The sequence below is a fragment of the Arachis hypogaea genome, chromosome 15, assembly GCF_003086295.3.
Source record: "Arachis hypogaea cultivar Tifrunner chromosome 15, arahy.Tifrunner.gnm2.J5K5, whole genome shotgun sequence".
Taxonomy (NCBI): Eukaryota; Viridiplantae; Streptophyta; class Magnoliopsida; order Fabales; family Fabaceae; genus Arachis; species Arachis hypogaea.
In genome coordinates this window covers 17,476,445-17,547,890 of record NC_092050.1, presented here as the reverse complement: position 1 = coordinate 17,547,890, position 71,446 = coordinate 17,476,445, and the positions used below count along the sequence as shown (strand labels likewise).

The following is a 71,446-nucleotide window of genomic DNA, read 5'->3' as shown; positions in this document are numbered from 1 at the left end:
TTGTGTTTAAATATCACTCTAAAAAAATATTATTTATCTTGTCATATTGCTAGTAAACTTTAAGATTTACAATTAACATTATCCGTTACTATTTATACTGAAATAAACAAGATAAATATATTCTTAACAAATAAATTTTTGACTAATTTAATGTCAAAATAACGTTATTTTGTGTGAATAAATAAGAACAAATAGGTTTCTGATTAATTCCTCAGTGATAATATGACACTTACCAATTAATTTAATAGCCTAATGTGTCGGTTAAATAATTTATGTTATAAGTTAACAAAGATAACAGATAAATTGTATTGTCTCACAAAGATTATAGTCGGAGTTAAAGTAGATCTTTCTTAATAAGAGGCAGTGTTATAAAAAGATTATCTTATTAAATTTATATAAGAGAATATAATTATGTTATGTGTACATAAAAATTTAATTATTAAATTAATTATTTATATAAAATATATATTAAAATATAAAATTTATATAAAAATATATAAAATAACATATTTATTTATAACTAAATACATATATTATAAATAAATATATGATAATTAATTTTTAATATACATGTACTATTTTTAAAAATAAAATGTAAGAGAAAAATAAAAAAATTAAAAAATAAAATAAAATTGATTTTTTACTAATGTATTCTCTTTTTTAAAATTTATTATCAAAATATCATTTTTTAAAATTAATTATTTAAATATTTTTTTGTTAAAGTGAATTAATTTATTATTTTTTAATTATAATTAATTATTGTAATATAAAAAAATAATATTAAATATTTAATTTGAAAAAATGACATTTTAATTTTTAAGTTTTCGAAAATGTGGCAAACCCATAAAATTACTTCAATTATATAGATTTTGATTAAATAAAAAAGGGTTATGCTAGATGTACACTAAAATTAATCACTAAAATTAATTATTAGTATAAAATACATGCTAAAATATAAATATATATTAAAAATAAATTAAACTAAAGATGTATTTATATACAAATATATTAATGGCTGATTTTAGTGCCTGATTTTAGTGTACGAATACTCGAATAGCATTTCCTAATAAAAAATAGGGAAAATTGTAAATACGGAATAGGGTGGCCCCGCCCCAGCCCTAGATAAACCCCGATGGATACAAATAACATACAACGCATGAATCTTAATAACACCGGTCTCGCTCACTTCGCCACCGACCTCACCTCAGCCAAACTCACTTGAACCGAACCACCACGATGCAGGGTAACGGTGCCGATGGAGAAGCCTTGGATTTCGAGCCTGAGGACGACGACCTCATGGACGAGGACGCCGCCGCCGATGCTGACGCTGACCCCCGCGCTCCTCCTCCTAAGCTCAAGTCCGCCATCACCGCCGGCGCCTCTTCCTCCCTCTCCACCCCTAAGAAGACCAAGGGCCGCGGCTTCCGTCAGGACTCCGATCCCAACCGCAATACCCGCCTCCAGGGCTCCGATTTCGACTCCCTTGCCACCGAGGGCGGTCCTGGCCCTCAAAGATGTTAGTCCCTATTCTCTCTCACTCTCCCCTAGGGTTAGGGTTTCGCTTTCCTATTTCCTTCCTTATATTAATCTGTTGTTGTTTCGTTCTCACATTTCTGTTGTATGTTTTAATTGAATGCTTTTTTTTTGTGCGCTTCGATTTGTTTTTGGAACGTTGTGTTTGGTTCAGCCATTGAAGGATGGATTATTCTGGTGACGGGCGTGCACGAGGAAGCGCAGGAGGATGATTTGCAAAACGCTTTTGGAGAATACGGAGAGATTAAGAACTTGCATTTGAATCTCGACCGTCGCACTGGTTTTGTCAAAGTAAGTGATAGTGCCTCTTCTCAACGCAGTCCATAGCAATATTATCGCCAATATTTTGTCAATGTGCTCCTAGTTTTGAAGTGATATTTTAACAATCCAATTTGGTTTGCTGATTCAAATATTTGGTATTCTGATTTACCTTTGGCCTTTTATTTTTCATGTCACGACTCATTGCATGTATTTTGTTTTGCTGCATGGTCAATTATTGCCCCCAAACATGTACTTGGGGCAGCCAATGACTGTTAATCTGTCTCTTATAGTTGCATATGTGATTTGGCTGCATTCTATCACAAAATTTCCTCAAATTGATGGTTGCGAAGGGAGAAAGATAGGACCATTCCTAACGAAGTATGAGTTGATGCTGCTATTGTTTTTGTTTATTGGGAAGAGGAGGATATGTAACACTGTTTGTCCCTATCTTTTCTTTCATCTCATCTTATTAACTAGGAGGACATCTGACACTCTTGTTTCACCTTTTGATTTAATACTGACTGATTTTGGTAATAGCAAATTTTCTCTTCCACGTGCACTGTTTCTTAGTGCTGATGTTTATTTTGATTTTAGGGTTATGCCCTGATTGAATATGAGCGTGCTGAGGAAGCTCGTAATGCCATAGAGAATTTGAATGGATCCGAGCTTCTCACACAAACCATTTACGTAGACTGGGCATTCAGCAGTGGACCTATTAACGAATCAGCGAGAAGAAAGAATGCTAGGTATGTTTCTAAATGTTTGATCTGGTCTGCGTATTACTTTCTGTTTGGTATTTTCCATAATAGTCCTGTGTAAAGGATATCTTACACTTTTGTAGGTTGGGGTTAATAGAAGTTGAAATGCATATGTATATATAACTTTCTCCTTGGTAAAGGGATTGAAAAACGAAAATATGTTGTATTTCCTGTACTGTGCACTATTTAAGTTAAGAAGGTTTGAATTTCAGTTTTCCAGAATTTGTTTATCGGGAGGTTCCCCTGCTGTAAATTTATTTATTTCTGAACCTACTGGTGTTAACTTTGACTGGCTGTTTTATTTCTCCCAAGTGATTCAATATTTGGCACTTTGACATTTTGCAGACCAACTCGTGAGCGACGCTCAAGGAGCCCTCGCAGGAGATATTGACATGGTGTGTATTGATTACATGATTGTGTTTTGTGTGTGGATCCTTAAATTAGCGGCTTTATTCGAATTGTGGAAGATTTTTCCAATGTTTGTGAGGCAAAAAATTACATATTTGTTGTTGGGAGGATTCTTACTAATACATCCCTTGTTGAATGATATTAATTTTTAGCTTAGTTTATCTTTGCGTATGGAGTTTAATATACTGCATTGTAGTAATGTATCCTGTTTTTGCTTTTGGTACATGTAATGGCATTATGTTGAGGAATGTATGATTGCCTTTGGATTGCAACAATGTTTGTTACATGGGTGATGTGCAGATGAATGTTTCGATGCATGCATTTCCTTTTCCCATATACTAGGTCCAATGTGTAACGCCAGGCTATTAGTTTGGTGGCACTGGAGAATTTCTTCTCATGATTGAGAAACTTAGGTAATGCCTACTAATTAAACTAAATATTTTCAACTGTTGAAAGGTTGGTAACTTTCAATTGAATAAGAAAAAATTGCTTCAAAGCACCAAATTTTTTGTGGGCGGGTTCTCTTCCATAGATTGAGATTTAGTTCACAGGAGGGCCCTGACCCGATGGAAAGTAATTTTGTTTTTAAAGGTTCTTTGATTTTGGAACTACAAAGAATTTGATATCGAATGCTTTTGTCTAGCCGTTTGTCCTGGATTTTCAATGAGAATTACGAGCCCGTTTGGGAGGGGTTGGTTATTTTTCAACTAGTTGGTTTTAAGTTGGTTATATCCTAGTTAGTTCTCTAGCAGGATTGATTTCTCTAGTATATAGAGTGAATACCCCACCCGGCTCCTAATAATTACTTCGAAAAGACGAGGCCCTCAAGAAAAAAAATACCCAATTTGGTCCCTGATATTTTTTTTTGGGATTGATTAGCTTCTGTGCCAAAAAAAATATTGACTTTTTTTTGGCACAGGGGTCTCGTTGTCTTTTCAAGGTAATTGTCAGGGGCCGGGTTGGATTTTTTTTTTGTTAAGGGGTTCTTTGTCTTTCGAGGTAATTGTCAGAGACTATTTTAGGTTTTTCTCTTATATATATTATAAACAGAACACAATAGTTGAATGATTCACATTTTTTTGAATAAAAAATAAATATAGAAAACATGACAGCAAGCGATAAATAAAGACAGAAGCATGTAATTTCTTTATTTCTTTAATAATCACTTTGGCTTTGGGTTCTAATTTGTACTTTTCACTTATAAGTATTTTATTTTTTAATAATAAATAAAAGAAGGGATTTTAGGACGGGGGATTTTCATTAGGTCCCTTTTCATTACATACAAAAGGACTTGTTTATTGTTTATTAATTGCTTTGATTTGATGTAATTTGAATTTTATTGAGATGAAATTTAAATTTATGCTATTTTACATCAAATATTATTTACATTCTTTTTTTTTTTAAACGGGAATATTATCTACATTTCTATAATCTCTACAAGAGTGTTGGATCTTAGCAGTAATTTTTTGTTGGGTCAGATATATTAGCAGCCCTTCTAATATTCATAAGCAAAAGGCTACACTTTGGGCTAATGAAGTTATCTGGGAAGAAAAATATTATTTTAGCAATAAAAGATAATCACCTAAAAAAATAAAACATAATCTTGACAACTAATAATGGAAGGATAAATTATTTAAATTGTTCTTAGTTAAAAAAGATAATGTAAATAATTTTTTTAATGGTTAAGCGTCAAATTTAAAAAAACATTTTTCTTATTCTAAAATCCAAAGAATAGCATATTAAAAAAAGGTGATTATAATTCTTAAAAAAAAAAAAGCTGGAGCTACTAATCTAGGAGAGGACTTGAAAAAGAGTTAGTGGAGGCTCTTACCAAGGGGAGAAGGTGAAGGAAAAAAAAAAAAAGTTGAAGAGTACATCAAATTTAAATGGGTGTTAACCCTTAGAAGGATGTTGTGATTTTTAAATATGGTCAAAAGAACCAATTTATAGCAAATAAATGTTGATATAAATATAATTTTATAGTATTAATTTTAATTTAAATTGGATTGATGTTAATGTAATTTGGGTTTAAATATTTTTTATCAAAAATTATTTTGGAAAAATAGATATTGTTTGAACAATGTTAACTAAAATCATGTTAGAAAATAAAATTATCAAAAGAACATAATTTATGTTATTATTTATATTTTTTATAATTTACTTTTTATAATAAAATAAAATATATTTTAAAAATATAAATATTATTTTATAATTTAAAAAATAAAATAATTTATATGTATGCAATCTTCAAAAAATATGAAATTAATATTAAAATTTATTTCAAAAAATTGTATTATATTATCAATTTATTTAAAATACTATTAATATTATTTTAAAAATATAAATTTATGCATACAAAGTACTCAATTTTACCATACTTTTAGTTTCAAATTAACAATTTAAAAGTCATTGTTATACTATTAAGAAGTATTTTGATAAATAAAAAGGGTTAAAATAAAAGGCAAGTGTAATATCTAATTTTATTTAGGTTTAATTACTTTGCTAATCCTTATAGTTTTGTAAAATTTTCAATTAGGTCCTTATACTTTTTTTTCTTTTAATTGAGTCATTGCACCAAAATTTATTTTTTAATTGAGTCTCTACACTTTTTTTTTATTTAGGTCTCTGTACCAATTCTTTTTTTTTTTTAGTTGGGTCCCTATAAAATTAAGTCAATTACTACTAAGAGGGACTTAATTGGAAAAAAAAATTTGGTGCAGGGACCCAATTAAAAAGAAAAAAAGTATAGGGGCCTAATTAAAAATTTCACGAAACTATAGAGACCAACAGAGTAATTAAATCTTTTATTTATTGTGAACCGTAATTGATTAATGTTAAAAGAATAAAAATTTACTTTAGCCTAATGTGGATTAGGATAAAAATTTCAGAAAAAAAAATTAAGGAAAAAAAAATCAAACACCAATCTTACGGTTTTTTTTTTCAAAGTCAGATAATTTCATGAAAGGAACATATAGGTGTCTATATATGGGACAAATAAAAGAAATGGAAGACTCCCAACGCTCTATTATAGAAGTAATATCATATAATAATCTAATAAGAGAAATAAAAAAGTAAAGTGCTCATCACTTAAGAAGTGAAAATTTGTTGAAACTCTTTCTGCAGTTTCAAAGCCGACACCATTATCTCTTCTACACTAGTTAATACATTATCAAAGATGAACATGTTCCTAACCTTCCATAAGGACCAGCTTAAAATCACCATCATTATTCTCTGAGAGGAGCCATTGGATTGGGTATGCAAGACTCCCATTCTCAAGTTCCACTCAATATAGAAATCAGAGTCTTCGGTGCTCCTTCTAGTAGCTAGTAAGCCCATTTTTGACTAAATTTCCTTTAATTTTACACAATGGAAGATGCAATGATTGATTGTTTCTGGAAATTGTAGGCATCTTCGACAGATAGGTTGAATCGATGGGATGCGATGATGAAGCTTTTGCAGCACTGGAAGCTTTTCATGGAAGCTCCTTCAGAGAAAAATCTTAATTTTTCCTGAGATTTTCAGCTTCCACAGTCTGATTACTAGCTTTCTTTAGTTAGCTTATAGCTCTTATGCCTTGGCTACCATATCGGACAAAGAAGAGGATTCTACGCAACAATAGAAAACACCAAGGCTTCGGTCGCCCCGGCTCCCCTGTCATCAGGTCACCAACTTCCTTGACCTTCCGGTACTGGGCAGGCGTCAGCCCCCATACATAGTCTTACAACTTTGCGGAGACCTGTGTTTTTGGTAAACAGTCGCCCGGGTCTGGTCACTACGACCCCCTTTGTGAGGGGGCACCCCTTCTCCCGAAGTTACGGGGCTATTTTGCCGAGTTCCTTAAGCTGCCTGCTCGAATCAACATCCCTCTACGAGTTTCCTCATTCCTGTGGTTGTTCTCTTTCCTCTAGGCTAGAGAATATCTTCTTTCTATATGTATTTATTATTGCCCCCCGTAGGAGTCCGGGCCGTGTCTCAGTCCCAGTGTGGCTGATCATCCGAAAAGTTCGTTAGGGCTCGGTGAGAATCTTACCTACCTTCCTTTTCCCCTGTTGTCTTGTCTAGCTTTAAAATAGAACTTCTCTAGCGCCTCAAAGAAAAAGGGCTCCGTAACTCCTTTCACACTAAGCTAATTCAAGTGCACTAAGCAAAATGAACCCTAAAGTTTCAGCTGCTATCCATGACAAGGTGGTATCAGAGCCTTGCTTCGAGGAAGCCTGGTTCGAGCTTGGTTCGTGGGAGCGAGACTACTTGTGGGCAAGCATGTCTGGCATGACTGAGGAAGTTGCTATCAACATGTATGGAAGGGGAATCCCAACCTCCTCAGCAGGGAAGCAAGAAGGGACGAGGTCATAGTAAGTGCTGAGGACCTTGCTTGCTAGTCTATCTGTGAAAGTTTCTGCATTGGAGGCTGAACATCTACGAGCCAGCCGTCTTCAAGACATTACGTGAGAAGGAGAAATGCTGGTAGTACCTCTTCACAAGAGGATCAGACCAGATCCAAAATAGCGTATGAAATGATTATGGTCTATCTAGTACCAATGACTTCGCGATGATTACATCCCAGCAAATGGAGGAGCAAGTTATGGAACAAGCAACAGCTTTCGCGCGAAAAAGTTTTCTTGCTGGGTCTCGCCTGCACATTTTTGGGTTTGACCTTTCGTCCCTTAGTCTCACTATGTTCAACTAAGCTACTTTGTCCCTAGAACCAACTCTTATTGTGTATGAGATCGCCTGGCTATTTGTGTATGATTGAATCTTGTCCCGAGGGTAAAAAAAATTTCTTATATTAAAAAAATTAGGCTCGAGATAAGAAGTTGAAATTCAAAGAAAGTCAAATGGCAGAACAAGGGGATGTACTTGTATTTCTCTATTTTTCATCGAGATTGGCTTGGTCTTCAGTTAATGTTAATAAAGGACTCAAAAATAAGTCCCTAACCATTATTGTACCGGTAAAGTGACGTCGTAGCAATCCTTAAAACTAAGCAGTGATCCATAAACCCTTTGTAGGATGACTCTAATGGGCTTTCATCTTACTTTTTTCTACTGGATCGACGGACGCGGAAAACTCTCTTCGTCTCCCTTAGTGCTGTGCTGGTCGTGCAAGTTACTTGTTGCTAAGGTCGACAATCGGGATTGATGCAAGTTTTTTTGCCTAAGCTCACTTTGTCTTAGTTGGTAAATCATACTTTTGAAGAATATAAAGAGGGAGCTTGCAACTGCTTTCTATTAAATGGAATGAATAACACTACTCAATCTAGTCTTTATTTCTATGTCACTAAGAAGAGGTAAGGGTGTCATTGACACCTTAGTCTAAATGAAAGTAGATAAGGACAAAAGCTTGAATAGCTCTTCATTCCTTGAGCTTGACTTGGTCGCTTTGCTGTTCTTGACAGTCGCTACGTTCCTCGAAGGGAGACCACTTTGCTTAGGACTTTTGATAGGCACCTGGGGACAAGCCTTTATCTAAAGAATTCGTTTTTCCCCTGACTAAGCATCAAAGCGCCCTACCGAACGGTTTGTCTCTCAGCCTATTCGAGCGGTCTACTTACCCGATGTAAGAGCTTCTTCTTTCGTCCTGTAGTCTTCTTTTAAAAGAAGGAATGTCCCAACCACGATTAAGCACTACGAAATCCGCCCTCCATTCTCTCAAGTACCTCTCCGCTTCCTCTGCTTGCTTTCATGTAGTTTATTCCGGCTAGACTTTCTTCTTGTCTTGACTTTATTTCAACTGAAAGTCAGATGCCATCGGTCTCTATTTATTGTATCTTGAGAGCTTTATAGGCCTTCCCTAGAACTTACCATAAGATTCAGCCTGGAATGACTAGCGAACTCGATAATAGTCAGCCTGGCCGGCCTATCGAAAAAAAGTGCTTAGATGGCTTGAATTCCCCTGTTCTAGCTCTAGAAGAGTAAGCTAAGAGTCTTATTTATATTATATAAGAGCCAGCCTATCCTAGTTTTTCCTGTAAGTTTTGGTACTAGGAAAGAATCCTAACTCCTATAAGAATCAGAGGCGGCGGAGATAGACACTTTGGATTCGGCAAGCTACTCCGCTTTCTAATTAAGATTAAAAAAAGAGGGTTACTACATTGATAGAGGCATAAAAGTATTCAGTTATCCCAATACTTCTCGTCTTTCTAGCTGCTATCTTCCTAAACTGTAGGAGGAAGGGGAAGGGCTTTATGAACGTTACAGAATGAATGGTCAATGATAAATCACCTTGCCCTCCCTTTAGAGGAGTAAAAAAGGTAAAGCTCCGTACTAAAATATTCTTTCGCTACCAAAGCTTCGGAGTTCTATTCCTTCTTGCGTCCAATCTCAAGGATAAATTCAACCTAACTCGCACTGCATGAAAGGACATAACCTAGTAATAGGTCAATCAGTTCTTCCTTTGATACTTATGCCATTAGATTAGAAAGAGTAAATTGTCCATCATCTTCAAAGGCCTAAATCCCCTGGGAGGAAATCGTATTCATGATATCATGATGCTACCTCTCCTTCATGTGCAGCCTCTTCTCAAGCAGCAGATTGCCTGAAGACAGACGCCCTGTTTCAGCTGAGAGTATTGATTCCCCTGGTACCTCTCTTTTCTATCACAGCATTAGAGGAGTGAGACTCGCCACAAATTTCGTTGTCTCATAATCTTTGGGTAAAATTCAATGGGAGGATGCGAGAACCCATAAGTCACATAGTACCCAATACTCACTTCATACAAACCACTTTTATTAAGAGCCTAATAAATTTTATCTTCTCCACCCCCAATTATTGTTGCTAGAACATGCTGACTAGTGTCCTCAGAAAAAATACTTCTAATTAGAGTTTGATTCCACTGACCATTAGAAAGTATTAAGTCTTGACCATCAATAGTGGTTGATTTTGTAGATTGGAAGTTTCAGATGAAAAAACAACACAAGGATGTGGAGGAGCAAGCGAAGGATCACTGAAGATTCGGATATTGGATCCATCACCAACTCATCAAACCAGCCCCATTTCAACAACCTTACACCCTTCCAATATGCTATGCCACCCCCACGAAGGTACGATTCCGATCTCTGCATTCGTTATAGAACTGTATCGAAAATATTTACCTTTGAGGAGTCTGGATAGGAGTGATTGTGGCTGAGAGATAACTTTCCAACATTATTTTGCTAATAGCATTAAATTCTGAGCCCCTAGGTCCTTAAAACCTAGTCCACCTTCCAATTTCGGTCTTGTCATAGTATTCCAACTAACCCATGCCATTTTTCGCTCTGTACCTTTTTTATCCCACCAAAATTGGGAGAGTATGTTGTGAATCCCCTTTATTAAAGTATCAGGAAGACGGAAACATGATAATGAATAAATTGGGATAGCCTCCCCAATAGCTTTGATTAGAACATGCCTGCCTGCAGAGGAGAGAAGTTTTCTTTTCCACCCTTGAACTCGCTTCCTCACCTTGTCCTTGATTTCTCCGGAGGTGGCCTTTTTTTTATTTTTGAACTGTAGATGGAAGACCCAAATATTTATCTTATGCACCAATATGATCAATTTTCAATTTCCGAGCCAATAGTAATCGAGCAGTCGGAGGAGTATTATTACTAAAGAATAGAGCTAATTTATGCAAATTAACTTTTTGGCCACTGAACCCCTCGTATGACTGGAGAAGATTGAGAATATTTTCACAACTGGTTTCTGACGCTTTGCAAAAAATGATTGCATCATCCGCAAACAATAAATGATTAACAATAGGACATCTTCGATTGATTTGAATACGTTTAATGAAACCGTTTTGCTCTGCCTTGTTTAGCAAAAAGGATAATCCTTCTGTACAGAAAAGAAAAAAGGTATGGAGATAGAGGGTCTCCTTGACGGATAACTCTATTTGGTTCAAAAAAACCAAAAGGTTGACCTTCAACAATGACAGAGTAAGAAATTGTAGTCACTACCTATTGTATCCAACCAATCCACCTAGATTTAAATCCCAGCTTCTCCAAAATAAACCAAAGAAAATGCCATTCAACACGATCATAGGTTTTGCTCATATCCAATTTAACAGCAATTTCACTCGATAGGCCCCTCTTCTTTGTCTTTAGATAGTGCATACATTCATGAGCGACTAGGACATTGTCTGAAATCAATCTACCTTTAATGAAGACACTTTGATTAGGGTTGATCAGTGAAGTCATAAATTTTTGTAGCCGATGGACTAGTACTTTAGAAATAATCTTATAGACAACTGAGGAAAGGCTGATGGGTCTAACCTGTGTCATATCCTTTGCATCATAAATCTTAGGAATGAGATAGATTTGTGTATGGTTGAAACTCTTTAGTAATCTACCACTGACAAAGAAACTGTGGACAGCCTTAAAAATATCCTCCCCTACCAAACTCCAGTAGAATTGAAAGAATTTAGCCGTAAATCCATCATCACCAGGGATGCTATGAGGGTGAACACTAAAGACTGCACGTTTTACCTAATCAAAACTGACCGGTCTAATTAATTTTCTGTTCATAGTTACTGAAACTTTGGTTTCAAAATCTTCGAATGAATGTGCCAGATTAGCTTGGTTAATCGATGTGAAGATATCCTTGAAGTATGTTTCAGCTACTTGTGCAATTTTCTCATGAGTGGTAGCATACGTACCATCATTGTAAGGTCCCACATCGGTTGGGGAGGGAAACGAAGCATGCCTTATAAGGGTGTAGATATCTCTCCCTAATATGTGTGTGGTTTGGATTGGATTGGATTGATTATGAAAAGTAGATCCGACATCCGATTTAGCGGTTTGCAAAAAATAAAATCTAAATTGATGCGGTTTTAATCGATTTTTGGTTTGGATGAACGGTTTAATTTAGATCGATTTAAATTTGAACACCCCTAGAAGTCATACCCTTATTCTTTTGATCATTTGATGATTATTCTTACTTAAAATTAATTTTTTAATCTAACCTTGCAACACAATTATTCTTAATAATTTTCAATCTTTTATTAATGCATCACGTCCGTTAAAACAATTTTAAATTATATCCACTGATATGGATTCTAATTATATAAATGTAAGAGTTTAATGAAGAGATAATGAACTCTATTTTATTTATTTTATTGAACAATACTTATATATTATGACCAACCTAATAAGATGTAGGTAAAATTAGTTTTTTAAGAAAAAATTCGGATTTTAATTGAACAATTACTTCCAAAGAATTATACAAGTCAAATTTCATCCCCTCCATAATTTTTATATCTGTTAGAAAATCTTCGAAGTAGAGTATATAATGAGATTGAATTTCCTCGTTTTAGGTTCAGTTTCGAAGAACTATGTCAGACTTAGGACGCAATTTGAAAAATTGACATCGTGTTTAAAATTTTTTTTTTTATATTTTCAATAATACACAATATTTTTCTAACATACTGTGATTTTGTTTTCAGAAACTATCACTCAACCGTTTGTCAATGCAATGTCATTGAGAGAAATAAAAGTCAATTTAATTTTTCGGTATGGGTATTCTATATTATTCTGTCGCATTATATCGATAGCGGATGATGTTTACTTAATAAGAGAATTGTTTAAATTTTGAAAGGATTCTAAATGTTCAAACTAATAACATTATTTCATTTAATTGTCTTTACGAAAATTATTTTAATATATATTTATCCAAAGTCCAAATTTAAATAGTTTAGATATTATTTAAATAATTTGGTAATAAAAAATTAGGATTTAATTAGATTAGTTTTAGAAAAATTTAAAATGTGATCTAAATTTATTTATTACTTTTATTTAATTTGAATACATTATTTTTAATTTCTTTAATATGTTTTTTTTAGTTTATAAGTTTATTTATATTAAATTTTAGTATAACTAAAAAATAAAAATTCCAATCATTAAGTTAAAAAATGCCGCTTATAATAAATAGTGAGTTAGTTTTCATATACTTGTATATTATTAATAACAAAAATTAATTATCCGTACAAATATTATTAGTTGTACTAAATTTTTTTATTAACGGTATAATAAAATATCAATATAGAAAGAAAAAAATGTATTATTGTTGCACTAAAGATTTGTATTAACGTTTTTTTAACTAATAATACATAATTATAATTATTTGTTTTTAAAATAGCTAATCAAATTAATTTAGCATTAACTAAATTTTTTTCTATTATAGTGTTTATCAATCCTACTATATTATTATTGTATGAATACATAATTATTTTAATTAATTATGTAATTTAATATTAAAATATTAATATAAAAGAAAACTAGGTTTAAAAATAAGTTATCAAAAATTTTATAATTTATTATACATTAATCATGCATAATTATAATTAATTATTCTTAAGATAGATTATCAAATTAATTTATTATTAATAAAAACTTTATTTTTCTATTTTAAAATATATCAATTCTCTTGTAAAATTATTGTATGGATCTATAATTATTATAATCAATTACATAAAATTAATGTTAAGACATTAATATGAAATGAAACCATCATTAAAAAAAAATATTGTATATTATTAATATTATATAAACCACTCGTGCGTAAGTATAATTATTTATTCTTAAAATAGATAATCAAATATATTTAGCATTAATTAAAATTTTATTTTCCTATTTAAAACTAAACTATCATGTATTATTTTTTATTATACACCAATTATACATCATTATAATTATTTATTCTTAAGGTAGATCTTCAAATTAATTTAGTACTAATAAACAAAATTTCTTATTTTAAAGTATTTTAATTTTGTTATTTTTTTTTGTTTTATACGATATTCTCTAATCAAACAGGATAATGGATTGTTATATAAATAAGGTTGAATTCAAATTTTCTATACTTATTTAAATGAATAAATAAGCTGACTACTCAACTAATACAAATTAATTATCTTCTTATGTTAGTATTGTATGATGCACAATTATTTTAAGCAACTAAGTAAAAATAATGTTAAAAAAATAAACAAATTTATAAATCCACCTATAAATAAATAAAATAGAGAGTACAATATTCTTTTATTCTATACAATAATAAGAGTACAATATTCAAAAAGAATATTAATACTGTACTTTCTATTTTTTTTATTTAGGTGATTGTTATTGATCTATTGTGTTTAAAAATTAATGTCTAATTTGTTAAACAAAATTATAAATTAATATTTAATTTAAAAATATAAAAATAAATAAATCTTTAAAATTTAAAATATGTTCTAAAAATTAAGCTAAACACAAAATTAGACACAATTCTTAAGTATCATGTAATTAGTTCGTAAATAAAAAATCAAAGAAGATAAAATAATGCACCAATACCTAACGCCTCCTTCGATTTTTAGTATAATATTTTTTTTGTTATTTGATAAATAATCGTATTATTATTTTAACTGTCAAATGTTAATTATATTATAACTATCTTTAATGTTGTCAAAAAAATATTAATACATGTTTAATTATTAAATTTCACATTTTTTAGAATTTTTTAAATAACAGATAAATTTAAAACCCTTCTGGCCACTCTACTTTTACTTATCTGTAAAATTTTCACTCTACTTTAACCTATCCGTGAGATTTAGATAACAATAATATACAAATAATGTATCCATTATTTTCTCATAGACAGTTATATCCTGCAGCAGTTCAATTTGAAAACCGTTATATACCATAACGATTTATCTAAATATAAAAAAATTACAAACACGTCTATTGTTTAAAAAAGTTAAAATCTATTAAATTTGGCGTCCAATCAATTTATTTAAATAATCTGGCCTTGTTTTCAATTTCGGTCTCATCTCGCGGGTGTCCTACTTGATGTGGCCATTTCGCAAGAGGAAGGAGCGACATAATTGCAGACTTATGGTATATCCATTTGGCGCAACCGAGATGGTCCTGACACATTGGTCTCCATTTCGCGGGTGTGTGGACTAAGTTGATGATTAACTCCATCTCGCGGACCAGTATCAGTTGATGGCTAATTTTGTTTCGGCGGTACTAACGAGTTGGCCATGCGTATTTTTATTAAGCTTTATATACATGCGTATTCTAGTAAATAATCATTTTAAAATATTTATTTAAATAAAAAATCTATAATAAAATATTTATATAGAAAGAGAAAAATATATTATTGTGCACTAAAAATTTGTATTAGCGCTTTTTTCTAACTAATAATGCATAATTATAATTATTTGTTTTTAAAATAGCTAATCATATTAATTTAGCAATAATTGAATTTTTCCCTATTATAATGTTTATCAATCCTACTATATTATTATTGTATGAATACATAACTATTTTAATTAATTATGTAACTTAATGTTAACAATATTAATATGAAAGAAAATTATCATTTAAAAATAAGCTCTCGAATATTTTATAATTTATTATATACCAATCATACATAGTTATAATTCATTGTTCTTAAGATAGATCATCAAATTAATTTATTATTAATAAAAAATTTATTTTTCTATTTTAAAATATATCAATTTTCTTATAATATTATTGTATGGATATATAATTATTATAATCAATTACATAAAATTAATGTTAAGACATTAATATGAAATAAAAATATCATTAAAAAAAATTGTTGTATATTATTAATATTATAAGCCAATGATGTGTAAGTATAATTATTTGTTTTTAAAATAGAAAATCAAATATATTTAGCATTAATTAAAATTTTATTTTCCTATTTAAAAATAAACTATCATATATTATTATTTATTATACACCAATCGTACATAATTATAATTATTTATTCTTAAGGTAGATCTTCAAATTAATTTAGTACTAATAAAAATTTTATTTTCTTATTTTAAAGTATTTCAATTTTGTTATAATATTTTTTTTTTATTTTTTATGATATCTTCTAATCTAACAGGATAATAAATTGTTATATAAATAAAATTGAATTTAAATTTTTGATATTTGTTTAAACGGATAAATAAACTGACTATTTATCCAATACAAATTGATTATCAATCTTTTTATGCTAGTATTGTATGGTGCATAATTATTTTAAGCATTTAAGTAAAAATAATATTAAAAAATTAATATAAAAAAATATCCTTCATAAAAAAAAGTGTTGTATATTATTAATATTATAAATCAACCATACATAATTATAATTATTTGTTAAAGTTAAATATATCGATGAACTTTGTTTTCATTAACATAAATCGAAAAAAATTCCGTTTTTCCCTCAACAAATTTATCAATCGACTTATAAATAAATAAATAATTGTTTTTTGAAAATATCACCATTTTGAAAGAGGAGACTACATAATTCATGTGTGATTTATGTTATTGACCCGAACCCCTCCCGAAAATAAAAACACTTATGTTGTTGACGATTATCCATGATTGTATTGTAGTGGATCTCGGAAATCCACCGCTCTCAAGTCTCACCCTCGAAAGATAGGAGAGAGAGATTACACAGAGAGAGAGAAAAAAAAAAACAAAAACAAAACAGAGAGAGAGAGAGAGAGTAAGTGAGTGAGTGAGTGAGTGGGAGTGTGTGTGTGTGTTTCTGTCTTGTTCCGCAGCTTATTCACATCACAGCTAAACCTACTGCAGGTAAGGAGTCACCAGATAACTCTCCACCGCCGCAGCCGCCGCCGCTGCCGCGTCCATTATTATTATCGTTAGTTCTTTCAAGCAACTCCTCCAAGATTTTATTTTTAATGGCTTCGTCTTCCTATGAAGCCACGAATGTGGTTCTCTCGAAAATAAAAAGCATTGAGCCTGAAAATGCCTCCAAAATCATGGGCTATCTTCTGATGAACTTGGAAGACTCTGAATTAGTTCGATTGGCTTGTAGCCCTGACCCTGTTCTTCACAACATAGTTATAAGGGTGAAGACCCATTTGGGTTTGACACTCTCTTCACCTTCTTCTTCGCCTTCTCCTCTTAACCCCATAACAAGACCTTCCACCAACCCCTTTTCCAAGTCCTCTCCCAGATTAGTAGCTTCTAATGGCTTTGACTTTGCGAGGAACCCATCTTCACCCTCTTCTTCTGCTTGGCCACTTTCTGGGATCCCAAATAACCCCATTAGTCCAAAGTCGAGTCCTTTACTATCTTATGAGAATATTAGAAGTGTTGCTGTTCAGTCTCCTTCGTTTTCGCCTCGTGTTAACGGTGATTGCAACCCTGTTGGTGGTGATTTTGTTGATGAGCAGCAGGTAGATGAGTATTTCCCGTTCCTTGGAAATGAGGAAGTGTTGGATCTTGGTGGTCAGAATTTGCAATCACTCAACAACGGGGATGCTCCTTTTCACAGGAGGAGCTACTCTGCTAGTGATGCTTGTTTCGGGTTGGAGGAAGGTGGCCCTGGAATTGGATATAAGCCATGCCTTTACTTTGCAAGGGGTTTCTGCAAAAATGGGAGTAATTGTAAGTTTGTGCATGGTGCTTTGAATGATTCATTTGGTGCCATTGTTGGTTCTCCTAGTAGGTTTGAGGGGTTAGAACAGCACGAGGAGTTCCTGAGGTTGAAGACTGAACATCATCGGAGATTAATGGCTTCACAGCTTGTAGCTGGAACTTCACCATCCTCATATGACAAGTACATTGATTTTCTGATTATGCAGCAAAATGATCCACAGAGGTTTGTTAATTGTTTAAGATGAGATCCCTTCAGTTCTGTTTGCTGTCTTTTGTTCTTATTTGTGAATTATTATATATTGTTGCCTTTTCAGAGCAGCTGCCACCACAGCATATATGATGGGTGAAGAATTTCACAACTTTGGCCGAGGCAGGCCAGAAAGGAATGAGTTTCTAGCCATGATTTCAGCCGAAAAACCTAACTCAGCTTCGCGACAGATTTATTTGACATTTCCAGCTGAAAGCTCATTTAAGGATGAAGATGTTTCAGAGTATTTCAGGTAAAACATACCATAGACTCTCCACTATTAGAAGGCCCCAGTTTTGTTGCCTCTAATAACAAGAGAGTTACTTGTTACTTTTGTCACCCTTGATGGATTTGAGTTTGCATCTGGGGTATTGCAATAGCCCTTCAACAATCATTAGTTGTTGTATTATCGAATTAAGAATCAGTTTAGAACTGTTTTCAGCTTTCCAATGACTATTGTTTATCAGAGGAAAAGTCTACAACAGACAAACAAAGGAAATTTGAGCAGGCTACTTATTAAGTTCTTGGGATAATAGACAGGTTCAATTGGTTTAATCGGTGTTTTATTAAATAGCTATTTGTGTTCTTCTGAAGCAAATTTGGACCTGTGCAAGACGTGAGGATTCCCTACCAGCAGAAGCGAATGTTTGGGTTTGTTACCTTTGTCTATCCAGAGACAGTGAGGCTCATATTATCCAAGGGGAACCCTCATTTTATCTGTGATTCACGCGTACTTGTCAAGCCCTACAAGGAGAAGGGGAAAATCCCTGACAAGTAAGTTCATATCATCTCTTTTGTTGACTTATATCTAGCTATTCCTCAATTAATATTATTCATATTGATGTATCCAGGAGACAGCAGCAACAGCAATCAGAGAGGGGGGACTTTTCACCATGTTTAAGTCCTAGATTTGACTCCAAAGAACCTTATGATTTTCATCTTGGTAATTGCACTTTGTTTAGTGGAAGGAGCATTTATTCTTAGAAAGCTAATGTGTATGCATTTGCTTGTGTTAAGAGTCTCATCATGCTGTTTCTATTTTCTTTTCCACTGGATCTGTTCTATGCAGGAGCAAGAATGTTATATAATCCGCATGATATCTTGTTGAGAAGAAAACTCGAGGAGCAGGCTGAATTGCAGCAGGTCATTGACCTTCAGGAACGAAGGCTGAAGAATCTGCAGCTTCCAGATTTCAAGAATATTCCCATTCATCATCATCATCATCAGCGCAGTCACTCTGTCGGTGCACCTTCGCCCTTATCCCATCAACTTCATGGACAAGTTAGCACTGCTGATCTTTCTTCTCAAAACAACATTAAAGGAGACCTTACAGGTTAGTCAATCGATGATACTCTATGGAATGATTCTAGTTAACATGGGTTAGGCTCTTTGCATTATTGAAATGCTTCACACTGCAGGCTACCAGGGCGGACTCAGTTATACCCTTTCTTTAGGCACTGCCGAGGGGGAGGAGGAGCAGCCACAGCCACAGAAAGAAGTGGGCCTGGCTTTCATTGGTGGTTTTGAGTGTAGCAGTGAAAAGAATAATGCAAATGCTAATGTGGAAGTGAAAAATCTTGATAACAGGTATGGTGCTTGACTTTGTTTCAGATCTTATTCCTATTGCATTGTGATTCAGGCTTTTAGGTATCTCTTGCCTTAATCTTAAGTTCTTAACCCTAAATGTGTATTTCATGACAAGTTTCTAATATCATGTTTTATCTCATGCTTTCTTGGCTCTAAAGAAGCGTGGAGCAGGCCCTTCCAGATAGTTTCTTTGCTTCACCAACAAAAGCAGCAGGAGATAACGTGTCGGATTTCTCTTCGTTGGCAGATGTCAACGAGAGTGCTGCACTCTCGGCAAGCACATATTCTCATAACGAGTTAGAACAGGAAACCACTTCCGGCGAAATGGCTACTTCTCATTAATTTTCTTTACAATCCAAGGTACTGCTAAATGTAGTGTGTAACACTATCATCCCCTGCATCATGGTTGTGGATGCAATTCTACTGACTAGTTGATATATATTTCTTAGGCTTCAAAATTTGAACTGTAGGTTGTAAGAATAGAACTGGCTGGCAGGGGATCATTTTTAGGGTAAGATATTTTTTTTCTTTTTATTTATTTACAAGTAGTAGAAGTCATCTTAGAATTTGTTTATGATCTGATAAATTAGTGCCTCTTCCACTAAATGATTTTTCTTCTTCTTCATGCAGATTTATAGAAGCATACAGAAGAAAGTATCTTCTAGATGTATAGCTGAATACACCTAGATTAAAACAAGACTAGCTACTAGGGATCAAGAGGGTCACCATCATCATCATGAATACATACTACTAACAGCAAGCAATACATATTGCATACTTTGACAGACATATTAGTTTATATAAGACTATTTTGCTTTTCCTTTTTTTGTTTGACCAGACTTAGGGCTGGACCAAGTATTGTATTTTAGTTTCACTTTACTCACTGTAATATAGACAACTTATTTTCACCTTCTTTTTAGTTGCTATTTTTTGGTACTTCTTTGTTTTTTGTTCTTTTTTCATTTATTTCCCCCTTCATTATTGGTTATACTCATGAGTAATCATAGCTAATCATGTACAACACTTGACAACTAGGTTTTGATGGCTGATTGGTCAATTAATCAATGGCCTAAAGAGGGCATTTGTGGGACTATCATTGTGATTAGTCCTCAGCAATTTAAACCAAGTTTCATATGACAATGCATATGATGCATATCTTTGATATTCATGCCTTAAGTTAAATAATTAAATGTTATATTATAAAAAAAGAGTTTGTCTGGTATTGTGGAGAGCAATGGAATGCAAGGTCCACATGGGAAAGGAGAGAGAGAAAGAAAGATGGGGGGGAACACCTGCTGCTGTCACATGGTGCTGACATTAAACGAACAATTGTACAATTGGCATCACACTCATTTCGCTATCAGACTCATTGATATGTTGGTTTTTCAATGTTATGTCTTATGGGATGATGCATGATGGAGCCCCTTTGTCCTAGCCTATGCTTTATTTATACTACTTTCTAACCTTCTCTCACTTTGTTTTGCCCAATTGCCCAACTTTTCTAGCCTTTTAACTTCTTATTTATTTTTTACCGACTACTTTGGCTGTACACAAAATTAATCATTATATTGAATACACACAATTAATCACTATATTAATTATTTGTACTGAGTATAGATTAAAATATGGTAACTAATTTGGTTATTAATTTTTCAGTGTATGTATATCGTTTGTTAAATTTTTATACAATATCGGAATTCAACTATAAGGATAGTAATTAAGTCTTTCTTAAAATTTTATACATTAAATAGTTAAATTAGTTTCCAAAAGATCATTTATTCTTCAAATTAGTTTTCGAAAATAAAATTTAATTAAATTCATCTTTCAAAAATTTTAAGTCAATTTTTTTAGCCTTTTCATCATTTCTGTTGCTAATAACACGTTAAGTAACACTATAACATACATCTTAGTAGTCCTAATTGGCGGCTAATATGATAAATTTATAAAATTGGATTAAATCAATTTTAAATTGAGAGATTCTAATGCCTCAAATTTTCTCCTTAATTATGTTTTAATTTGATTTAATTTTATAAATTTATTATGCTAATAATCAATTAAGACTTTTATGTGTGTGTTGTAGTATCACTTAACATGTCACGTTAATAAATTTTAGTGATGTCAACAAAAAAAAATGGCAGAAGAACTAATGCGTTTAATTTAAAATTTTTAAAAGACAAATTAAAAATATCTTTTAAGACCAATTTAAAAAATAAGTCATCCTTCAGAAACAAAATTAGCTATTTACTCAAATTTTATATATTGTTTACATGATAATTGATCTTACCAAACAAGATACTTTGTGGCTAGTGGTAAACTGTTTCCCATAGTCCATAGAGATGCCTAATATATACATAAACTGATTTGCATTGAGTAGCCTCTCCCACCAGTAACCTACGTGTATTTAATTATTTGTTGTCAAATTCAATAAAGACATTAAAGTGGCACATAATTTAAAGGATAAAGTATATTTTTTATTTTTAAAAATATTTTAAAATATTTTTTATATTTAATTTGTTTTAATTTTGTTGGATTTTTTATTTTTATAAATTAAATAAATATAATAATTACTAAAATAAATATTATTTTCTTATCTCGTTTATACTATAAAAGAGATAATTTTGTATGTAAACGAGATAAGACAGATGGACGTAAAACGTGTATATCTCGTTTACAATGTAAATTATAAATGAGATACATGTATTTTTTAAAAAAAAATTGAAAATAATAAAAATATTAATATTATCAATAATTCAAACTTTTAGCATGCAATAATTAGTACATAAAAAGATTAGTAGAAGAGATTAAAATAGATATGTTTGATCAATTAGTGCCCACTATCCTATCAATCTCTCCTAATAATTGACGGTTATTTTTATTTTTCAAATTTAAATCAATCCAATTGGATCATAATTTAATTTAAATTTTTTTAAAATAGATATGTTTGATTAATTAGTACAAAGTACATAAAAAATTTTAGTTTAAATTATCATCCAATTGGATTGATTTAAATTTGAAAAATAAAAATAATCATTTGCCAATTATTAAGAGAGATTGATGAGATAGTGGGAAGAGCATGTGAAACGATTATCTCTCACGTGGACAGTGGAGAGTGGGAGATAACCATTTCAATTCTCTTCCTACTATCTCTGTCAATCTCTCCTAACAATTGGCAAACAGTTATTTTTATTTTTCAAATTTAAATCAATCCAATTGGATCATAATTTAAACTAAAATTTTGTTATGTACTCTTTTTGAGTACTAATTGATCAAATATATTCATTTTAAAAAATTTTAAATTAAATTATAATCCAATTGGATTGATTTAAATTTGAAAAATAAAAATAATCGTTTTAGGAGAGATTAATGAGACAGTGGAGAGAATTGAAACTGTTATCTTTCACGTGGATAGTAGGAGATAACGTGAAAGATAACCGTGTCAATTCTCTTCCCACTATCCCACCAACTTTTTAAATATTAATTGATGAAACATATCTATTTTAATTTCTTCTACCAACCTTTTTATGTACTAATTGCATGCTAAAAATTTGGATTATTGATAATATTAATATTAATATTTTTTATTATTTTCAATTTTTTTTTTAAAAAAATACATGTACTGTAAACGAGATATACACGTTTCGCGTCCACCTGTCTTATCTCGTTTATACTGTAAACGAGATACATGCAAAATTACTGTAAACGAGATAAGAAAAGAATATTTATTTCGTTAAATATTTTTAAAATTATTTATTCCAGTAATTATTATAATAATTTTATTTATTAAAATAAAAAATCTCAATTTTATCCTTAATATTTAAAATAAAAATTAATTTTATCATTTTTTTTAAATTTTTTAGTGATCAAAATTGGTTAAAATATTTTTTTTTCTAATTATCCATGTTAACTCCCCCTTCATCGTCTATCAATCTTTCTCATCCTTCCTTCATTTTCTTCTTCTGCGACACAACCTCTTTCGTGTTGTTGTTGAGATGGAAACAATTATATTGATGTTGATGAAGAAGGTGATGCAGTGAGAGAAGATGGAGGGATGAGAGAAATTGATAGATGATAGAGAGTTAAAAGACATAATTAAAAAAAAATTATTTTATCTAATTTTAACCATAAAAAAAAAGATAAAATTAATATTTATTTTAAACAGTAGAGAATAGAGACAAAATTAAATCAAATTAAAAATTAAAAATATTTTTAAAATTTTTCAAAAATATTAAAGACAAAATATATACTTTATCTAATTTATATTAGCAAAAATTATAATCATAAAAGAAAAATTCTAATAGGTATTCATCTTCAAATAATTCATAGTATTTTACTCTTGGTTTCATCCTCAAATCAAACTAGCTTTGATGTTTTTTTTAATAAATAAAATAAATACTAAATTTACAATTATAAACACGTGTGAATAAATTTATATTTATACACTTTATTACATATTTCGTCTTCAGTATTAATAAAATTGTAAAAGAATAAAAAAATGATAAAAATTTTTTATTGTGTTGTTGTTATGGTTGGGAGAAGAATATTATCTATTTATACTAATTATTAAATTAATTTTGAATTTTAAAAATAAGATAAAATAACGAGAATCTCTAGATGATTTTGTTAGAAAAAGATAAGTATAACTAACTAAAAAAAAGATAAATATAACATTTTTTTTCTACAAGAGAAAGATAAGATAACAAATAAAAATAACACAAGAATTTAATATGCTCCTGCAAACTAGTAGATGAAAGATATCAATAATCTACAGTTTGGATGAGTTCCGATGAAATAGTTGAAGAAGACGCATGTGGCGCCGTGATGCATAAACATAAAAGACTTGAGGGAGAGAGAGCAAACAACTACTTTCAAAAGGCGCATAGAACGCGATAAGAGAAGGCGGTAGAGTGCGATGATAGAGGGTCCATAGAATGCAATGATAGAAGGCGCGTAGAGCGCGATAATTTTAGATTTATTAGACTCGAAAGAATAAAAAAAAAAAAAAGATAAGATAACAAATAAAAATTACATAAAAGTTTAATAAGTATAAACGAATTGTTTCTCAACATATTTCGTTCCTGCCATAGACAAGATAAATAAAAAACAATTAGCAGTATTTTTAGTCTGCATATAAAATAAAACACTGTCATCATTCTTAATATATCTAGTTTATATCAGAAACCAGACATATTGATAACAATTTCGTCCCAATTGGAAATGAGATACATGTTTAAAAAAGGATTTTTATTATATCTTATTTAATACAACATATTACTACAAATAATATTTCTTGAAACGAAGCCACAACATAAGCTTTCTTATATAACCGAAAATTATTGTTTCATGTATATCATGTGCACATATAATGATTTCTTTAAATATGTATCAGATCCTCATTTCGACTTCTTTAAAACACTGCTAAATATTTTTAATTTATCTCGTCTATATTAACTTATTAAGAATGAAATACGTTGAAAAAAATTCATCTGCATTGAAGAGAAAATATATAATAAAGTGTATAAATAATTAAATATAAATTTATTCAGACGTGTCAATAATTATAAATTCAGTATTTATTTTATTTATTAAAAAAAGAATTTGATGACATAATTAACATTGAGAAAACAATACCAAAATTAAGAATGCAAACAGTTCAAAGAAATAAGTTCAGCAAGGTTGCTGCTATATACATGGAATAAAATTATAAATTTATATAAAAAACGTAAATGCGTAAAAGGATGTCTGAAACTTGAGTTTATAGTTTAAACATATTTTAATTATTTTGTTAGTTTTTATAATTAATTTTATTAAATTTATAATTAAATTTTTATATTTTTTATTTTTAATTAGGTTTTTATATTATTTTTAATCTTATAATTAGATATTTTTTATGTCAAAAACGTTAACATTAACGAAACAATTTTTTCAAAAAATATGTGGTAAAAAGTTTAATTACGTTCTTAATTGTGATTTGTGATACCTTCAATTTGTGGAGATATATTTAGATAACTCTAACATTTTTTATACTAAGAATGACTTAATTATAAGATTAAAAACAGTGTAGGAACCCGAAAAGATATAAAAACTTAATTGTAAATTTGGTAAAACTATAGAGACCAACCCAATAATTAAACCTTTAAACATTTAACTTGCCGTTTAAACTATTATTTTGTTTATAAAATACAGATTTGAAACTCTATTAAAAAAAATATAGTTTTTGTCTCTAATGTTTGGAATAAGTTTGAAAGTTGTCCTAACGTTTAAATCGTTCTATTTAAGTTCATAATGTTTTAAAAGCGTCTCAATGTTATCCTACTATTAGTAATCTGTTTACAGAGTTGATGGTAGGACAATATTAAGACGATTTTAAAACATTAGAAATTTAAATAGAATGAAAATATTGAGGATAAAAATAATACATTACTCTAAGAAAAATTACCAAATCAAGTAAAATAAAAGTGAATTTTAACAAAATGAATTACATTACGAATTCAAAAATTTTATTCATCATAAAATATTTGTAGAATGATTAGTAGATAAATTTTTAAAAAAGTAAAAAAAGAACTTTATACATATAAAATAAAATATAAATTATACATTTTTATCTCTAATATACTAAATTTTTTCTTTAATAATATTAATTTTTTATTCTACATAATTATTTAATTATTTTTTTAAAATTTGATTAAGACCAAGGTCTTATACAATATGTCTCTATAGTTTTAGGACTGTAGACTGAAATTAAGTTAAAGGATTTAGTGTCAGTCCTAAAGTCTTGACTCAATTGACGATGCCACTTATAACAACACTAGTTAATACGGTTGCACGTCAGGGCTTGGTCTAATAATTATTAGATAGTAAGTCAAATTTTATGTAAAGTTAATAATTAAAAGCTGTTAGTTGAAAATTTAGTCAAATCAATTAAATTATTTAACGATTTTTAGTTATAAAGTTGACTCCATCTGAATTTTCACTATGTATATTTTGTCAAAATGTTTAGGGTTGGAGGTTTGACTATGCTAAATAGTGGAAGAGACCTTAATTATTGTAGGTGCGCGAGTGTGGTGTGGCTCTTAAAGCAGCTGAAGCTAAAACCAATGCATGCTCGCTCAGTCTTCTAGGGCGATTGGTAAAAAGTGGCCATGATACCTACAACGTCGCTTCGAATATGAAGGTTCCTAATTCATCATCATGCCACCTCGGGACTATAAAACTGGGAATTTCTCTATGGTAGAGGATTGTTACACCCAAGGAATTAAATGTACCTCTAAAAAAGCATCTCAAAGCTTTTGCATGGCAATAATGTTGTGTTATAGCAACCTCATGTCTCTTTGTATTATGAGATGCAATAGAAGATTGTATGCTGGCTGCAGAAATTGGTCCAAAATTCCTCAAGGTACAACTTGAGCTGGAAAGTAAGTTTTCAGTTTGCTTCTAGTCGTTATTTATTTGGAGTGATTTAAGTTGTATCTTGCAGCCAAGTGGAAGATGCTTCACAATATTTCAAGAGGTGCTTCTTGCAGTCAGAAAATTCTTCTGGCATAGATAAAAAAATTGCTGTGCAGCCTTTAACCATGAACTTTTCTTTATCAGAATTTATCAATCATTTTGCAAATAAAGAAGAACAACAAGGCATTGGGAACATATAAATGAGGCATTGATGATAAGTCCATTTTCTGAAAGATTGCTAGAAATGAAAGCACTAGTGTTCTATATATAATACCCTAGCATTTTACTAGAGCTATGTCAAAACTCAAAAGTCAGCATTAGCTGTTTGAAGAGGTTGTTTGATTGGCCTCTTAGCTTGGTCAGATGCTCATTCATCGGCATTAATAATTTTAACAAATTTTATATTCTGTTGGCAAGAAGTGAAGGTGGAGATAGATGATTGGATATGGAAGGATATTGATGAAGAAATACACAGATGCCGATAGGATTTTCAAAATAACTGGCAAAGATTATCCTCCATGGAACAGTTATCAATTATCATTTTCACATGAAAACAACTTGACGCATCTCATACAAGCTCTGAAGATGGCCAGTCAAATAGGCAATAAGAAAAGCCTTGTGGATTGTAATGAATGGCTGGAATCTGAGTACCAGCTTAACTCTTTGAACATGACCAAGTTAGATCGATGATCTCATGCGTTTTGCCTTTGGCCTGAATTTATGCATTCTGATCTGATGAAGTTCTATGATCCAGTTGCTCCACTGTGATTTGAGATGTTTAAGAAATTTTCTAGTATGCAAGCCATTTTGTTGTTGCTTATTTTGTTCTTTTATCACTCACTATTCAAATTTGCTTGGCTGAACACAACAAACAAGCAAATAAAAAGCAAAGTCTGAAAATTCTCTGTGTCGTGTTTGATTTTTAGATGTGTAAAGTTGATAGAAAGATGTCCACTACATGCTAACTAAATTGTAATTTTGCAAAATTTCATGCAATGCTAATCAAAACTATATCACCTTTTTTATAAGAATGGAAATTAGATTATTTGCGGTTAAATTTTTTTTATTATCGTTACTATTATTAATTTTTTTTTCTATAATATCTTCAATCCGGGCAGGTTAAATATTAATCCCTTGTAAATTTTAGCTTTATTTAAAGATTTGCCAACTAGTAAATTATTACATATACGAGAAAAAATTGCACTTGATAATTGAACTGGCTACTCAACAGTTAAGCTAGTTATATTTTTTATTTTTGGGTATCTTTGACATTCCTCTTTTTGTTTTTTTTGGTATTACTTTGATCTTCCTCTCTATTTGTTTTGGGTCTTCCATGAGACCACCATGGATTTGATGGGCAATATTGCTTCCAAGTCCTGGACAGAAGAGAATGGGCTTTGTTGGGCTAAAATGGAAAAAGTATGTACAAATACGGCAAAAAAGTGTGCTAATAATATTCCAAAAATAAATTAAAATAGTGCATACATTACAATTCCATCCATAATGGCCCCATTGGCTTGTGGGTTATGACGCAGGGCGAAGACTACTAACTAAAGCTTATATTCTGTCCGTACTCTGAACAAAATATTGCTAGTTGAGGTATTTTACAAGCTTAAGAAATCCTAATTAGGTATGAAATTTTCAACATGCAGATTACATAAAAGCATATCTTTTGAATGCCGTTTGTCTTTTTATTAATTAATTAAGCTTCTGATTGTGCCAAATATCTTGAGTAGTTTAATAGCGTATATATATATATTGCAAGTAGTAGTAACTTTTGTGTCATTTTCAGATGGACCGACCCACCAAAGGGAAACGGAAGGTCCAGTCTATTTTGTGTCTTTAAGGTGTAGGGCACACTGAATACTGAGCACGTGCTTTAAAAGTTAAAATGAGAGGGCATAGCCTAAACAGTGGCAAGGGAATCCCATATTCCCATATAATATAATTGAATCTAACTAAAAGTCTAAAATATATTTTGAAAACATATATTAAATACATTTTTAGCAAGGTATATGAAAATTTAATAACAGTGAAGTCAACTACTGAGACTGGAGTAGCTTTATTGTTCCAAACACAGTTCATAAATGTACGGTCGCGATCATTCCTTTTACTACCGACTTGGTTCTTTAAATTACTGCAATCTAAGTATCTAACCATCATAGAGTCATAGTGATAGACTGATAGTACTACTCCAATTCTTCAAAAATCTCGTGACTCACGCGACAAAATCAAATCACCTATATTCATTTCCTCACAAGTGACAACTCACTCTAACAACGAAAAATTCTAGTACATGCACAATTTTAGCAGCTCTTATTCAGATAAATTTAATATCAAAGTTTCTTTTTTTCCTCTAACAGAATTTAGCCCACATGTATTTTAAAAGCATATACTAAAATTATAAATGAGAAAAAGTTTTATAAAAAATATATATAAGTTTACATTTTTAGTATATTTGTGACACATTTATTAAAATAAATAATTTAAATTTTCTATTAATCATAATCTTAATATATATTTTTAGAACGTATGCAACTAAACTCTTTTAAATAAGTATTTCAATGGAATTAATTAAGGTAATTTGTTTTTTTATAATTTTCATATTTTTTATACATTTCTTATAAAATAAATACTTGTAAAAATTTACGATTTTTTGCTTTTTAATATAAATTTTTACATTTAATATCTTTTAATTAGTAATTTTAAGATTTTGTTAGCTCAATCCAATTTTTTATATAGTTAATCTCGGATTTGATTATTCTATCGGTCTAGTTTCATTAAATTTTTAATTAGGTCTCTGTAATTTTTTTTATTAAATTCTTATACCATATCAGATTTTATAATTAAATTCCTGCCGTCACAAAAATATTAGAATTGACAAAAATATTAGAATTAACGAAATATTTCTTTAAACAAAATAAATATACCTAACACTTGACGGAATATTTTGTATAATTTAACAGAATATTCTGTTAAATCTAATGTTTTTGTCACGATAAGGATTTAATTACAAAATCTAATATAGTATAGGGTTCCAATTGAAAAAAAAAATATAAAGATCTAATTGAAAATTCAGTGAAGCTAATTAAACTTTAATATCATTACAAGTTTTAAAATATTTTATATTAATAAATTTTTTTCTATATTTATATTCTTAACTAATTTTCTAAAACTAAACCTTAAAAATAAATTTTACCAGCTTTATTAAGATATATTCATTTTATTAACATTTTTGTAACTTTTTCTAGATCTGAATTAATAATCCTCAAATAATATATAATTCGGCAATATTGCATGAATAAATTATTTTGATACCTAAATTCAACTTGATCTAATAGCTTAAAAATTGATAACTAAAAATTTTAATTACAAAAAGAGACAAATAAAGAAAAACATAAAAAAATTAATTATCCTTGATTACAAAAATAATTTATTCACTTAATATTTTTCTATATCGGTTGATTTTGGTTTCTCATATTATGCATTAAAATGAATGCTTATTGGTGTGTAAATTGATCTTACTTCTCATAATTCTATCATTAAAAGATTTTTTGTTTTCAATAATAAATTTGCCAAACGTGTTTTTATTATAAATTATAACTCGTTTGGCAGGTAATTTGAATTTCTATGAAGAATTTCTTATACATTATCATTGACAATTGACTAGAGGCTGCGGCCAGAAATGAACAGCTGCAACAATGGTGGTGGATGATTGCCAAGGATGAAGTTGGTGGTGGATAAGGGGTCAGCAGAACAATAACCGATGCTTGATGACCATATTATAAGTAGTTATGTTTTTTCCAAAAAAAAAAAAAAAAAAAAATCATTCCCATGAAAAAGCGTTATATATGTATGGGATGAACTTTCATTTCGAAGTGAATATTGGAAAATGCTTATTTCAAAAGAAATGCACAGGATCTTATGTATGTTAAGAGACCTAGATCTTCTTTTATTCTAACTCGCCCCACATTTTTCTTTTTTAACAAAAACCAACAACTCCATATTGATAACCAGTAAAGCATCTTGCAATAATTATAAATGTATATAACACATAAAAATATTATAAATACACTAAAAATTAATTAATTATTATATCTTTATATATTTATATATAATGATTTATATATTTTTAATTAAATAATAAAAAATCTTGAGAACTAACAGTTTTTAGTAATTTTGGTCATCATTTGACAAATATAAATATTAAATTGTCTTCGATAAATATATTTTATTAATTTATGTGTACAAAATTTAAAAAATATGAATGTATATTGTATTAACTCATATGCAAATTCTGATAAATATAGATACAAATTATATATTTATTGTGTATAAATTCTTATAAATATAAATACAAATTATTATTAGCCAAGTACGGACTCAAAATGATAATGTTTACTAATCACATACTATTATCCTTAGATAATCAATCATCAATTAAATATATCATAATAAAATAATTAAATCTATAATATACTAATAGTTAAATTTGTTTATAATAATATTTTTTTACGAAATATGAAATATGTATTTTTACCCACAATAATTGAATAATAATTTATTTTTTTTACATATAAGTATACATCATTATTGATGGTATATTATACACTTATTTGGTACACATAATACTTATACATACATATCATAAAAATGGGTGCGTGGAGAGAGGGATATTGATTGTAATACTTAAGTTTAACATTTAAGTGTATAAATATTAAATATGTATTTTTCCAATTGAAGTAATTAAGAAAAATAAAGAATGTTAGGGTTTAAAAACGGTGGTTAGTAATTAGTTTGTTATAGTAAGGTGTGGGTCAGGCTTTAGTTGTGGGTTTGTGAGCACAGCTGGAAATAGCAGAGGCCAGCTGGCATTGTACGGAACCCAATACGCAGCTACCGTCGCCGCTTCTCTCTTTTTCTTTTCTTTTCTTTTTTTTCTTATTTAACTTTCTTTTATTTTTTCAAAATAGCAAAAGCTATATCTAAATATTATAATTTATTTAGTCACCAAAAATATATATTATATTTTATTAACATAAAATTTTGGAGGCCAACTTTTTTTTATTAATTTTGATTAATATTTAATCAGTATAAATATTAAATTATTTTTAATAAATAACTTTTATTAATTTATATATATATATATGTTCTAATAAATATGAATACAAGTTATAGTAATTTATGCGTATAAATTTAATAAATATAAATATAAATTATAATATTATGTGTATAAATTTTTATAATATGAATATAAATTATTATTAACTAAATAATAACTTAGAATAATAATATTATTTGCTAATTATGTAACATTATTTTTTTAAAATAATAATATATAAAAATATCTATATACTCCTAATTTAAAATATTACAACCACCAACAAGCACATAGACATTAGGGTATTCACACAAATAAATTAAGTGAGAATTAATATTATACCAATGTTTTAATGAAATAATTTATATGCATATTCATTTTTATGAGCAATTTTCTTAAATACATTAAGTGGAGAAAAAATTTATTTAATTACACATTTTTAAATATCAAGACGTAAATACATTTTTTCATAATTCTATAGAAACCGCTATTAGTAGTAGCGGATTAGGGGAGAACGTAAATTGCTGCTGACAGTCGCAGTTTACATGTATTGGTGGCATAACAGAAATCATTATAAGCAACAGCAGTTTTTGTGGAACGAAGTTTGGTCATAAACCGCTATAGGCAATAGCGATTTATGTGTATTGAGTGTTGAACGTAAACCGTTAGAAGCAGTAGCGGTTTACGTAGAGTGTGTGTCTATAAAAATCGTGGTATGCAGTCACGGATTCCTCATTTGTGTGAATTTTGGGTTTGGCTAGAGAGAGGGAGGAGCACTTGGAGAGTGAATTTGAGGTTTTTGATCGCTGACCTTCAGTTAGAGATCATGGCAGACGAACAGAGCTTGTACCGACTGAACGGTGTTGCCCATATTCCCAGTGCCATTGCCAACGAGATTAGCTTTGTTTAATTTATCTGAGTATTAACATTTGTTAAATAGGTTATAGAATGTAGGGGGTAAGAGCTAGAACGTTAATGTAACCTTTATATTTGAGTATTAGACTGTGCTACTTAGGATGTGAAATGTAGTAAGGATGTATGTACAAAAACCAAAATATTGATAACCGAACTCAACAAACTAGATTTAAAATTATATCCATGGTTTTTAAAATTTCTTTAGGAAAACCAAACTGATTTAAAAATCGGTTTTTGTTCGGTTAAACGGAACTAGAATAAAATTTTAAAAAAAATAATTTTAAGATTCCAATTTCAATTATTCGGTTTAAAGTATAGGCTTTTTAAGAAACTGATTTTTTTTCAGAAATGGGTTTTTGTTGAAAACGTGTTTATTTTTTATAATCGATTAGAAATCGGCTTTTAATTTTATAACTGGTTTTTGAAGTATGTAATAAATCAAAGATTTAACAATTTGATTTGATAATTGAATAATAATTTAATTAATTAATTGTTTAATTGTGTCATTGTGTGGTAATATTTATTTATTTATTCGGTCTAATTAGTTAGGATTTTTTCATGTAGCATGTAGATTTTAACTACTTCGTGTATATCTTTCATGCATGGTGCAGCCAAGTAGGTGTATCTACAGTGTGAGGCGGCAACAAAATATGCCAATGCATGACAGAATCATATCTTATTTAGAGAAGGACTGGTTTGTACCACTTAGCCAGGCTAAACAGTCGTTGGTTCTGGTTAGATGAGCCTACGGTTAGTGCGTTCATTGGGAGGTAGCGTCCCGAGACGCATACTTTTCATATGCCTTTTGGAGAGTGCACAGTGACGCTGCAAGATGTGGCGTTTCAGCTTGGGTTGCTTGTCGATGGAAATGCTGTTAGTGGTTGCCTTGCAGAGTTTGAAAATTTCATCGAGGGTGGCCGACCAGCCTGGGAATGGTTTCAAGAGTTATTCGGTGAGCTGCCACTACCAAATAAGGTCAAGAATATAACCGTCCACTTCACATGGTTTCATGAGAGGTTTTGGGTGTTGCCAGCAGATGCGACCGAGGATACTGTTCGCATATACGCACGTGCCTATATCACAATGTTGTTATCCACTCAGTTATTTGGGGACAAGAGTGCAAACTGGGTTCATATTCGATGGTTGCCCTTTGTGGCGAACCTTGACGACATGGGGAGTTATAGTTGGGGGTCCACCGCGTTGGTATGGTTATATCGATGCATATGTCGGGTGGTGAATAGAAATGTGACCAACTTGGTGGGTCCTCTCCAGCTGCTACAGAGTTGGATATTTTGGCGGTTTCCCTCGTTGAGGCCCTATGGATTTGATGATTTTTCATTTCTGTTGGCATCCAGGTATTATTTATTTGGTTGAATTTTGTAAAATTTTATATGTCGTGTGAGGCATTCAGTTTATAACGGATGAATATTATTCAAGTGGGCTGCCTACTTACTTCCAAACGATGGGAAAGAGCAAAGGGTTATAAACTATCGCCTTGCGTTAGATCGATGCTGACTAGCGGTTTACAGTGTTGGAATGTCCAGAAGAGACGATGAAAGTAGACAGTTGATTCATCAACCTGATCACTCACTCTAACCGGAAAGATCTTCAGAAGAGCTATCGTACCCTCCATGGTGGACATCACCCCAAGGATCCAACGGGGCAACTCGCCATAAGACTCCTCCCAATCCCCGTAGATTTGTGCTACTGCCTTCTACTTCGCCATCCAAACCTTTCTATAACTAGGCATTAAACCATAGGTGGCCTCAGTTGCTTCCTACAACACCTTAATCATAACCGACGCATCCGCCTTGAGCAACGGAAAGATCCTTGCACAAATGACATGATAATCAAGCTGTTTGTGGTCGCTCGATATGGATGTAGCCAAACACGTGTGCGGTCTGTTGTACTTCCTAACTTCCCAAGTGCTCTTTTGTAGCCGCAACGCGATACGAATATCCACGTGCACCCTTTTCCAAACTTCTTGCATCTCCCTTGGTATTTGAGATGGTCCGACTCCATCACCTTGTACTCAACTCCACGCCGGATGCTGTAATCCTTTACACTTAGCATGGCTTCCTCCTTACTCTGGAAAGATTGGCCAATCTGAAATTTTGTTAGAGCGGTTGCATCGTGCAGATCCTGACCCACATAGGTTGCCCGACCTCCCGCTGTTCGCCTATGGCTTTCAAGTTCAACGCTGACAAGTGTGGAGGATATTGTTGTGTGTCGGAACCTGATGCTCCTTGGGGTGTATGTCTAATGCTCAGAATATTATCATCACTGTCCCCAACAATGTTGACCGGCTCATCGGCTGAATCAACATCTCGCATGGGATTTTCAACACGATCCGGTCCAATCTCAAATTCAAAATCGGGAACACCACGAGACACACTAGCAGTACCAACCGCAACACATGGAGGATCGGGGATCGGACTGGAAGGTGCTACCACCGGCATTGACGTTGAAGCACCACCCATCGTCGTCGACTGAGGACTCAGCGCCGATGCCCCAGAGCTGTCAACGCCATGTTTCAACTTCGCAAACAACTCGGGTATTCTAACCTCCGAAAAACTCCGTCGACAATGAAACAAGACCTGCATGTCTTCATTGGACCCTATCACAAACGTCTCATACTTCACAACAGCAATGTGAATATGGTAGAATAATTTTTTAACCCAGTTTGTCCTACACACACCCAACTTCTGTAATATGCTCTATTTTATATCTGCCAACTTACTCGACGACCAGATAAAAAGACTAAGCGGTTCCCTGTCCGTAAATTTAGCACCGTGCCTTTTGCTTTTTTGAATTTTTCTAGAGCAATGCATCAGTGCCAGAAAACTCTCCTCATCATCCATTTGTGAAAAATGACACATACACTCTTCTTCTATCTCCATAAAACACATAATGCATATTGAATTATAAATTTAATTATCTTTATAATAGTTAAAAGAATTAAATGTTAAACATGTATTAATTTTTTATATACTAAAAAGATAAATTATAAAATATTAAAAATCATATTGTATTTCTATTAAAGTTTTAGACAATTTGTTAAAAATTACAACCATAATTATTACAGTACTAAAATATGTATTTAACTTGTTCCGTTTATTTCAATCTCGCAAGAAAAACTGCAAAATGTCTACCATACTAAAAATAAATACCAAGGCATGGTATTCCATTTTATTAGTGATTAGATTCAAACTAAACCATTAATACTCGTGTCAATAATTACTTATATGTCAACAATATACTTATATATTCTATAAACTTTAGAAATAATATTGGTCTCTCGTTATATTTACAATGAAAATGAATGATACAACAAATTTTAATTTGTATATATAGACTACTTCTTAATGGATTGAAGTTGAGAAGCCTCTCAAATTACTCTTTCGGGATACCAATTGTATCACTTGTATAGTAAATTATTTAAAAGCATTGAAGATTACTTCTTCCCTCCATCGAAATCTGAAAAAGGCAAGTGCTACTAAACCAAAATTGCAAAAAAAAAAAAAATTGTGCTACGAAACCAAACCTGTTATCCAAAAAAACAGATGGTGCAAAATTTTGATTTCTATAAATTGTTATAAACTAATTTAATATGATAATAAAAAATCTTTAAAGCCAAAATTATATCCCTCAAATAAAAAAAATTAAAAATACAATATATAGACAAATCAAAATTAGCACACAACTCTTTCAAAAACAAATAAAAAAGAACACATAGATATATAGAATCTTCTTGTCCACTTAATTGCTCAACTACTGAATGATATCAAATTTATCAATCACATGAGCAAGTCTTTCAAGAACTTCTTAATCCTAAATTATTTTAAAAACATAAATGGTTATTTTTTTTTAAAAAAAAACTGGATGCACAATGCACAAAACCTAATAAAGAGGATCTAAATACAAATGGTCATATGATAATCCAACACATAACATTTTTCTATCAATGGTCAACTAAATCTCCAAAATTCATAACATTTCCTAATTATCCAGTCGATGCATATAGATATGCTCAAACACACACAGAAGCACCAAAAAAGGAAAAAGAAATAAGAGTACAACTAATTACCAATCACAAACTTGTAAGGTGAAAATCCTATGTTCTTATTGCACCTCCTTTGATAAAAAATCTGCCCAATAGTTTCTTTGTACTAATTGCTAAACTTATTATTCACATTTTTAAATTATATTTATTAGGAAAATATAAGAATTTGTAGCTCTTTGGTATACCGTTAAACTATACAAAAATAAATCACAAAAAAATACAATAAGAATCAATAAAGATAAATAATTTTGAAGACAATTAAATACCAAAGAATACCTTATTCATCAAAGATGTCTTTTTCACCAATTGATGTAAACTCAAGCTTCAACCACGATTGAAAGTGCACAAATAATTCAAATAATTGTTACATGTAGTAAAAATTATTTTACAGTATCAACAAATCATAATAATAATGATGGAAAACTAAAAAAAAAAAAGAATTGGTATAACAGTAAAAGAACAAAACAATATCTTTGTAAAGCTCACAACTAAATTACCTGAGAATGATTAATTTCAAAAGCATGAGTTTCTTTCTCTTCAATAGCTGCTACCACCTCAGCTTCATTTAGCAACTTACCATGAATGCCTTTAATTTTATCTACTGCTTTGCTAATTGCAAATCCATCCCCATTTGTACCATATAAGAGAAAAGTCCATATGAAATTTGAATTTCACGGGTTCAGTCAGAAAATGCACATTGCATAGTATTTAAGATACAGTAACATTTTCAAATGTTCACATCCAAAGTTGCATGCATCCACAACATCTATACCACAATCACATATTAAATAATACTAAAATTGTGAAAAAAAGAAAGGTACTTTCTGCACCCCAAAATCACAAATAAATGCATCCTTTATGACAATAATTTCTACTAAAATTTAAACATAAAAATTCTAGAAGTATGCATATACTTCAAAGGCACATGCACACATCAGCGGTTGAAAAAAATACCTAACTAAGACAAAATAAGCTGAAAGCTTTCTGTTCATATCAATGCCTCAGGAGCTAATGTTCAAACACAAATAGTTCACTGCTCTGATCAATTTTAGCCAAAGTTATTTAAAAATAAAAATAAATTAAAAAGGTGTTCGTGAGGAAGGAAGCCTGCAGAGTGATAAAGCCAGAAAAATGTTCCAAGTTGCTATGCTTCAAAATGACACTCTCATCCACCCATCCATTTTCCTTCTAAAAAATACTTTAACAACAAATTTGAGAAGCTAAAAACTCGAGTTTTCTCAGTATTATGAACATGAATTCATATAACATGAGGCAAAAAAAAAAAAAAGGTCCAGATTTGAAGTAAACCAGTTACAAAAATGGAAAGAAAACCGTGAATTTAAGAGAGAGGAATGTACCCAAAAGCTGATATGCACTCTTAGACTGCGATGAACAGCGGAGCAATCGATGCATATGAAGAAGCCATACGTAACAGACGCTCATGTTGGATTCTTCACATTGCAATCGAAACACATCTAAAGCGAAAAAATAAAAAACGAATTTAAAAATCACAAAAAGTAAAAATATAGTAGATCGGAAAAAAAAAACTTGAAAAACATCAAACCAAAAATCTCAAAATTGAAAATCTGGACATCAGAAGTGATCAAACCTTGTTTTCAAAGAGCTTGTTTAGAAGTCCCTTGTAAAATGCCTAGATTCCCCATAGTTGTTAGCGGATCCACTGCCACCACCATCGCCGTGCATGCCTCCACATCTGCGTCCTCCTTGGTTGCAATCCCTGGCCATATGGCTCATCCCCACCACAGCTGTAGCAAGCGCCAGAAGAACGACTGAATACAGTAAACAATGAAAATTGGAGATTATAAATATACTTGTTTTTTCAATTCAAAATTGAAATTTGAAGTTTCGTATTCTTTTTACTTGTCTAAAGAGGTGGAAAATAAATGTAGGTGAGAATGAATAAGAAATAGTTAGTATTGAAAGAGAAATTAAAGGAAGAAATTGTCAGAGTCATTAAAGCCAAAGGGCAAAATTTACAATACCATAAATAAATGATGACTGAATGGTAGAGGCAGAGCTCAGATGAACAAACATTGCATATATAACATCTTAAAGAACCCAACCCTCATGCCCTCCTCTTCAAGACAGTTGAAATGCATTCCACTTACTTACCAGTGTGTCAAGCAAGAAGAGCAAGCTGTTTAACTTGTCTTACCAGATTTCTAATGCCAACATCCACGAAAAAACTTATCATGAAATCATCACAATTTAAACAATCAGCAAAGAAACCTTCCTGAGGAAGCTAATATGCACTTCGAAGATGCTATGAACAGCGGAGCAAATGATGCATATGAAGACCCTATACATAACCGACGTCCATGTTGGATTCCTCACATTGCAGTCGAAATGCAACTGAAGCGAAAAAATAAAATCGAATTAAAATCACAAAATTTCAGAATATGGAACAAAAAATTGAAAAACCTCAAACGAAAAATCTCAAAATTGAAAATTTATGGAATCGAAAGTAATCAAAGTTTGTTTTTAGACTTGGCCATGAGTTTTCTGAACACTGCGCTAGGAATCAGAGAAAAAACAAAAAGAGCTGGAAAATAAAAGCTTTTAGGTCAGAAATTGCTACAAACTCAACTACCACTTCTCCAAAATATAATCTCAATACAATTTAATTAGATGGAAAGAAGGGGTAATGGGATATCATACTAGGAAGACAAAATGTTAATCTCTATGAGATCGTAGAAAAAGCAGTTAGCAGCAAAGAAAAAGATGAACTACCTTCTCCTCCGTGGCCATGTGACCCATGCCACCGCAGTTGTAGCAAGCACCACCACTATTGCCTCCTCTCCTGTATCCACCACCATGCTCTTCACCAAGCGTAACAACTGTAACCACGCTGCGGTATAATAGGAGGCAAAAAGAAAAGTAAAACAAAAACAAAAAAGTTCAAGATTTGACGTAAATCCAGTTACAAAAACGGAAAAGAAACCATGAATTTGAGAGAGAAAAATGTACCGAGAAGCTTACTGGAGAATCTTCCAAATGTTCCAAATATACTACCTGTTTACAACGCCCTCCATCACCACCACGATAACGAATTGAAAAATAAGAAAATGGAGGAGCAACCACAAAACTGCAGTGAATAATAAAATTAAGGGGTTATAAATAAGAGTGATTCGTATGATGTATGGCAGTTAAATTCAAAATTTGAAATTCACTAAAAAATTAGAAAAACAGGTAAAAAAAGGAGAAAATTAATTGAAACGAAAGAGTGAATAACACTATTGGGAGTGAAAGAGAATAAGAGGAGTTGTCAGAAAATATTAAAGACATTGAAGCAACTATACAAACTGAACAATGAATGCTGGATTATAATTATACCCTTTTTTTGCCATTCAAATTTAAAATTTTAGGTTTTTGATACTTTTTAGGGGAAGAGGAAATAAATATTAAAGTAGAAGATGAAGGAGAATTAATTGAAGAAAGAAGTTGTTTTAAAAAGCAAAGTTTACTTGAAAAAAAATAAATGATTGAATGAGAGACTACACATGAACTAACTGTTTAGAGAATATTATAAAATGTTCAACTCTCAAATTCTCTTTAGCATGACACCTTGAATTTTCACTACCAGACAATCCTATATTAATAGTTTAATATAAGATAATTAAAAAAAGTAAATCTCAATTTTTTGTGCAAAATAAAATAAAATACATAAATCAAATAAGTATGAATATAGAGATTATAAAATTTTATTAACAATTTTTTTGTGCAAAGTTTTCATTTATAAAACTATATTAAGAATCCAAATACCATAAAACTTATTTCAGTACATATTATAATATAATTACTAATCTTCTATATATTCTTATATTTATTAACAATCCAAATAAAATAATACTCTATAACTTACTTCGTTATCTATTTTAAAGTAATTATGAATATTTTATATTTTTAAATATTTTTTAATTTTATTTATTATTCATTTTCAATTAATTATATTAAGTACAAATAAGTTAAATTAAATACGATAATATTTGTATTAATCAACATAACTTTTTAATTTGGGATTAATTTAGATTTAATTTAGTATTATAAGATACAATTTATATTTATTCTGTATTCATAAACACTATTGTATATAATTACCCATGATAGCTGCAAAAAAAGGATGTAAACCAAAAAGATAAAGAAGAAAACGTAAAACAACCTTCATCAATGTTATTTTATCATTCAATCTTTTAAATAAAAAAATAAAATTATGCATATAAGAAATATAATTAAATCACTGAAAAGACTCAGCACGGAAAAAGTTATAATAAGTAAACTTGTATGAAATAAAAATGATAAAATTTATAATAAAAATTATAAAAACTTAAATAAATAGGAACAAAATAAAAAAATAGAAGAGATAAAGACATAAAGTACAATAAAATGAATAAAAGTGTTTTATAGTTTATAAAAATTTTCAAAGAGTAGAGATAATACATTATAAGAGGGAAAAAATATTACCAAATAGAAGAATAATTGGTGAAAAATGAGATTATTTTCTAGTATATATGATTTTTTATAGTGAATAAGTTATGAAATACAAAAATAAATAAAATAAAAAGAGAAAGAAAAAAATTTATTTTTTAAAATAAATTAAAAAAATATTCACGGCCATATAATTGATGGTGAACATATAACTATTAGACAATAATTTGCAAAAAAATATTAATTAAAATATTAAATTTGATATTAAAAAAATAAATAATAAATAAAAATAAAAAATTTAGAATCAAAATATTTAAGTTTAAAAAAAATAAAAAATAACTTTTGCTAAATAATGGCTCAAATATTAACGTGACAATAAATTAAATCGGACAACGTATATTTGAATTAATTAAATTAAATAATTGATATAATAAATTAATTATAATTATTTGGATCAATAAAATAAATAAATAAATAATATCTTATAAATATATGATACAAAAATTATAATAATTTAAAAATTATTAATTAAAATACATAAAAAATTAATACAAATTAAAATAAAATAAAAATTAATTTGTTTATTCAAATAAAATCAAATAATAAATATAATTAATTTAATAGAGTTAATATAATTAAATAAAATATTAAATAATTTAATATTTATTTAAAATAAATAAAATAAATAATTAATTATGATATTTTTAAAAATTATTAATCAAAATAATAATGCTAAAAAATTAATATAAATTAAAATAAAATCAATTCATTATAATTATTAGTTATAATTAATATTGTTAAATAAAATATTAAATAATTTAATATTTATCTCAATTAATTAATTAATTAATTAATATATTTAAGTAAATTAAATAAAATAAATTATAAAAATAAAAATATCTCACGTCAGGTATATTATTAATCGAAAAAATTTGATTTTAATAATATATAATAGATTTTTGAGCGAGAAAGGAGGTGCAGTGTGCAGAGCAGAGGGGGAAAGAAGCCACTGCGACTTCATATAAAATGACGGTCTTACCCTTTTGTTATTTATTTAAGACTTGAACGTTGAATAAAATGACCATCATTTTCTTGGTCTCCGTGCGTGAGATTTGCAATGACAATGTTGTGGACTGCTAGTTGACTGTGGGATTACCAAGTTGTCCTTCTTCGTTTTGCTTTAACTTTATTTTTATTAGGATATTCAATTATGTCAATTGTCAAGGATGAAGGATCACTGTTAAAAATAAATAACAGTTTTTTTTAATAACAAATAATTGTAGCATTTTTATACATCAGATATTATAATATTTTATTTTCATATTTTAAGACATCATTTTTAAGATACTTGTTAACAAAACTTTTTTTTATTAACCAATACAAGACATTATATTCATGCAAACTGTTGGTTTGAAGTTGATGAATTTTAATGCGCTTCTAAAAAAAAAATAATGAATGCAGTATTTAAAAAAAAATTGTTATTAGAGATAACAAATAAATTAATAGATTATATATTTTCATTTTTTTATAGTCGTACAAAAAAATGTTTAACCTAATCTGTACATTATCCTTTTTAATTTGAATTACCAATATAAAATATAATTAACAAATAAAAAGAGTGTATAAGAATAAGCTTTAAAGTTATATATTCTTAAAAATCATTTTTAAAATTGTATATAAATAAAATATTCTTATTTAAGCAATTTTTGAATATTTTATTTAACTAGCATTCTTAATTTTATTAATATTTTTTAGGTATAAGTCAAATTTTTATTTATTTGGTACGGTGTATGACATATATTCACAAAAATCGATTATAATTCTCAAAATATCACTTATTAATTTTTTAAAATTTTCGAAACTGGAAAAACAGACATGGTTGGCAAAATTTATATATATACACACACATCTAGAATAATGAGCATCAAATATACACTTTTGCTAGAGTTGCTATTTAGAACATGATGGATCAAAACTAATGAAACAAACCCTTTATAACTAACTTATCTCTACACACCTATTTTGTCTCCCTATACAATAGGATAAAAACACAGAGAAATACTAACTGAATCATTTTGAACTAACTCATGGTCCGCTCACATATCTAATGAGTGTTGTGTTTCTATTATTGCTTTCCATTGCACCCACCTAACCTCAGCTTAATTAGCTATCTAGCTACCAGATATTGCTTTATATTTAGTTAAACTGTTAAAAAAAGAAAATCAATGTCATAAACACATTTTGGAGAGCAATTGACAACATTTTAATTTGATTTTAATTATATATTGAATTTGTATGGGGTTGGTGGGATTAATAAAATAACAGAGCGGGTACATATATGATGATAATTGATAAATAGTTAAGTATTCAATATTAGACTTTAATTAGTACATATAACTTGATCAACTAATATGTACGACGATCTAAGCAACTCTTTCCAAACATCACTTTTCATTGATATGTATAAATTGGAAATCACACAACATGCTGTTAATACAGGTCATCATTTAATTTTGATGTATATAATGTATATAGTACAATTAGTCACATATATAGTTTCTGTAATAGAGAAGTAGAGAACCAACCATTTAGCGTGTGTTATTTTTCCCGTTCGAAGTTATATATAGTTTAACATGTTTAGTATAAACTAAAATCAATTACTAAAATTAATTATTAGTATAGAATATATATTAAAATATAAATTAAAAATAAATTAAATTATATATATATATATATATATATTTAACTATTTATACATAAATATACTAATGGCTAATTTTAGTGTATAAATAATAATTTTGATAGTTTAATTTACAGTATAATCTTTGTTTTCCATCACCAAAAAAACTTTTAGAACAAAAGAATAATAAAGCTAAGATACATCTTGATATTATTATTAGGGAGTCCCTTATTATTATTATTTTAACTTTGAGATCGAGAAAATAAAAAAGCGTGTTCGCTCTAAATTTGAATTTCAAAAAGAAAAACCTTCAGCTAATTGAATGTATGAATGAATGAGGTGTATTGAGATTAAAAATTGTAATAGCTTTTAAAAGTAGTTAAGCTCATCAATGAAAGGATATTATTAAAAAATGAAAAAAAAAAAAAAAAAAAACTCCAAGCTGGTTACTTTCAAATAGAGCTCATCAACGTGATCATAAATCATACCCTAGCTAAGTAGTAGCTATACCTTCTTCTAATTTAAAATGGAAGGTAATAGTTGTCACTACTAATATAAGGCCAAGAGTCATCTCACACAGTCATACATATATACCTGTTTTATTTGTTGCTCAATGAAGAAGAAGTCTTTCTTAATGAGACAAGAGATAATATATATCCAACTCTAACTTCATTTCATACAAATCATATTCATATATAGTAGTCTTTAATTTTGTAATAAGAGGAATACTTAATTACTTGGTGTATGTAGCATTGCATGTTACATTATTGAAAGGTTAAATACTATTATTAAAATAACAATTTGACCCCTCACCTCATAATTTTGCATGTTAGTCCCACCACTAATTAATATACTACGCAACATAGTAGTTTGTTTGTTCAAAGCCACAACAATTTTAGTAATTCAAAAGACAAAGAGAATGGCATGTGAATATGTAGTGATGAGATTCATGAAAAGAAAAAGGAAAAAAAAAAAAAAAAGAGCGTGATTGAGAGAGAGAGAGAGAAAGAGAGCAAAGAGGGAGGTGAGAAGTCAAAGGAGTCATTAACCTCAAAATCTGTCATAAACGGTAAAAAAAGATCTCTTTGGCAAAAGAGATACCGTGACAAATCCGAGAAATTGAAAAGTGTAGGAGGGCAAATCAGTAATTACACACAGCCTTATAAAAAGTGTGAAGGGGGCAAACCGGTCCTCCTTCCAACAACACATCCTAATTTCCAAACGAGTGCGGAGCCGCCGTGTGTCTCAGTCTCTCTCTCTCTCTTTCTCTCTCTACACTTTTCCGGTAACACTCACCGGAAAATCTGATACTTCAATCGCCGGCGAGTTCTGTTTGTTTCGCTGGAGAATAGTCACATCGGTGCAGAGTTTTTGTTTAGAGAATCATATATAATATTCAGAGGAGTTCGTTTTTCTTTTTTCTTTCTTTTTTTTTTTTTGGTTTTTTGTTTTTGCATGGTGAAACGGCGCCGTTTTGTGATGGTTGGGAATAATCAGTGGAGAGCGGGGTGGCGGCAAGGCAAGATGTAGTTTTCTTTCTGTGTTTGGTTGATCGGGTTGGTGGTGGTGGGGGGAGGGAGGAGATGGGAAGAGTGGCGGTGGGGCTGGCGGTGACGGTGGCGGTGGCGGCGTGCGCGGTGGCGGCAGTGGTGGTTGGGAGGAGGGTGAAGAGTAGGAGGAAGTGGAGGAAGGTGGTGAATGTGTTGAGGGAACTTGAGGAAGGTTGTGATACGCCAGTTGGGAGGTTGAAGCAGGTGGTGGACGCCATGGCTGTGGAGATGCACGCTGGTTTAGCTTCCGAAGGTGGTTCCAAGCTCAAAATGCTTCTCACCTTCGTTGATAATCTCCCCAATGGGTAACTTTTCTGTGTTTTCCTCTTCATTTTCTTTCTGATTCCGTTCCCCCTTTTTGGTTGATTAACTGTGTCATTGAATAAAGTTTTGTTATTTCTTTATTGTTATTGTTGTTCATTAAGTTTTTTGCTTTGGTGATAATATGGTTTCTTGAGTAATTGTCTTTTGATTTCTTCTTTGTTAAACCCCCTCTCATTTGTATTTTGGTTCTATTGTTGTAGCTGCCTTTGTCTGAGCTTTTCCCCATAGTTTTTGGCTTGTGTCCCTCTTACGCGCTTGCAAGTTGCAATAAATGTGTCCAGCTGTGTGCTTTGTCCACTTACTTATTGTTTGTTTGTTTGCTGTTTCCACTACACATTTTTATTGCATATTTGTTTTTGGTGTATTTTGATTTCAAGCATTTGGGTTTCTTTTATAGGTGGAAATGCTGTTTCTAAGCACATTTAGCAGCTTTTTCCATCACCAAATAAGTTTGTATGAACAATGGTGTCTTGAAAAATCACATTATTATGATCATTAACTTAAGTAAATTTTAATGCTGGCTGGGAATGGATTATACAATTCATAGGTTGTTGTTTGCTTTAAGATATGTTTACTTATTTTGAGTATTATTGGTCTAAAATATTCAACTACTGGAACAATTCCTACTTAGTAAAAGTAAAAGACAATGATGTTTACATATTACCATTATCAACATGCTTGTGCATAACTTTCTAGTTTTGTTTGAGGATTTCGTCAACTGAATACAAAAGTGGTGTATTTATATATCAGGACCGAAAGAGGAACATATTATGCACTACATCTTGGGGGTACAAATTTTAGGGTCTTGCGGGTTCATTTAAATGGTCAACGATCTTCTGTCTTGGAACATGATGTAGAAAGACAACCTATTCCTGAACATCTAATGACTAGCACGAGCGAGGTAGTTGAATTTAAAGTCTTAAAATGCTAGGTGTCTGGAATTCGTTTTGTTTTACTAACAGGAGTATATCTTATTTTATTTTTGTTGAATGCAGGAGCTCTTTGATTTTATTGCATCTTCATTAAAGGAGTTCATTGCAAAAGAAGGAGATGGTTCCAATATTTCTACTAACCGAAGGGAACTTGGATTTACTTTCTCTTTTCCCGTAAAACAAATGTCAGTTTCCTCAGGCATTTTAATCAAATGGACAAAAGGTTTTTCCGTTGTAAATATGGTTAGTGCTTAACTTCCAAGTAGTTTCTATAAGTAAAGTTTGTATGATAGGGAACTTTGTGAAAGGCATAATTTCTTGCTTATTGCTCATGGGAAAACTTGGTCACATACTTTGGTGGTTATTTTTACATGTTTCAAGGAAAAAAAAAAAGGGGGGGGGGGATGCATTATCCTGAACAGGGTAATAATTAGTTTTTAAACTTCTTTCTAAGATATAAACATAAAGTATTAAATTTGTTTGGTGGAATTTAAATATTGATCTTTGCTTATTCTTGATATAAGTCTCAAAGCAAGATTATAATCTGCTCTATGTTAAAAAATAGATAACAAGGCAATTAGTCTTCTAAAATAGATATAAAGATCCTGTTCAAGTTGCACATGTCTTTCAGGCTGTATTTTGATGAATTATATTTAAAATTATTAAGATAGGAAGTTGTTTGTTGTCAGGTAGGAAGAGATGTTGCTGCATGTTTGCAGGAAGCATTGGCGCGAAAAGGGCTAGATGTGCATGTGGCAGCCTTGGTAAGAAACTTCCTTTTTCCCCCTTATGATTATTGTTCATTTTTTGTCCATTTGCTCCTGTATTACTAGCAAAAGAATGCCAGTTATGTTTGTTAAAGAAGTGTGATTAAGGATGTCTTCTGATTTTTTATCGCTTGCATCTCCAATAAATCGTGTTTTTCTAGGTTCTAGGAGATATTCATTTTCTTGTAGGATATGTGTTATTTTTGTTTCCCTCAATTCCCTGCAATAATTTTATAATTGTAGATGGTATAGAAGGAGTGTTAAGTGAATTGCTACTTTTTCAAAAAGCCACGTTGCGACTTAAATTCTCTACTTTGAGGCTGGGGATTAATTGTTAATTTGTATTTAGTTAGTGCGCTATCAAATGTATGTTCTTTTTGTTTCATTTCATTTGTCTTAATTTAAAAACCATAATTTTGTGTTCATTTTAATCAGGTTAATGACACTGTCGGAACATTAGCTCTTGGGCACTATCACGATCCAGATACTGTTGCTGCAATTATAATTGGTACTGGTACAAATGCCTGCTATTTGGAACGGATTGATGCTATTATCAAATGTCAGGGTCTTCTTACAGCATCAGGACGCATGGTATGTTGCTCCTCCTTCTATTTGAATTTTATTATTATTATTATTATTTTATTTTTTTAGCTTACTACAAACTTTTTTTTTATTAAAGGTTGTCAACATGGAGTGGGGGAACTTTTGGTCATCTCACTTGCCGAGAACATCATATGACATTGATTTAGATGCCGAGAGTCCTAATCCAAATGACCAGGTTAGGTTCTGCATCTTATGATTCCTAGTGCTCAAACCTCAATGTGCAATGACTAAACTTGATGGAGTTTTTGGTGCAGGGTTTTGAGAAAATGATATCAGGAATGTATTTGGGTGATATTGTGAGGAGAGTCATTCTCAGGATGTCAATGGAGTCGGATATGTTTGAACTTATTTCTCCCAAGCTTAAGATCCCTTTCATACTGAGGTATGTTTGTTGAAGAGAGAAAATACCCTTTAACTGATGAAGATGAGAGATATTTTCTTGAAAGTTGGAATTGACAATTATCATTTCTGTTCTGAATTGTGGTGTATATTATAAAAGCCTATTATGTTCCATGTCCAATTGTTTTCTTCTAATGAGTTTCAGGACTCCTTTGATGGCCGCCATGCACGAGGATAATTCGCCTGACTTGAGGGAAGTAGCAAGAATCCTTAAAGAAGTCTTCGAGGTAAACAAGTCAAACACCATATTTTTTGTCCCCATAATCTAACAGCAACAAGTTACCTGATGGGTTTGGTTGTCCTTACAGATACCAGAAGTTCCAATGAAGGCAAGAAAAATTGTGGTGAAGGTGTGTGACGTTGTCACCCGTAGAGCGGCTCGATTAGCGGCAGCTGGTATTGTTGGCATCCTGAAGAAGATTGGTAGGGACGGCAGTGGTGGCATTACGGGTGGCCGGGGTAGAAGCAACACGAAGATGAGGCGAACGGTTGTGGCAATCGAAGGAGGGTTGTATTCTAGCTATAGTTTGTTTAGTGAGTACTTGCATGAAGCACTGAACGAGATATTGGGTGAAGAAATTGCTAAGCATGTAATTATAAAGGTCACAGAAGATGGATCAGGCATTGGAACTGCACTTCTTGCTGCCTCGTATTCATCCTAAAGATGTGGATAGAAAGGAGGGTACAGCTGCTATATATATATTTTTATATATATACGTATAGCCCTGTAAATCAGAATTTATTCTCCATATTTAATATCTTTGTATAAAGGGAATGTTTCGTCTATTCTTTGACCAAGTTATCCATTTATATAATTCTTGTCATATTTTTTAACTAGATGGTTTTGTGTTAATGCATTGATCTCTCGTATCTTTGAGATCATCTGCGTGTAATACCTCCATTATTAGGGCAGGTAATGAGTGACTAAGCTTGAAATTGAATATACATATTGTTTCCTTCCAAAAAATGTTGCCTTCAAGTTTGCTTTTGTATTCATGGGAAGCAACAATTTTTCAATTTTTTTTTATGGGAGTGAAAATATAAGAATTCTATGTCCGACTGGTGGATTTCTTCTTTTATTTTTATTATAATACTTTTAATATATGAAAGAAAATTCTAAAATAAAGATTGATAAAATAATAAAATGTGGGGTTAATTATTATTAAATTTGTAATTTTTATCATATGTGATTTTTATTATTTTAATCCTGTAAGAAAAAACTTTTCTAAAATAAGAAAAATTATTAGAGTAATTAATTTGTTAATTTTTCTTGATAATTGACGGGCTAAAATTTAGAAAACAGAATTACAAAGATATTAATCTAGGAAAGATATTCCTTAATATCAATGGAAAATTAAAGAGAAACCACGTTAAGAAGTAGAAGTGTTTAAGATTCGGTTCGAACTTAAGACATATTTTGTCATATTGAAATTTGTTATTTTTATTCGGTGCTGTTTTTAGATTAGGTTCGGATTATGCTTCGAATCTTCGAATCATCCGATTCGATCCGAAATCTTTTTTTTAATAATAAAAAATATATCTTAGAATAAAATTAGGTTGTTGCCTTGGCCAGAATTACCGCCAAGGACTTACAGGTTTACAGGAATCGAAACAATGCCTTTAGGTCTCTCCGAAATTGCCTGTGTTGGGAACCACCGGTAGGCAATAGTTTTAAAGTTAATTGTGATGCAAGCTTGTATATGGATTCAAATTTAGCGGGATTTGGGTGTATTATTAGAGATTCTAAGGGAGATTGGATCTCGGGCTGCTCTGGAAGCATTCCCCCTTGGTCTATAATCAGATGTGAATTATTTGCTGCTTGGAGGGGGCTGGTTTTAGCTTGGGATTGCGGTTTGAAGGATATTATATGTGAAACAGATTGCCTTGACATTCTGCCCATCATGCATGAGCTTACAAGTGGGTATCCATCTGAAGTAACAGATTTGGTTCACAAGATTCAGGAGCTTTTATCTCGTCCTTGGCTTGTTCACGTTGAATGGGTGTCCCGAGAAGCAAATAGAGCTGCGGATTGGATGGCTAAATATGGTGCCAAGAGTAACTCTAATCATGTTATTTGGTCTGAGCCTAGTGTTGATCTCCAACGAATCATCCGCTCGGATTTAGAATAGTTTTTGCTTTGTTTCTTTCCTTATTTAGTCACCAAAGAAAAAAATATTATATTTTTATATTTTAATTAATATTTTTTATATTATATAATATTATTTTACTTTAAAATAATTTATTTTAATATAATATGATATAATATTTATTAAATTTAATTTTTAAAAGGAAGAAGGGACAAAATTACACCTGAAAGTTCATACGCTGGATACAAATACACTTAAATCATTTAATGTGTCACGCATGCACAGTAATTATACACTCCGGCGGACACAATCACCATTCCGGCCATCAGCGTGTGACGTGGTTAGTTTGAGTGGACACGTGGCTCTATTTACTCCTTGCTGGCACGTTTAGATTGAGTGAGCTGACCATTTAGTGCCAACTCAGAAAAAATATTTTATTTTAATGATTAATTAGGTAAAATTAAGGCTGACCCTTCGTTCTCTTTTATGGAATTATGAACCTTCAAGGTCTATTGGTGTTTAATGTAAGATAGTTTGCACGTTGAGAGAGTTAGAGAGTCCTAGCAGGGAGGCAATGACATTGCTCTGAAGTGGTGACTCACTTGATCGTTGGAGGAATACTTTACTAGTTTACTTGAAGAGGACAACCCACACCACGACAACGACGATTACGCATTGGAGTCAGCGACAATCTAAAGGTAATATCTTTTGAACTTCCCACTGCACCTATTATGATCGAACATGCTATTAGATCTTTGTTTAGTTACTAGTTTGTGGTTGTCCGAAAAAAATGAGGGTTTTCTGGGTTTAGTAGTGATTATGAGGGTTTTGTTTTCTTCATAGATGTCAAGTCACACACGCTCGTGTATCACCATAGGGGGAGGTTAGAGAGAAATTCAAAAGGGGTTACAGTATACAGTGGTGGTCAAGTGTCCTTAATACCGAGAGTCAATGTGGATACGCTGAATCTGTTTTTCATGGAGGGGTTGTTCAAGGATTTGGGATATATTCATTGGAAGGATTTTTACTGGAAAAAGCCTGATGTCGGAGGTGGTGTTGCTCTTAAGCTACTTAGACTTGATAGGGATGTGGTGAACATGTATGAGGATGCAATTAGAAAAGATGATAGGGTGGTACATGTGTATTGGGAGCATACGGTAGACATTCCAACTGAGGTTGAGGTGGTTGACATAGATGCAGAAGAGGTCCCTACCTCTGAAACAGAACCATCCAATGTAAATGCAGATAGCGTGAAATCACCTAGTGGGAGGATAAAGAAGAGGGCACAAAGGACTAAAAAACCAGCCAGAATTCTGAGGCCAAGAAAACTAACAACAACAGTAGGCCAGAAGTCATCCCAGAGATCATTACCTCAATGAAGAGAACCAACCCAAGGGAAAGACAACAAAAAAATCACACAATTTGAACCATCAAAACAATGTCACCCACAGCCCAAGTCCAAAACAATCTCACCCACAGCCCAAGTTAATCCAACACATGTGGCCCAAGCCCAACACACACCACATGTGGCCCAAGCCCAACGCATACCTCCTGTGGCCCAAACCCAAACCACTCAAATTGGACCACTAACACATTCTGAAGCTGAAACTCAATCACAACCCAATCTTGTACAAAATGAGGTTCCTACCCAGGAATCAAGAGCAAAACAAAAAAACAGAAGAAATTCTTACAAGAGGCCAGCTCCTAGTGGACAGATCTTTGTGCAAAGAGGCATAGGTGAAGCTCCAAAAATATTTGTCCCTCGTGTAACCAGTGACTCTTCAGAGAGTGATGATGATGACTCTGACCTAGATTACCATCAATATGAGTCTGAGGAGCTGCACAACCCTTATTCATTAGATTGTGATAATGACTATGAGGCAGAACGCATTGTTTGGCCTCAAGGGAACCCGAATGCTGCTTTTGGCTCAGTACATTTAGAGCTGGGGATAAAATTTGAAACTATGGACCAATTCAAAAGAGCAGTTAGGAAGTTTAATATACAAATTGGAAGGAATATCATGTTTAGCCGAGTGGAACCTATGAAATGTAAGGCAATTTATTGTGAAGCCAACTGTCCTTGGACTATCTACTGTTCAAGGTCTAATGAACCAAAGAGATTTCAAGTAAAGACGTTTGTCAACCAACATGTTTGTGCATGAAGCCACACCAACAAATAAGCTCATAGAAAGTGGGTTATCGAACAGCTGGAGGAGAAGTTGAGGGACCAAAGGGACTTTAAAACTGCTGAAGCTGAGGCATGGTTTAGGAGAGAGTTCAATGTAACCATCAACTACAAGAAAATACAGAGGACAATGAAGAAGGCAAGGGAGAATATTGAGGGTTGGGAGAGGAAGCAGTATGCTGAGTTGAGGGATTACATCCTTGCCCTGTTGACAGCTAACCCAGGAGCAACTATTTACATGGACACTATCCCTATGCCTGATTCCCTCCCGATTTTCAAAAGACTCTATATATGTTTTGATGCTTGCAAAAAAGGTTTCATACAAGGTTGCAGACCATTTATTGGACTGGATGGTACATTCCTAAAAGGTTATTACGGTGGCCAATTGCTTACAGCAGTGGGACAAGATGCTAACAATCAGATCTTTCCCATTGTGTATGCAATTGTTGACTCAGAGACAAGAGATAACTGAGATGGTTTCTAGAACTCCTGCATCGTGATTTGGAAAACTATAGGAGTATAGGGTGTATGGTTGGGACTTCATGAGTGACCAACAGAAGGTAATTGTTAATTGTTGTTTTCTGGTTCATTTGGCTCACTCAACTTGTTAATTGTTGTTGTTTGTGTGACTATAGGGTCTCATACCAGCCAATCAGCCATGGAGCAGGTTATGCCCGGAGTGCATCATCGTTATTGTGCAATGCACATTTGGGGCAACTTCACTAAAATGTGGAAGGAATGAAGGATAAATAGTTGAAAGGAGCAGTTTGAAAATGTTGTAGAGCCACCACTGTTAATGAGTTTGAGGCTGTAATGATGAAGTTAAAGGGAATCAACAATGTTGCTTGTGAATACTTAGATAGACTTGACCCAAAGACTTGGACAAAGACACATTTCAGTGAGTAGCCGAAGGTGGACAATGTCACTAACAACAACTGTGAGACCTTCAATGGTAAGATTCTCAAGTACAGAGGCAAGCCAATAATCATAATGTTAGAAGAAGTCAGAGTTTATATCATGAGGATTATGGCAAGGAACAAAAAGTCTCTAAGTGGCTCTGTTGGTTCTGTTGTACCAAGACAACTTAGTAGGCTTGAGAGAGAGAAGGAAGAAAGCAACAAATGGACTCCCACATGGGCAGGGGAGGACAATGGAAAAATATATGAGGTTGAGAAGCATCTTACTAAAGTTACTGTTGACTTGGAAAATCATAAGTGCACTTGTAGATTTTGGCAACTCACAGGCTTGCCTTGCAGACACGCTTGTGCAGCACTTGCTCAAAGGGGTCGTAGGCCAGAAGATCAGATTCATAATTGGCTGGGAATGACTGCATATAACTCAGCATATCAACATAACATCAACCCTATACCAAGTAAAGAATTTTTGGATAAAGCTGAAGGCTATCCTCCACTGCCCCCTCATTACAAGACACCCATTGGCAGACTAACAAAAAAGAGAAGAAAGGAGAGAAATGAAGCAAGGCCAAATTCCAATCCGCATAAGCTTAAAAAGAGATATGGAACAATCATTTGCAAATACTGTGGTGAGGTATGAATATCATGTTTTATGTATTATTTCTAGAACACACTCATAATGTTATATTTACACCAATAATGTTTATATGTTGTAGAGTGGCCACAATAGTAGGAGTTGTCAAAAAAAGCAGGTTGATATGGCTGATGAGGTAGCAGCTATGGAAGCAGAGGAAGCTGCTGCCGCCACTGAAAATCCTGCACAGCCACCACCACCCCAAGAAAACACTCCAACTAATGCACCCGAACAACAGAACCCTAATGATGCTGCTACAGCTCCAAGACCCAAGTCTAACCCTATGGTCTCAACTGAAACCATGAATGCTGCAAGCCCAGCAATGATGAGGAAGAGGTTTCAACAGTTTATGCCAACTCAAAGTTTGAGACAACAATCAAATCCGGGCCCAAGACCATCAAAACTGGTCCCAAGAGGAGTTTCTAGGAGAACCAATGGCCTAGCTACAGCAACTGACCAAGTTGGCCTAAGTGAAGGTGGGGCCATACAAGGGACATAGAACCTTTAATGAAGACTGCGTGTGCATGTTTTGTTTTTTGGTTATTAGGCTATTTGAAGAATTTTGTGGACAAAGCTGTTTTGTTTATCATCATAAACCTTTTCCCTTTTTTTGTAATCTAGTAGTATGTGATATGTTATATACGATGTGACTTTGCTTCTTAATTACGTATTTCTGCCTTGTTTGAAAACTCAGTGATTATAGTCACTACTTTGACTATTTTGTTATTACAATGAAGCAAAGACTTCTAGTTGAAAAAAGTTGTTGAATATTACAATTGCTTGTTTGTCCCTAATTTACACAGGTTTACATTTTTCTCTGATGTCAATGGTTGATGTTACACCACTTACAATATATAATTTACAAAAAAATAGGACTTTTTTTTTCTTCCATTTATTCAATGCAACTTTGAAACTGATTACACATGATCTTCACTTCTGAGCATATATCATCAAATCAATAATGCCCAAAAACCCAACCCGAAACAAATGCCCATAGCCATATTCTTAATAACTTTATTTCACCCCTAATCATATTAACTGTCTTCTGTAACTGTTGCACATCTTCTTCCAATTTGGTGGCACACTCTGTAAGCTCATTCATCTTCTGGTATGATTGTTTCAATGGCCTTTCTTTAGATACAACCTCTGTCCCCATATTTCTTGTTTTTTCTTCTACTTCGTCCAGCCAAACAAAATAAATACTCACAACGATGTTCAGCACTCTAAAAATTTGAGACAACAATCGAAAGAGGGTGAAGAAGGAAACAATAGGATGAAAACCTAACGCTAGTAACAAGAAGAAACACAATTTCAAAACCTACCTCCCACAGAGGACATCGCAGAAATAATCTGTCTGGATTCCACTCTGTTCCAAACTCGAGTACCACAGCTTCAATTCCGTGCAAACACTTGCCATTGTTGTACTCAAACTTCTTCTTCTTCTTGTTCCTCAACAACGAAGATCCGCCACTAAGAGCGCTGCCACAATTTAGGGATAAAGAACTCGATTTTTCCTAGAGTGAGCCCATGTTCTTAGTTATTGGTTAAGGTGTTACGGTTTCAACAGAGCATCTTCTTGCTGAAGATAAAAGAGAACGAAGAGTTTATTTTAATTAATCATTAAAATAAAATGTTTTTCTGAGTTGGCACTAAATGGCCAGCTCACTCCATCTGAACTGCCAGCAAAGAGTAAATAGAGTCACGTGTCCACTCAAACTAACCACGCCACACGCTGATGGCCGGAATGGTGATTGTGTTCTCCAGAATGTATAATTACTGTACACGCGTGACTCATTAAATAATTTAAGTGTATTTGTGTCCAGCGTATAAACTTTCAGGTATAATTTTGTCCTTTTTTCCTTTTTAAAAATAAAATTTTATTATTTTAATAAATAAAATTTATAAATTTATATATACTAATTTTATATCAAATTTTAGTTCTATTTATTTCAAATTACTTTTGAGTTGGGCCAAAATAAAACCAGTATTTTTTAGAATTAAACTCAGCTCAAATTAAAGTAGGCCTGTCAGTTTCATGAATACCTCTACTAAAATGTGAATTATAAACAACTAAGTAAAAAATATGAGTATCCCAAAATTTAGCTAATCCGAATTCACAATCGTTCTCTTCTCTAATTAAGCATTACGTTTCACTCCTTGGCTAGGAAAGTCTCGATAGCTGCTATAAGAAAAAAAAAGGGTGCATTTTTACTTGAATGTTACTATATTTTCATTGAGAAGTAATAAAGAATCCAAAAAAAATCTCAAAATTCTGGCAAAATAATTGAACAATTACCTAAATTTGCACCGAAGGCTACAACGAGGAATGCTACTGCAGGCCGCCGATTTCAAGTCAATAACCAACTTATCTATGTTGATCTTTATTTAAAAATTCAATGAAAGATGTCAAATAATGTAAATAATATAAAATTTATTTTATTAATTTTATCACTTTAAAAGAATTTAATCTGGATTTCAACCATATTTTTAAATAAGATGTTAATGAATAGAAGCAGGTTTTACTTCCATAATAGAGGATATTTCTTCTACATTTCACACTAGAAATTTTATAAAAATTTATTTTATTATAATCAATTAATCGTAAAAAAATTCTGTTAAGAAACTAATTTAGAGTATAGTCAATTAATTAAAAAATATACTAGTTACATAAAAAAAAAAAAAAAAAACTCCTCACTAGTCCTATTTTCTTAAATTTTAAAATTAGAAAAAAAATTAACTGAATTAGTTTATATTATAATTGGTTGTTTAAAAATTTTCAATCGTAAATCCACCTCAAATAATCTTTAAATATTCTTATTTATAACGTATTGGCAAATAGCAATAGTCTAATAATAATAAAAAAAGTAAACATAACATAATTTTTTATTTAAAATTGAAATTGAAATTGAAGCGAAAAATAAAAGGACGTGGAAGGAGGCGGTTAAGTGATTGAGTGAGTGAAGTGTTGGAGAAGAGAATGGCGCCCGATGCAGCCGCCGCCGCCGGCAAGAAGAGGAAGCGCTATCTCCCTCACAATGTGTCTCCTCTCTTCGCTCATCTCTCTTCCGTTGCTTTTCATTCACGCTTTATTTCTCTGCCCCTCTTACACTTCGTTTTTTTCTCAGAAGCCAGTGAAGAAGAAGGGTTCATACCCACTGCGTCCCGGCGTTCAAGGTTTCTTCATCACCTGCGACGGTGGTAGGGAGCACCAAGCCTCTCGTGAAGCTTTCAATATCCTTGAATCGGTACTATGTATTTTCCCTCCTTTCCCCCTCAGCACTAATTCATCAATTATTTACTCGTGAAATTAATTTAGGGATTTAGTTCTGTTTCTTTTGTTATCAATTGCAAATGTTCGTTTTAGCTTTTACGTTTGGTAGATTATATAATATAATTGCTTGATTTGCCATGCTATGCTGTGTTGATTTTGTCTTAACAGTTTTATGAAGAGCTAGTTCATGGGGAAAATCCAGGTGCTAAAGGATTACCTAACAAACCTATGAATACAAAGATTACGTTCGCGGATTCTGATTCTTCTAGTAGTGACGATGAGGCGGAGCAGCAGGAAGAAGAGGAAAAGGGGGACAAAACGCTTAAAACTGAGGGAAAAGATAATGATGATGGTGATGCAAACTGTGGCAATGGAGCTGAGGGAAAATCAGATGCTCTGAAGATCGATGATCTTGAACCAAAGATCGATGATTCCAATGCTGATCCAGTAGACAAAGCTGATGATGATAAAGGAGAAGTTGAAAATAAAGCTGATGAGCCACCAGCCATGAAACAGTGTTCCAAAACAGATGCCCCAACATGCAATTCGAAGGAGAAAGTGGAACAGAAGTCGATTGATAGGTTAATTGAAGAAGAGCTTGAAGAATTGGGAGACAAGAATAAGGTGACTTGATAGGACTAGTGTTCTCTGCCAAAAGTTTGGCTTGTTGATCTCACTATTGATTTTTCCTTCTTGCAGAGACGATTTCTCAAGCTTGATTCAGGTTGTAATGGTGTTGTATTTGTACAAATGCGAAGGAAAGATGGGGACAAAAGCCCCAAAGATATAGTTCATCAGATAGTGACATCAGCAGCATCGACGAGGAAACATATGTCAAGGTACACCGTACATGTAGTTTCTTTTGTCATAACAAAAAATGAGAAAATGAGAAACAGTGATACAATATTGCCCACTTTTAGGTTTATTTTGAGAATTTTGCCAATTGAAGTCTCATGTTATGCTTCAAAAGAGGAAATTTCAAGGGCAATCAAGCCTCTTGTGGAGCAGCACTTTCCAGTGGAAACTCAAAATCCGCAGAAGGTAATACTTTGCATTGTATCTTTCAGCTCAATCATTTTTGGTTTTGAACCTGCATTCCAAAATACTCAACGACTGTAAAAAGATGGATCTGCTGTGATGATGAGAATTGTTACATGTGCAGTTTGCTGTACTGTATGAAGCCCGTGCAAATACTGGTGTTGACAGGATGGAAATCATTGATGCAGTGGCAAAGTCAGTTCCTGCACCTCATAAAGTTGATCTCAGTAATCCTGATAAGACCATAATAGTTGAAATTGCCAGGGTAAGAAAGCCACTCTTGTTTTAAATATAATTGAAACTGTATATCATATGTGGTTTTTTGTGATAAGAGTAGCTTTTTCTCTGGGTACCGTTTGGGCATATAACTAATGCGCCTTCTTTCTCGTGGCAGACTGTGTGCTTGATTGGGGTCATTGAGAAATATAAAGAATTTTCCAAGTACAATCTGAGGCAGTTAGCATCACGGAAAGCCTGATCGTTGTGGTGCAAACACTCGTAGTTTCTGCAAAATTATGTTTAGTTAATTAGTTTAGCAGTATTTAGACTAAAGTTATCTGACGATTGTGTTTTTAGGAAGATGCTATTTACTTTCTGGCCTTACTCTGTTCATTGTTTTGAAACCCCCAAACCCTTGCTAGCTTAACATTATTTAAAATTTCAAGAAAATGAATGTACTCATTTAATTTTGATGCGTATACAAAGTCATTTCTAATCGAGAAAATGAGTGACGAAAATGAGTGACGAAAGTTTTAACCATAGTAAATTAATTTGAATACATCACAATTGATAATTAAATTTTTCCTTATTTATAATGTTTTTTTCACCGTGGTTATGCATGATTTTTTGAATTGTTATGTACCTTTAACAAATTATGGTTGTCATGTTAAAGTTGCTCAATTAGCATTCCACATCTGAAATAAACTGATTGAGAGTGGGAAAAAATGATATTCTTGTTTCATTTATAATGGAATTCTTATTAATACAATAATTTTGTAGAAATTCAGAAGCCACATCTGAAATGTGAACAAGAAATAATGAAAAAATTCTAAAAGCCCCGCCACGCCTCCTCCTTTTTCTCCAACGATAAAGAAAAAGAAGCACTTTCAAGCTGAAACTTTAAGCACTAGGAAGTTTGTGCAGCTTCTCCACCATCTTCCTGTATTCTGTAGAACACCGCAAAAAACCAACTTTATTAGCTCACTGCGAAGACACAAATACACATACAAATTATATTAAAGAACATATGTTTACCTTCTTGATTGCTCCAAAGCTGTGCTGCTTGTGGATTCAGTGGTGAGCTAATATTTGGCTCTGAGTTATGGGCAGAGATGATAAGTAAATAACCGGGAAAAAAAAGCAGTTTTTAAAATTCAAAGCAGTGTGTGTTTGAGCTTTGCAAAACTTACCTCCAAGCAAGCTTTGAATTGATAGCAGAATTGTTCTAACATCATAAGCAGATGACCATTTATCCTATTACAAACAAAGAATTGTTCTATCATAACCAAGCTTTGTATTTTTTGTTGATCAAATAAGAAAGGACAGGAATCTTCACATAATTACTACCTGAAGAATGTCCAAGCATATATTACCATGAACATCTACATTTGGATGGAAGCAGGTGCTTTCAAATTTGACCTTTGGAGCCTTAAAAGGGTAATCGTTTGGAAATGAAAGTGACAACTTGTACTCAGTTCCTTCAAACACAGTGTCTTTACTTCCTGTTATTGTCCCTTTCCAGCAGAATATGTTGTCCTCCTCAGGAAACGCAGATATACCTGAATCTCCACTCATCTGAAATTCCCATGAACACAAAGCTTCAATAATCAGTAATCTTTTTCCAAATCAAAGAGAAAGATTATATATATAGTGGGCATATAAGCTTCTTACCATGAGCGCCATCAGTTCAGATTGCAATCTGTTCAATTAACAATGGCCACAAAACAATTAAGGAGTTAGAAAGAAACAAGTACTTTAAGATCTTTTTTACTAGGAACACAAAAGAATCAAAACTCCATTGCGAAAACTCAACCCATAAAAAAGAACGTGCTTTCTTGTTAGAATAATGTAATAAAGATGAAACAATACATCTTTAAAGGAAAAGACAGAGAACAAGAAGGAATTCAGATTTCAAATCGGCATAGCACAAATACTGAATCAATCGAAAACAATGTGTTAGAAAAGCAAAAAGAGAAACCTTCTGAGAACTGACTGAGAATCAACGGTCTTTGGCAGGGAAAGAGGCTGCTTTGAGGGAGCAATGTTGTTATCTTGAGCAGCTTCAGAGTGAACATTAACGTTGGCCATAGCGATCGTAATAGTATTGTACGATTGTATTGAATATTGATGTATTCCAATCAAAATTAGGGTTTCGCAGAAACAAAAAAGAAGATGAAGATACAAAGAGAAATCAGAGGAAGAAGTTGTTGTGTTGTTGAAAGGGTTTGGTTTAAAAAGGTTGTGCGGATTCACGAAACGACGTCGAATCTACGACACATAATTTTGGTATTTGGTTTTCAAAAATAATTTGAACGTTGCAGGTACCAACCCCACAACGGCTAGTGTCCATTTTGGCAAACAGAATCACCGAATCAATATTGTCCAATAATCACCCAAATTAGTATTCAAATATTTTAAAAACGAATATTTTAGTTTTTTAAAAAAATTAATACACAAAAATATTTTCAAAATTTTATTCCAGCAGATAAAATTAATCACAATTTATTTTCTAACAGAATAATTATCTAAATAAGTTTTTAAACATTGATTAGTTAAAGACTAATTTATCACAGATCTGAACTTCATTTAAGAGTCTGTCATCGAACAATCGGACGAATGAACTGATCACTTGACCAACCCAAATTAATTTTATTATAAGTAGATATGCTCATACAATTATCATCACCAAATTTTTATTCAGTGACATTCATTAGTATCAATTATACCACATAAAAAAAATAATTATTATTAATTGCACAATAATACTATCTCATAATTTTTTGCACGTTTTTAGATAAAAATAATGATAAATTTATTCATTAAATATATATATATATATATATATATATATATATCACTCAATAATAATAATAATAATAATAATAATAATAATATTGCCAATGAATTATAACTCAAATAAATGGCATAGTCTTCCCATGTTCACTTAAGAGGACGCGGGTTCGAATCTCTTTATCTTTGATAATAATAATAATAATAATAATAATAATAATAATAATAATAATAATAATAATAATAATAATAATAATAATAATAATAATAATAATAATAATAATAATATTGTTTAATAAAGTTATTAGAGATTATGCTATAAAAAACTCAAGATTAAAATTATTTGATATTTTTGTATTTAATATAATTTAGCTTAATGTGATAGCTAAAAATTAGGTATAATCAAAGTTATTTGAAAGAGCGAAACTATCGCGCGATCTAAAATTTTCACAAATAAATTCCCGTTGTAAGTATAGCTTCTAGACCGACAAGAATTCCTTTCTTACAAAAGTTTTGGTTGTCACAAGTAATAAACCTCTTTGAAATTGATAACCGAAGTATTTAAACCTCGGGTCGTCTTCTCAAGGAATTGCAGGGAGGTGTTCTTATTATTGGTTATGAGTCTTGTAAATTGGGGGTTTTTAAAATAGGAACATGTAATTTAATTGACAAGAAAAATAAAATAATAATAAAAAAATCTCTTGGCAAGGTATTAGAACTGGAAATCCTGTCCTTGTTATCCTTATCAGGTGTGATGAAAATTGGATTCTGCTCCCACTCAGTTAAGTCAAGTGGACTAATTAATTTGATCCTCAGGTCCTAGTCAATTCCTATGGAAAGACTAGAGTTATTGGAGTACAAATTAATCAGCAACTCCCAATTTCAACCGCTGCTTTATTTGACAACTCAAGCGTTACCAATTACTTAACTAAAGCCAAAAGGGAAAATTCTAAATTAAATTGAAGACATCATAAATAGAATAAAGCAATCATAAGTCTGAAATACCTCAAATTATATTAATTAAGAAAATCCTAACATGAATGGTTCATAAGCCGATTTGGCAACATAAGTAATTAACAAATAAAAGCATTAAAGTATCTGAAAGTAGAAGAGAAATATAAGGTAAAAGGAATATTGAACCTGTGACTGAAGATAAAATGAACTAAACTAATAGAAATCCTAAAATCCTAAATCCTAAGAGAGAGGAGAGAATCTCTCTCTCTAAAAACTACATCTAAATTATGAAAAGTGAATAATAGAAGACATCTTCATGAATGGATGCATTCCCCCACTTTATAGCCTTTAATATGTGTTTTCTGGGTCGAAAACTGGATCAAAAACAGCCCAGAAATCGCCCCCAGCGTATTCTGGTACGTACAGGTCGCGGGAAAGTGACGCGGACGCGTCGTCCACGCGTTCACGTTGCATGGCTTCGGGGCAGCTATGGCAAATTATATATCGTTGTGAAGCCCGGATGTTAGCTTTCCAACGCAATTGGAACCGCATCATTTGGACCTCTGTAGCTCAAGTTATGGTCGATTTAGTACCAAGAGGTTAGGCTGGACAGCTTTAACAGTTCCTTCAATTTTTTGTATTCCTTCCACTTTTGCATGCTTCCTTTCCATCCTCTAAGCCATTCCTACCCTGTAATCCCTGAAATCACTTAACACACATATCAAGGCATCAAATGGTAATAAGAGAGGATCAAAATTAATAAAATTAAGGTCAAAGAAACATGTTTTCAATCATAGTACAAAATTAGGAAGAAAAACGTAAAACATGCGATTTCTATGAATAAGTGGGTAAGGACTTGATAAAATCCACTCAATTGAGCACAAGATAAATCGTAAAATAGTGGTTTATCAACCTCCCCACACTTAAACATTAGCATGTCCTCATGCTAAGCTCAAGAGAAGCTATAAAGGGGTGAAGAGCAATGATAGAATGTATGCAATGCAACCTATCTATATGAATGCAACTACATGCAGAATGTTTCTACCTACTTGGTTAAAAGTAAATAAATCTTCCAAGAACATACATAAACTGGATTTCACTAATTCAAATCATAAAAATGAAGTACAAATAGATTTGCAAGAAGAAGATAGCTCATAAAAGCCGGGAACAAGGAATCGAGCATCGAACCCTCACTGGAAGTGTATACACTCTAATCACTCATGTGTTTAAGGTTCGATTCTCTCAATCCTCTACTAACCTTGCTTTCTAAGGCTTGCTTTTCATCTAACAATCAACAAAAATTTAATGCACAGATACACATATCAAGAGGTCTTTTAAGGGTTGTAATGGGGTTAGGGTCAAGGTAGGATTGTATTTGGTCAAGTGGACTAAAATCTGAATCCTTAATTAACTTAAACTTTTCCACCTAACTTTAGACAATCCATGTAATCATAATACCACATCTAACTATCCATTAACCATGTTTTTCACATATTCATGCATCCAATTTTGAGTATAGTACATATGCATTGCTTTCACCATTTACTTTGGGGCATTTTGTCCCCTTTCACTTATTTTTTTGCTTTTTTTCTTTTTTTTTTCTCCTTTATTTTTCTTTTTTCTTTTTTTTTAGTCTATATATATATATTTTTTTTTCTCAATGCATATGATTAAATTATTGAATGCATGAACATGTCCTAAATATTTCTTTCACATTTTCATAAAATTCTAACATACTCAATTCTCAAACCAAATGTTTCCAAACCTAATTTTTCCACACTTAAATCATAAGCATCTCACTAGTCTAAGCTAACCAAGGATTCAAATTAAGGACATTATTGTTTTCCGCTTAGAGTTAGTGATGAGCTAAAGTAAAGAATAAAGGGGTAAAATAGGCTCAAAATTGGTTTGCAAGGGATAATGAAAGGTAAGGCCATATGGGTATGTAAGCTCAGTGAAACAAAGGCCTCAATCATATAAGTGCATGCATACATCAAACAATGGAAATATAGAATTTAGCAAAACAAAGATCACAATTTTAGAGAGAAAAATACACACCAAAAAAATAAAATATTGGTTGATAAAATGCAACCAATCAAATAGGCTAAAAATCTCACAGGTTTTGTGTGTTCGAGCTCTAAACCATGTTCCAGTATAATATTTCTTCAAACAAGTTTAACAAAAATTTTAATTCAAATTAGTGAAATGCTATAAAAAGTTTCTTGAAAAAGAAAATATTACTTCAACCAAGTGGTAACTAAATGCATAAAATCAAACAAACATGCAATCAAATATGCAAATGCAACAATGAACAAACAAAGAAAATAGAATATTGGTGTTGAAAAGAAAGTAACTAACCCCTGGAAGTCGGTATCGACCTCCCACACTTAAAGATTGCACCGTCCTCGGTGCATGCTGAGATGTGCATGTGGACGGGTTGCTAGCTATAACTGCTTCTTTTCTCCAAAGATTGTGCAGGTGAACTTGTCTGTTGCTCCATATAGAAGTTTTTCCTCTCCCCTCTCGGTGGCCATCCTGAAAGTGGAGGAACAGAAGAAAAGTAACCCAGAAATAAAGATAAGAAAATAAGTAAAGTATGGGTGGGTTAATGCCAGATAATAAGAGTCTCAATTACATAGTAGCTACAACATGCAAGTGAGAAAACAGTAGAAGTACATGGCAAATCAAGAGTGCAAAAAATTGCAACAATGGGGAAGAGAGTGGGTAAGGAAAGATAATATAAATTCATGTCAATGCAAAAGTAATACAGGTATAAAAGATTGGCATTGATTTAAATAATATTACCTAACCAGAATAACACAAGTCACTAAGCACCCAAAATAATTCAAGAGAAGATGCAACAGTTAAATAAGAAAATTTTAACACCAAAGGAAAAATAATGAATTTAGAAAAGAAAATAAAAATATAAACAAAATTAAGATGCAATGAATGAAATATGCAAATAAATTAAGTAAAATAAAATGAAAGATAAGAAGAATGAGAAGGGAAAGAAAGGAAGAAGAAGTAAGTAAGAAAGGAGGGAGGAAAAATTAGGATTGGGGAAGAAAAGATAAGATGTTTGGCGCTGATTTGGATAAGCTGGGCGGCGCAGGCGACGCGGACGCGTGAGTGATGCAGTTGGTGGTGTGCAATAATTATCAGGTGACGCGGACGCGTGGGTCATGCAATCGCGTGGCCTGATTTGTGCGATTGGCGCGAGTGCAGCCTCGCGTTCGCGCAACTCTCTGTTTAAAACTCATTTTGCGCGGTCGCGTGGTTGACGCGTACGCGTGAATGACCTTTCTTTTAAAAATGACGCGGACGCGTGGGGAACGCGTTCGCATGGCAGGGCTTGTGCTTCTAGCATAGTTCCAGCCCCACTCCATCACAACTCTCTGCCATACACCTGTTTACGCCGATTTCACAGGGCCACGCGTTCGCGTGGGTGACGCGGACGTGTGGGAGGCATTTTTCCCACATGACGCGGACGCGTCATCGACGCGGTCGCGTGGATCAATCTGTGCTAAAGGCACGCCTCCAGCCACGCTGTCGCGTGACTCTCTGTAAAATCTCTTTTCTTCCTTGAGGCACATATGACGCGGACGCGTCGTCAACGCTGTCGCGTCGCGTGCGAAATATTTTTTTATAATGTAGTATGCAGAATGCAATACTAATATGAGTGTTATGCATGATTCCAGTTCCAATCAAAACTAAAAAACAAACAAAACAGACTAGAATTAAAACTGAAAAAGGAACGATCATACCATGGTGGGTTGTCTCTCACCTAGCACTTTTAGTTAAAGTTCTTAATTTGGACATTGGCGAGCTCCTTCTCATGGTGGTTTGTGCTTGAACTCATCTTGAAACTTCTATCAAGTTGATTATCATGATTCCATCCGGGTGGTTCAGCCTTAGAATTCTCACTGAAGCGTCCAAACAACTTCCCAGACCCATTCAATTGAGCTCTACACCAACCTTTGCGTTTAAACTTAAAGCTTCCAACCATAATGAACCTTGCAGGACAATTCTTACCACTAACCATCTTCCTCTTACTCTTAATGCCACAAAGAGCTCTAAGCTGACCATCTGTTTCAAGCAAAGCATATTCAAGTGAGCTAATTAAGCTTAGAGATGAGAGATTTACCCACTTGAATGAAGGGATGGATGGTGATGGCTTTGGGAAAGAGGTCTCCAGCAACTGTGGTAAGGTGATTTCCAGCTCCATTCCCTTGTGCTCTTCCTTGACAACTTCCACCTCTTTGCGAGCTTCTTCAATTCTAACCTCTTCCTCTTGGTAGCTTTCTTCCAAATCAAACTCTTCTTTATGGCTTACCAAGGGCATGAGAGGTTGTGCTTCCTCTTCTTTAATCTCCATCTCTTGATTAACCTCTGCAAAATCTTCAACCATGATATGCCTTGGAGGTTGTACACCCTCTTCAACATCAAATTCAAACTTCTCGGCGGAATCCTGTACAGTTCTCGATTCCTATGGAGGTTCAGCATCTCCTAAATCTTCAACCATTTCTTCCTCTGTAACTATTATGCCTTCCTCCACTTGTTCCAATACAAAGCCATGTTTCTCATTGTCCACCGAAGTTTCTAGTGTCTCCTTCATGCTACGCTCTTCTTTTGATTCTCCACATGCAGCCATGGGAGTACTTTGAGTGCTCAGATGTTGAGAAGCTAATTTATTTACTACCTCGGTTAAGGTAGTCGCGAGTTCCAGTACATCCCTTTGCATCTTCGCTTGCCCTTGAAGAAGACCACAAAGGATGTCATCCATTGGAGATTGGGGTGGATATGAGGGTTCATTATTTTGGAGAAAGGGTTCATAATAGGAAGGTGGTTCTTCTTGATAAGGATATGGAGATGGTGAATATTGAGGTGGTGGTTCTGGGTGTGGTTAATATGGTGGTTGGTGTGGTGGATATAGGTTAGGGTCATATGGTGGTGTTTGGTGGTAAGGGACTTGTGAGTATGGTGGTTCAAAATTACATGGAGGGGGAGGTTTATAGATTTTTTGTGGTGGGTGTTGATTGTCACGAAGAGGTCCACCATAACCATTGTCTTGGTGCGCATCATAGAATGGTTGTTGATAGTGCCTTGGAGGTGGTTGTCGCCAAGAGGGTTGATCAAATCCTTGTGACTCCTCCCATCTTTGATTGTCCCATCCATGACCCAAGCTTTCATTGTAATCTCCTCTTCTTGTAACATGATTGTAACCAAACTCATAGCCAAAGGGGTGAAAATTCATAGTAGCTAATAAAAATAAAAAATAAAAATAAATTTAAATTAAAAGGTTATTGAAATTTAAATTTTGAATTTGAAAATTAAATTTTGAATTTTGAAATTTGAAATTTGAAAATTTTTAAATTTGAATTTTTAAATTTTGAAAAAGTCAACAATATAAGATAAAGATTTGAAAAAGATTTAAATTTTGAAAAGGTTTGATTTTTAAAATTTAAAATTTAAAATTTAAAATTTAAAATTTAAAATTTGGATTTTGAATTTTTGAATTTAAATATTGAAACTTGAAATTTGATTTTTGAAATAAGATAAGATAAGATTTTGAAAAGGATATAATTTTTTTTTGTGATTTTTGAAAAAAAATCAATTAAAATAAAGAGTAATAACCTCTTAATTTACGAAAAAGTAAAAATAAAAACAAATAAACAAGTAAAAAGTAAATATTTACAACAACCAATAATAAGGCACACGTTTGCAATTCCCCGGCAACGGCGCCATTTTGAAAGTGTGAAACTCTCGCGCGATCTAAAATTTTCACAAATAAGTTCCCGTTGCAAGTATAGCTTCTAGACCGACAAGAATTCCTTTCTTACAAAAATTTTGGTTGTCACAAGTAACAAACCCCTTTGAAATTGATAACCGAAGTATTTAAACCTCGGGTCGTCTTCTCAAGGAATTGCAGGGAGGTGTTCTTATTATTTGTAACACCCTACCATACAGAGTCTTATGCTTAAGTCATAATTCAGAGATGGCAAGGTATTACGACCTCTAAAACAAAAATTTAGTACGTATAGTAGTATGAATGATTGATTATAGCTAGGAGCCTTTGTAGAAAGAGGGTAAACAAAAACCGTAACTCGAAAGCGCAACACTCCAATCGATAACGTAACGAACAGGGATAAGCTAACGCGAGATTATATATATACAAGGGAGGTCAAAAACAGGAATATCAAGATTCAAAATCCGGTTGCGAAGATAACCGGTCCGAGCATAGTAATATATACATATAATAAAATAAGGAAACCCCAAAGAAAACCCAAAGGGACACAAAAACAGAGAACCTATTCTCCAAAAATCTCCCATAAGAGGAGTCATCACAGTTTGTATTGTTTAATGGAGATAAAAGTATCTAAACAAGATATATAAACCAAAACAGAGTCCCGAGAATAAGGATCTTCGCTAATCCAGAAGTCTCCAGCATGCCTCAACGAGAAGCCTCGCGTCCTGCATATGAAAACCACAAAATCCGCATGGGTGAGAACCAGAGGTCCCCAGCATGGTAACAGCTTCCACATATATAATACATAATAATAGAGGAAAGCCGAAGGCAATCCTAGAACTTCCTCCAGACAATATCAAAGCTTATAAACAAGCTAAACCGTAAGTGGCAACTGACTAAAGATCCTTCAGTCTAACTAATACTTCCCTTTCCAATTCCTTCAGACCTCCCAACCACCAGCAGTAGTATAATATAGCAAACACAGTTATATCAGACAAGAGATTTACAATTAGGAACAGATAAGGCATTTAGGCAATTAGCAAGTAATATGCAGTCAAATAGGCAATCTCAAACAATTCATGTAGTATGCATATGATGAATGCCTGTCCCTAGTGGCTGATGATATCATCTGTCGGTTATAGAGCCAACCCGACAAGTCCTGGTAGCTAACCTTAGACTGTCCCTCTGTCGCGCATCCCCAACTCGAGTTATACTCATCATAAACTTGATCATAATCATGATCCATATCCATCACCCTCACTGGTAAATATTTACGGGGGCGAGCTCATCCGGGCTTTCACAGTGCCCGGCCACACTTACGACATAGGGTCGAAAGAGCTTCGAGTCTCAACCTGGAGCACGTGGTGGCTAGCCACTGCTTCCTCCCAGGGAAACCTCATCTCCGATGGTGGAAGTGCAAACATTCACAATTCATTCAACAGCATATATGCATTTACACTTAGCCATAATCATGGCTCCACCGTAACACGGCAATAATCCAGCCATCCAGCTCACGGTTAAATCCATAACCAGCCAATTCATTAACAATTACGGCACTTCGGCTCATGGCATAACAAGCACTTCCACCGCCATTCTCCGCATCTCACATAATCATCTTTGATCCTCAATGATCATCCATTTTTCCTTGCTTCACTCGCAAGTTACCACATTCACTAGCCCCTTCTCTCATTGCTAGGCATATCATAATGATTTAAGACATAAGTGGTGAGATCGGAGGCTTAAAAGTATGAAATTTGGCTTTTAAAACTCAAAAATCAACTTTGGGATGAAAATAGAGCCACGCGTACGCGCACTCCACGCGCACGCGTGGATGGCCACAAAACTCATCGACACGCAAGCGTCATACGCGCGAACGCGCGGGTTGAAAAATAGCAAAACGACGCGCGAGCATCAACCACGCGTATGCGTGGGTGCTCTTGCGCCCCAGGCACAACTCTGGCACAACTCTCGGGAAAGTAGCTGGGCATTTGGTGCAGTACATCGAGGCGCCCGCGCACACCACGCGCACGCGTGGATGGTGCTTTCTCAAAGAACGGCACGTACGCGCCAAGTGCGCCTACGCGCGGAGGGTTCTTCTGCTAAAAATTTTTTAAGTTAAAAGCTGCAGAATTTACAGATTCAACCCCCAATCTTCCGACGGACATAATTTTCTCATTTTAAATCGTTTTTCACCCGTTCTTCGAACGGCATGGACATCCCGGATCCAACTTCATTTTTAAACAAACTTGGCACAAAACAAAGATCTGTAGTCCAAGTTATGTCCCGTCAAAGTATGCCCAAAAACCATGTTTTCATACAAAACCACAAAGTGCCATTTTCAAAACAAGCCACTTTCAACTCTTTTCAAAATCAATCAAAACATGCTAATTTCATCCCTTTTCTTTGAAATCAATCAAAATGTACCAAAATCAACATCAAGCCATCCTCAACTCACACATTGACACTTTATCAAAATTCCCAAAACCACATCCAACCATTTTAACACTTCTCAATCAAATGGCTAAAGGACAAACACAATATCATATCATACATCCTTCCTCATCCCAATTTCCAATAATACCATTTCCAATCAACCATCATTATACATAATCATCATCATACTCACCATCAACATGGTACCACCCACCAATTCAACCTTAATCATTCATCAAGCATATATCACAACATGCATTTTCTCATACATCACACAACCAAGGCATCAATATTCATAATCACATATATGATCACATCATATATCTCAACCAATCAACGACATCATCAATTCAATGCCTATCTTAGGGCCTCTAGCCTAAGTATTTCCTACCACATTACATATTAGATACGAGAAACCGAAATCATACCTTAGCCGATTTCCCAAGCTCAACCGGAGCACTTCCAAACCACTTGTCCACAAGCTCTCAAGGTCTCAACACCTCCAAGAACAGATTTTATCACACAAAACCCTCTCCCAAGCTTTCCAAAATCACCAATCAAGCTCCAATATTCACATACACATAACCTAAGCCACAATCATCATACCCATACACAACATCTCAATATCCAAACATCATAGAACAACAAATTACACTAGGTTTGAGAATTTTACCACACCCAAGGTCCAAGGAGACAATATTAACCTTCTCCTTCAAGAGAGTTGGGTCCTATAACATCAAAGAGCCCAAAATCTCAATATTTCATCCATGAAACTCGAAAACAAGGGCTGGA

General features: G+C 32.5%; 6 protein-coding genes and 1 long non-coding RNA gene across 16 annotated transcripts; 5 read left to right on the top strand and 2 right to left on the bottom strand.

Annotated features, from left to right (window-relative positions):
• The first annotated feature begins 1,075 nt into the window (after positions 1-1,075).
• LOC112749746 (RNA-binding protein Y14) lies at positions 1,076-3,232 on the top strand. The gene is made up of 4 exons (XM_025798107.2): positions 1,076-1,516; positions 1,688-1,824; positions 2,389-2,540; positions 2,898-3,232. The coding sequence occupies exons 1-4, from the start codon at positions 1,237-1,239 to the stop codon at positions 2,941-2,943; spliced, it is 615 nt and encodes a 204-aa protein (XP_025653892.1). The 5' UTR covers positions 1,076-1,236; the 3' UTR covers positions 2,944-3,232.
• Positions 3,233-16,193: 12,961 nt separating this feature from the next.
• Positions 16,194-20,093, top strand: LOC112749745 (zinc finger CCCH domain-containing protein 55). 4 transcript variants are annotated; one of them, XM_025798103.2, is made up of 9 exons: positions 16,272-17,546; positions 17,638-17,823; positions 18,165-18,344; positions 18,422-18,513; positions 18,640-18,903; positions 18,989-19,157; positions 19,316-19,517; positions 19,607-19,668; positions 19,788-20,093. In XM_025798103.2, the coding sequence occupies exons 1-7, from the start codon at positions 16,621-16,623 to the stop codon at positions 19,497-19,499; spliced, it is 2,001 nt and encodes a 666-aa protein (XP_025653888.1). In that variant the 5' UTR covers positions 16,272-16,620; the 3' UTR covers positions 19,500-19,517; positions 19,607-19,668; positions 19,788-20,093. The 4 variants fall into 4 exon arrangements, with proteins under 4 accessions (XP_072074826.1, XP_072074827.1, XP_025653888.1 ...); XM_025798104.3 differs by having other exon boundaries at positions 16,303-17,546; positions 19,628-19,668; XM_072218725.1 differs by having other exon boundaries at positions 16,194-17,546; positions 19,316-19,668.
• A 13,324-nt stretch (positions 20,094-33,417) lies between these two features.
• Positions 33,418-34,134, top strand: LOC140179136 (protein MAIN-LIKE 1-like). Its single transcript, XM_072217774.1, has 2 exons — positions 33,418-33,822; positions 34,057-34,134. Exons 1-2 carry the CDS (start codon positions 33,418-33,420, stop codon positions 34,132-34,134), a joined length of 483 nt encoding a protein of 160 aa, XP_072073875.1.
• Positions 34,135-35,773: 1,639 nt separating this feature from the next.
• LOC112749743 (uncharacterized) lies at positions 35,774-40,144 on the bottom strand. 6 transcript variants are annotated; one of them, XR_003175175.3, is made up of 8 exons: positions 39,671-40,002; positions 39,434-39,551; positions 38,686-39,055; positions 38,292-38,472; positions 38,041-38,157; positions 37,180-37,291; positions 36,959-37,004; positions 35,774-36,096 (listed from the first exon to the last, which is right to left on the bottom strand). It is a non-coding gene; the product is annotated as an uncharacterized lncRNA (long non-coding RNA). The 6 variants fall into 6 exon arrangements; XR_003175174.3 differs by lacking the exon at positions 36,959-37,004; XR_011873201.1 differs by lacking the exon at positions 36,959-37,004 and having other exon boundaries at positions 37,180-37,283.
• Positions 40,145-44,737: 4,593 nt separating this feature from the next.
• On the top strand, positions 44,738-49,220 carry LOC112749742 (hexokinase-3). Its single transcript, XM_025798102.3, has 9 exons — positions 44,738-45,663; positions 46,433-46,583; positions 46,678-46,857; positions 47,304-47,378; positions 47,817-47,972; positions 48,061-48,159; positions 48,239-48,366; positions 48,529-48,610; positions 48,692-49,220. The coding sequence occupies exons 1-9, from the start codon at positions 45,392-45,394 to the stop codon at positions 49,043-49,045; spliced, it is 1,497 nt and encodes a 498-aa protein (XP_025653887.1). The 5' UTR covers positions 44,738-45,391; the 3' UTR covers positions 49,046-49,220.
• Positions 49,221-57,069: 7,849 nt separating this feature from the next.
• On the top strand, positions 57,070-59,210 carry LOC112749740 (uncharacterized). 2 transcript variants are annotated; one of them, XM_025798099.2, is made up of 7 exons: positions 57,070-57,240; positions 57,329-57,448; positions 57,643-58,098; positions 58,174-58,313; positions 58,395-58,515; positions 58,637-58,777; positions 58,907-59,210. In XM_025798099.2, exons 1-7 carry the CDS (start codon positions 57,181-57,183, stop codon positions 58,988-58,990), a joined length of 1,122 nt encoding a protein of 373 aa, XP_025653884.1. In that variant the 5' UTR covers positions 57,070-57,180; the 3' UTR covers positions 58,991-59,210. The 2 variants fall into 2 exon arrangements, with proteins under 2 accessions (XP_025653884.1, XP_025653885.1); XM_025798100.3 differs by having other exon boundaries at positions 57,113-57,240; positions 57,332-57,448.
• Positions 59,211-59,440: 230 nt separating this feature from the next.
• On the bottom strand, positions 59,441-60,955 carry LOC112749741 (ubiquitin-conjugating enzyme E2 20). Its single transcript, XM_025798101.2, has 6 exons — positions 60,710-60,955; positions 60,403-60,430; positions 60,079-60,306; positions 59,922-59,985; positions 59,767-59,826; positions 59,441-59,678 (listed from the first exon to the last, which is right to left on the bottom strand). Exons 1-6 carry the CDS (start codon positions 60,817-60,819, stop codon positions 59,632-59,634), a joined length of 537 nt encoding a protein of 178 aa, XP_025653886.1. The 5' UTR covers positions 60,820-60,955; the 3' UTR covers positions 59,441-59,631.
• Positions 60,956-71,446: the final 10,491 nt, after the last annotated feature.

Excerpts from the sequence above, each read along its gene's own strand:
- LOC112749741 (XM_025798101.2), bottom strand. The coding sequence starts at position 60,819 with ATGGCCAACGTTAATGTTCACTCTGAAGCTGCTCAAGATAACAACATT. Across the intron at positions 59,986-60,078 it reads TATGCTTGGACATTCTTCAG|GATAAATGGTCATCTGCTTA; the intron begins GTAGTAATTATG and ends TGTTTGTAATAG. Across the intron at positions 59,827-59,921 it reads AATTCAAAGCTTGCTTGGAG|AGCCAAATATTAGCTCACCA; the intron begins GTAAGTTTTGCA and ends CCCATAACTCAG.
- LOC112749745 (XM_072218725.1), top strand. The coding sequence starts at position 16,621 with ATGGCTTCGTCTTCCTATGAAGCCACGAATGTGGTTCTCTCGAAAATA. Across the intron at positions 17,547-17,637 it reads CAGCAAAATGATCCACAGAG|AGCAGCTGCCACCACAGCAT; the intron begins GTTTGTTAATTG and ends TTGCCTTTTCAG. Across the intron at positions 18,514-18,639 it reads ACCTTATGATTTTCATCTTG|GAGCAAGAATGTTATATAAT; the intron begins GTAATTGCACTT and ends TGTTCTATGCAG.
- LOC112749742 (XM_025798102.3), top strand. The coding sequence starts at position 45,392 with ATGGGAAGAGTGGCGGTGGGGCTGGCGGTGACGGTGGCGGTGGCGGCG. Across the intron at positions 45,664-46,432 it reads GTTGATAATCTCCCCAATGG|GACCGAAAGAGGAACATATT; the intron begins GTAACTTTTCTG and ends TTTATATATCAG. Across the intron at positions 47,973-48,060 it reads TTACAGCATCAGGACGCATG|GTTGTCAACATGGAGTGGGG; the intron begins GTATGTTGCTCC and ends TTTTTATTAAAG.
- LOC140179136 (XM_072217774.1), top strand. The coding sequence starts at position 33,418 with ATGCCTTTTGGAGAGTGCACAGTGACGCTGCAAGATGTGGCGTTTCAG. Across the intron at positions 33,823-34,056 it reads GTTGGGGGTCCACCGCGTTG|TGGGCTGCCTACTTACTTCC; the intron begins GTATGGTTATAT and ends ATATTATTCAAG.
- LOC112749746 (XM_025798107.2), top strand. The coding sequence starts at position 1,237 with ATGCAGGGTAACGGTGCCGATGGAGAAGCCTTGGATTTCGAGCCTGAG. Across the intron at positions 1,517-1,687 it reads CGGTCCTGGCCCTCAAAGAT|CCATTGAAGGATGGATTATT; the intron begins GTTAGTCCCTAT and ends TGTTTGGTTCAG. Across the intron at positions 1,825-2,388 it reads GTCGCACTGGTTTTGTCAAA|GGTTATGCCCTGATTGAATA; the intron begins GTAAGTGATAGT and ends TTTTGATTTTAG.
- LOC112749740 (XM_025798099.2), top strand. The coding sequence starts at position 57,181 with ATGGCGCCCGATGCAGCCGCCGCCGCCGGCAAGAAGAGGAAGCGCTAT. Across the intron at positions 58,099-58,173 it reads AATTGGGAGACAAGAATAAG|AGACGATTTCTCAAGCTTGA; the intron begins GTGACTTGATAG and ends TCCTTCTTGCAG. Across the intron at positions 58,778-58,906 it reads TAATAGTTGAAATTGCCAGG|ACTGTGTGCTTGATTGGGGT; the intron begins GTAAGAAAGCCA and ends TTCTCGTGGCAG.